The following is a 70,678-nucleotide window of genomic DNA, read 5'->3' as shown; positions in this document are numbered from 1 at the left end:
CCCAGCCTATCACCTGCTCCTGTCAGATCACAGACAAGGCGCGTGGCCCATACCCCTCCCCAGCAACACTCAGGCTCAGGAAAAGAGCCTCAATGTGCCCCAGGGTAAGACACCTCCAGCTGGGGGAATGCAGTCAGGTTGGGCTCCTAAACCTAGTAGGGATGCACAGAAGTAAATGTCTGTATAATTGTTTATTGCAATTTAGTTTCCAGCAATTGATTATCGACTTGAATTAATGTGAAAACATTAACTTAGAGAAGTCTACGGAGCCCCTGAAGGGACATTAGTAGGTAGATTCTTTTTAGGGGTAGGTTTATTTTGAAAAGCCGTTGGTTTGTATTTTGTGGGTTTGAAAATAACAGATTACGTGTTGATTTTTTTTCTTCCCAGGGTTAATTTTTTTAAGGGTGCAGGAAAAAAACTAAGATGATGAATATTTTTTTTATGTGGGTGAAAAATCTTTTTAGGTATCAGATTTATTTTTTAAAGTTGGTGAAAAAAAGAAATTGTGTGTATATTTTATATATTTCTCCTTAATATTATCTTGTGTTCGCACAAGTTCGAATTACGAACTTGTGGGAACGAGATAAACTTAAGAGAAATAAAAATCAACATGACAAATAAAAATTCCCACACTTATTTTTAAATTTCTGCCACCTAAAAAGTTTTTTTTCACCCACATAAAACATTTTCACAAACTTTGTTTTTTTCCTGCACCCTTAAAAAAACAACCCTGGAAAAAACAGCTTTTTAAAATAATCCTACCCCTAAAATAAATCTACCTTCTAATGTCCCATCAGTGGCTCCGTAAGAAGTCCCTACCTATAAAAGCTGCACAATTCATAGTGCGCATTATGATAATGTGGAGATTTGAATTTCCACATTGAATAAATGTAAACTATTGACATATAGTCATAATTACAATATTAAAATAAAATATACTGAAGTCAGAATGTCTGCTTAGTTGGAAATAGTCCAAACTTTGATGAAACATGAAAGAGGCTAGCTTTGTTCCCCAAACATCACAAAATCCAGCAAGATAATTATAGTTTTTCCCATAATCGTGTAGCCCTTCTACTTGCTTATACTTGCTTATTAGCAGCCAAGTGCTTCCAAGACAACAATCATTCCTAGCAGCACTACTGCTTTTGAAGGTCAAGTGTGGAGCAGCAAAGATAGTGTAGTCTTAACAGTTTCATTTTTGCATGCGTATGACTTTCACCACAACCCCTCCTGTCACTCACTGTTACTTAACGAGCTCACTTCACTCACCATCTCCAGGTAACTACTGTTTTGTTTTAAAACACTAAATCTATCGGCAGTAGCGGTTTGTCTGACAGTGGGATGTGATTGTCTCACATTTACAAGACAGCTTTAGAGAAAGACAGATGGCTATTTCAATTTGTTATTTTCCCCCCGTCTGTCAAACTAACCTTTTATCTCGCCCTCTCTCTGTCGGTCTCTCTCTCTCTTTCTCCTCATCAATCTTGCCTCCATCTGTCTCTGTCTCTGTCTCTCTCTCCCCATGTCCTCCTTCACTCTGCGCCTCCCTTCCCTCTGTTCACCCACTCCCACCCTCTTCCTTCACCAATTTTCTCATCTCTTCTTCCGACCCCGCCACCTGTCTCTCCATCTCTTCTTCCTACTCCTCTCTCTCTCTCCTCCCTTCCTCCTGGTGCAGCCTGCGGTGTGGACAGAGACCTGGAGAAGAGCTTCCCCCTCACGCACCAGGAGGAGCCGCCCCCTTACCCCGGTGCACCTCCCTACCCCTCGCTGTCTCCCCCCAGCGTGCCACACTACGCCGAGGCCGACATCGTGAGCCTGCAGGGGGTGAGCGGAAACAACACATATGCCGTGCCTGCTGCCGCCGCCGCTGCCAACTGTTCCTCGAACTCGTCAAGCCCCGTGGCGGACACCTCGGCCGCCTGCCCCCCCCTTCCCGAGCTGCCACGACAGAGACTGGTCTTCAAGGAGAAGCTGGGGGAGGGCCAGTTTGGAGAGGTACGGGTTGGTTTGTTTGTTTGTGTGTGTGTGTGTGCGTGTGTGAGTCTGTGTGTGTGTGTGTGTCCACGTGTTATTGCAGTATAACAGCGTCTATTATCTGCCATGAAAGGTACACCTGTGTGAAATCGAGAATCCTCAGGACCTGCCCAACCTGGAGTTTCCCTTCAATGTCAGGAAAGGTCGCCCCCTGCTGGTGGCTGTGAAAATACTGCGCCCCGACGCTTCAAAGAATGCCAGGTCTGTAGCGCCGACTACTGTGTGTGTTTGTGTGTAGCACAGCCCAATATATACCATTGTTTTTTATCACTGTCTTGGGTCCTGGAAGTATCCCAAGTGCAGCAATAGTGGGATGTGGGTCTGCATGTTCTCACAAGCCTGTAGTCAGCTACTGTACGTCATTTAGGAGTGATAGAACTGCTTATTCATGTTGTTTCCCATCAAACGTGATGTGTTTTGCTCTAGAAAGGGGGTGGCGTTCTCTCTCTTTCACTCATTCACCCTCCCTTACTTTGTTCCCCATTCTCTAAAACCTCACGTCTGTCTCATTTCTCCTTACTTTTAAGCATTAGAGTGGGCAGACCACAAGTGTTTGGGAGAGTATAGGCCAGTTTTCAGGGCAATTAAGAGCCAATTCAGTCATTGATTTGCCTCATGTTTGTCCACCTCAAGAAGTCCTAAAACGATTTTCCATAACCAAGACCGTTTTGGCAAATTAGCATGTGCGTCCAAATAAGTTGCTGACTAATTTTCCATAAGGGAACAAGGTATTGATCAGTGATAGTAGTAAACAAGAGAAGCACCTGAGACATGGAATGTGAGTGAGCCCGGGATGTGAGCATGAGACGACTAGGTGAGGGGAAGCGGGGATCTTTGTTAATCCCCTTTGGTCTGCAGCTTCACCCAGCTGATGGCTGCTCAGATGGTCATGATGAGTGCTGGGGGGGAGCTGTTAGGGGTTAAGAGTCTTGCTCAGGGACACTTCGACCCGTAGACATGGGAGGCGAACCGGTGATCTTCTGATTACCAGACGGTCTCTCTACCCACTCAGTTACAGCTGCCCCAAGCACTCTCTTCTGCCAAGTTACTAAGTTTCTGATATGCATCAAGTTTGAGCGATTTTCTTTGTTGATGGATTCTCTCTCTCTCTCTTTCCCTCTCTCTCTTTCCCTCTCTCTCTCTCTCTCTCTCTCTCTCTCTCTCTCTCTCTCTCTCTCTCTCTCTGTCTCTCTCTCTCTCTCACACACACTCTCTGTCTCAGGAATGACTTCCTGAAGGAGGTGAAGATCCTGTCTCGTCTGAAGGATCCTAACATCATTCCTCTGCTGGGCGTGTGTGTGAGCAGCGATCCTCTCTGCATGGTCACAGAGTACATGGAGTGTGGAGACCTCAACCAGTACCTGTCCCACCGCGTGCTGCTGGACAAGAGCGGTCCATCGCACAACACTCCCACTATCAGGTAACAATGACACACACACAAATGAATGTGCACATGAACACGTGAACATACGTGCACACACATCAGAATGCACTCGTATGAACATAAACACACACACAAACAAACCCGTACCTCACCAAACTGGCCCTCCCCCTGCTTCTCCTTGAAACTCCTTGAAGCTCCTTTTCAATTAATTTTCTATCATTTCCATTTATCTGGCTTTTATAGTAATCCACATTATTGTCCCACTACCCCTTCCTTCCTTCCTTCCTACCTTCCTTCCCTTGCTCCGTCTCTCTCACAGCTACCCAGCTCTTATCGCCATGGCGAGTCAGATCGCGTCGGGGATGAAGTTCCTGTCCTCGCTCAACTTCGTCCATCGGGACCTGGCCACCCGTAACTGCCTGGTGGGGGGCGAGCGGGGGGAGAGTGGCGAGGACAGGGGCGGCGAGCGGCCCATCAAGATCGCAGACTTCGGGATGAGCAGGAACCTTTACGCTGGAGACTACTACAGGATCCAGGGCAGAGCAGTGCTGCCCATACGATGGATGGCCTGGGAGTGTATACTGATGGTGAGACAGGAGTGTGTGTGTGTGTGTGTGTGTGTGTGTGTGTGTGTGTGTGTGAGTGTGAGTGTGAGTGTGTGGTGTGTGTGTGTAAGTGTAAAAAAAGTCATACTATCAGTGATGATGATAATGAATAGTGATGATCATTGTGCGTTTGACAGGGTAAGTTCACCACAGCCAGTGACGTGTGGGCGTTTGGTGTGACTCTGTGGGAGATGCTCAGTGTGTGTCAGGAGCAGCCGTACTCCAACCTGACAGATGAGCAGGTCATAGACAACGCTGGAGAGTTCTTCAGGGACCACGGCAGACAGGTACACCACACCCAGAGGATCTCCTTTTCTCTCTCACTGTCAATTCAAGTCAAAGTTGTCAAGATTATTGTCATTGTGGTTTATAGTACATTACAGTGCTTAACAATCACGTAGAAAACAAAACTTCTAGTTAGCCCTATTTTATACTTAGTTTTTCGCTATCAGACAATGTATGCATATCATGACTAAATAGGGACACCAGGTTGAAAGCTGTTTTAAGTAACGTATCCCCTACTCTGTCTGTCTGTCTGTCTGTCTGTCTGTCTGTCTGTCTGTCTGTCTGTCTGTCTGTCTGTCTGTCTGTCTGTCTGTCTGTCTGTCTGTCTGTCTGTCCTCTAGGTGTATCTGAGTCGTCCAGCTGTGTGTCCTCAGGGTCTCTATGAGCTCATGTTGAGCTGCTGGAACCGAGACTGCAAGCTCCGCCCCTCCTTCGTACACATCCACTCCTTTCTCACCGAGGACGCCATGAACATGGTGTAGCGATAGACTGAGGGAAAGAGAGAGAGAGAGAGGGAATATGATAAAGAAGAGAAGAGGAATGGCTATATAGAGAGTGGAGAGGGGGGCTATAGTGGGGGCTGGTGGCTGAATGTGTGAAACCGGTGGCGGTGATGATGTACAGCAGTACAGGAGGAGAGGGGCTGGGAGCAGGTTTGCTTGCTTGTATATTTTTGTATCTCCCGGGGCGGACGGGGCTAAGACGCCGCTGGTTCGGTTTTCGATAGTCGCCTAACCCCACCCCTCTTCCCAACCCAACTGAAACCAAACGTAAAGCTTCATGTTGTACTACATAGTACAGCATTGTCCCTTGCAAAAGAAAAACAACATGTCACGATTTGACATGTAAATCTGCTCTTATTGACAAGGGACACCTTTGCTTTGTTAAGCTTAAAATAAATTAAGCTTAACCCCACCCCCCCTTCCTTTAACCCTTAATAGTGGCGCTACGTTTGGTAATGAATGAGACACAATGGTAGGTGGTGGGCTGCAGTCTGCGTAGGCATTCTAGTTTCTTATTTTTCACATAAGCTGACTTAACACGTACGACTAACATTAAATGCTGTAAAATGTGTGTTAGAGGGCTTAACAAATGCTGAATGAAAGCAAAAAAGGATGGAAAATGCTTGTACTTTAATAGCAAAATAGCAGATTAAGAGTTTGTAAAACTATGTGAATGACCTACGAAACATTTGAAATACAACAATAAGGGTTTTTATTTTTTACAGGTGATGGTGTAACTTTATATGTATACATTTCTGTTGCCTCGTGCATTTCATGTAACACCTTGTCATCTACAGGGGACAGTGCACATACAGTACAAGGGTTTGTTGTCTTAGTATTTACAGTATGAGTAGGCCTACTGTACACCATTATTATTCCCAGCTCCAGCCCCCTCAGTCTCTGTTCATCAGTGACACATGTTGCTAGTTACCTACAAACAATTCCCCCTCCACTTCCCCTCATGCCCAACTCTACATCTCAGCATGGTTTCCCTGTAGCTACAGAGCATCCAATACCACAGTTATAACTGTAGTTATAGCAGAATAATGTGTAACAATGTGGATAGGGTAACAGGGTGGGCAAGCGGTTCAAGTGAATGTCCTGTAATGGAAAGGTCCAAGGTTTAATCCCTTGCTCCTGTGTTGAAACATCCCTGAGAAAGTCACAGAGCCAAGACAAGTTGCTTTACAAAAGAGCCAAATGGTTAAAATGTAACTGTAATGATGACCAGAATGCATTAGACTCCTCTTTCTGTGATGGGGTTGTGGTGTTTGTTGTCTCTCATTCAAGCTGAAGAGGAATCAACTACACTATATTAACAGCCATTTTAAACCAGACTACTCCCTGCACATGGTCTGGGAGCTGCGGAAAAAAAGTCCCGATCACAGATCACTTTATTGTGAGCCCTAATTCTGAGCCACAGAGAGAACTGTCTTTCTGGTGCCAAAACATCGGGCCCTCGTCCCCACACCTGAAAACTGAACCTGAAACTGAACAGAGATCTGCTACTGCCACTGGCAATATGACCAGCAAACTGGAATGACTCTTTCCCCCGAAACAAGAGACAATACTGCCCCCTAGGGCAGAAGAAAGGAGACATTAGGAGATGCACCTGCTCAGATGTGAGTTTTGGAAATGCATGGATCTGGTCCTGACCCAGACACAGGGATAGATGTTAAAATTCCACTACCAGCTGCACTTTAAAATCCTGTATCCCTGGCCGAGCTGAATAATTCTTCTCTGATGTGTAACATGCCTGTCAATGTGGAATTGAATTTGCTTGTGCTGAACATGTTTCAGAGCTAAACATCTTCTCCAACAAAGCATTTTCAAACAAATGGATGTAAATGTTGTTTTTTTGTTTGTTTTTTTTACTTCCATGACATCTTTTCATCATTTGATTGTACGAAACCATTATGCTCTTAAATCAGCAACAGCATTGAGGTGTTGACTCATAACTATAATAATCTAATTTTGTTCATTCAAATGTATTACTGAATTAAAAACCTTTTTTTTGTTGTTCTTATAAGGTTGTAGCATTGGTTAACTAATACATATTGGTAGTCCTGAGTTTGGTGAAATAGCCAGTGGTGGAAGAAGTGCTACAATGTTTTGACTTGTAAAAGTAGCAATACCACAAAGTAGAAATACTACTTACAAGTAAAAGTCCGGTATTCAAACTATACTTGAGTAAAAGTACTAAACTATTAGCATCAAAATATGCAGAATGTCTCATTTCACAACTTTTCAAAATGTGTAAAAGTACAATAAAAAAAGAGATGTAGTGGAGTAGAAGTAAAAGTATGAACATTGAAAATACTCCAGTGAAGTGAAGAGTACCTCAAACTTTTACTTAAGTACAGTACTTGATTATACTGTATGTACTTTCCACCACTGGAAATAGCAACACAAACCTCTTCATAATCCCATCTAATAAATAAACTGACCACGGTAGAACCTATCTTACCGACTGTACAGAAATGCTAATAAGTCCAGAATGAGTAACAAATCAAGTAATCAATGTTTACTGATTGAATGAGTGTGAATGGCCTGAGCCATTTCAATACAGTATGCTTCTCAATTGATCATTTTTGATACACTGTACTTCAGATAAACCCATATTTTTATGAATATACTGTATGTACTTGGACACTCCTTGATGTCTGTTATTTTGTCCTTTTGTGTCTTTGAAAAGCTGAACCCAATGATGTGTACATATTTTTTTAAATGACAGAATTGTTCATTTCCTTCACTAATATATGGAAAACTCTTCGTTACATTTTGGGGGTCTCTCTTGTTTCTTTGTAGAAAAGCTTGCTACCTTGATGCCATTGTAATTCATTGTGTTGTCTATTTTTGTAGTTGTTTTAATAAAGTTAACCTTTTCAAATACAATTGTAACCTGGGGCCTATTTCACGAAAGCAGAATTAGGGGTTGAGGCTGGATTTAACACCTATCCTGGCTTAATTTAGCCAGGATTAGCGATGAATCGGTTTCATGAAAGCTGAATTGTCTTGCCAGATTAGTTTAGCCAAAGCACCCTGGATAAGTTTATCCATGACTTGATTTCACGAAAGAAAATGTACGCAATCCTACCTTAGTTACCATGGAAATTTAGCTGTGAAGTTAGCCTGGTAGGGACCAGGCTAACAGCCAAATCAATTTAATTATAATACTGAAATAGAGTGTGACCATGAATCATAATTGTTTCACAATGACTCATGTGATATGTCATTGTCACTCTGTTAACACTATAGTTCATATCGTTGTTAGATGTTTGATAATATATCACAGATTTTTTATATATATATATAAATATAGCTTCAACTATATTAGTTGAAATGAGGTGGTCGAATGTAAACCGATCGATAGTGCAGTCTGGATCTGTCATGACCGTCATGGATGAACTTCAACCTGGTGTTTGCACTTTCTCCATTTTTGACCAGTTCATTCATCTACATAAACGTTCAGATTTCACATATAAAGTTTTTGACCCTGGCAAGGGTGGGAGTTGAAAGTGTGACTTCTGCTTATGCTCCGGCTGCTCTATCCATAGCTCAGTCGGAAGAGCTCTTGACCTCAGACCACAAGATCATGGGATCGAATCCCAGCACAGGAACCTTGGCATCTGAGCTATCTGGCTCTCACGGGTCTACTATATTTTTTCGTCTTTATCATAAAGGTTGCTGGACAATATATAGAGGACGAAATGCATACAATTTATTAAATAATATAAAGGTAATATCAAATACATTGTAAAAAATGAGAGACATGACGCTTTATTAGCAAGAAAGTCTTTTATTATATTATTCCTCATTTAGTTAGTTTCCCCTGAAACCCCTTTACTGTTACAGAGTAGAACTGACTTAGAATCTCTGATAATGATGTGGCCATAGCTGAATGGTTAAAGATCCTGACTAGCAAGCCACACATACCAGATTTGATCCCAGGCTTCAGCAATGTGTCAAAGTATCCTTGAACAAGACATTTAAAAGAATAGTTCACCCAAAAAATACTTATATTCTATCAATTACACACTCCATGAAGCCTTGAATTCATGGAGAATTTTTTGTTTTAGACACATTCCTGAGCACAGACTCAGACATATTGGTTGGATGCATGGAGCATATAATTGGCTATCGCATTGTAGATTAGTAGGTGATAATTCCAATATTCACTATACACTCATGTTTAAGCCTAACTGAATTATATATTTATGGACTTGTATATAAATTGTATATATTTTTGGACGACTTGTGCATTTAATTTGTCGGCAATACTTTGCCACGCTTTCTCCCTGGATCCATTAATAAATGGATCCAGGGGCCGTGTTTCCTTTCTTGCTTATTATACATTTTACTTCCTCATGATTCCGGGGAGACATGACTCACAAATGACTCTTTTGGGTCTTGAGTCTTGGGACTCAAGACCCAAAAGAGAAATTTGATGTCTCCCCGGGAGCCGGGACCCAAGCCTCAAGACGCTTGAGCTAAAAAGTTTGTGAACCTGACATTTAGAACAGTGGTTTTCAACCTTTTTCATGCCAAGGACCCCTAAATTGATATACATTTGGCCACGGACCCCCATCTGAAAATGTTTTGTGCCAGGGACCCCCAGAAGCAAAGATTTTTCCATATATTGTATGAAGCAACCCCACACCTCCTGAAACATCTCTTGTTTGTCCTTAAGTATGTATGTGATTTTTTCTAGAGGTAGGCATAAAGACAATTCCCTGAACCACTGTGCAATGCTTGGTCTATCCGGCCTCTTCCAGGTCAATGCAATTACTCTTTTAGCTTGTAAAAGACAAATATCTATGAATATTCTATCACTGCGCCTTATTCTTTGTCCAACTGGATAGAGGCCTAGCAGAAAGAACTTAGATTCTGGTACGATGTTAATTGAAAGTATCCTTTGTATTTCCTGCCCAATCTCCCTCCAAAAGTCCATCAATCTTGGGCATGACCATAAACAGTGGAACAATGTGCCTCTATCTTCACCGCATCTGGTGCATAGGTCCGGAATATTGTTATTAAACTTATTAAGCTTCACAGGTGTGATGTACACGCTCATGAGCCAATTATATTGAAGGAGTTTTAGGCGTGTATTCCCAGTCTGGGATTGAGCCAGTTTACAAGCTGTAGCCTACTCCATTGCTCCACTGTTAGGTCCTCCTGTAAGTCTGCTCTCCAGGCATTAAGCCTATGCTTAGAGGATTCCGGAGAAAATGACATTAGCAGGTCATAAAATTCTGATATTATTCCCCTTCCGAATGGATTTTTAACCAAAACTCTCTCCAACACAGATAAGGGAGGGGCCAGCATGGAGTGATAGAAGCAAAGATTTTAGTTAAAAATGTATATAATATATACATTTTTAACTAAAATGTGAGCATATCTTTGAAATATATATTTCAAAGATATGCACACATTTTCACGATTCTTCAAAAATAGCAGATCTACAAGCTCATAGCTTGTAGATCTGCTATTTTTGAATAGCCAAAGCTAAGTGGTTAAAAATCCTTGAGACGCCATCAGTGGCGTCCCCACCGTAGAGGCAGGAACTAAAATCTCACCTCCCCTAGAAAATGAAGTAAAAGACTGACTGAAAAACAGGCAGTGAAAAAAATCCAAACCGTATCCATTCAGCAGAGCGACCCTCGTCTATATAGTGATGCAAATGTATGCCTTTGTGTTCATGGGGTACCAGGAGTGCCAGGGGTGGGGGTCTGGGCCATCACCTGTACTCACCTGGCATAAAAGGGGCTCTGAGAGCAGCTTGAGCCATTCATTACTAAACTACAACATGAAGAGACCACCGCTGAAGAATTCCCCCTAAATGTAATTCATGGGAACGCCACTGTTCTATGAGCTGCTGCAGTGCTGCTGTTCAGCCAGAGAGAAGAACGCCGCTCTGGTTTTGGGCTCCATGATTGGTCAAGTTCAAGGATTCTCGACTTTCATGGTCTTTTATAGGAATACGTGAAGCCTGGCTTTACCATCCTGGCTCGACACAGCCTGGCTTGACAAGGTCTAGCTCGACAAAGTCGCTCCTTTTCAGCCTGGCTTGGCGTTCATGGAAGGAATAAAGCAGGCTGTACGGACCAGACTTTGTCAAACCTGGATTTGACTTAAATCCAGGCTTATTTAATTCTCCTTTCGTGTAATAGGCCCCTGTGGGTTTTGGGAATGGGACCAATGAAACAACACAGAGAACATCAGATTTTAAAGTTTATGTCTACATAGATTTGCAATAAATTCTTTCATGTTACATAAAATCAGTCAATTAGCCTACAACATTTATACATTTCTATATACTACAGTACTTACAGAACATACTGAACAAATTTTATAAGGGTAGAATAAAGGAAACCATACATTGTTTGCTTATAAAACTGATTAGTAAAGAGAAACATATAAAAGAGGAAGCGGTTAATTTGGATTTGGCTTTTACCCAAAACCCTGGACACTGACGGTCCATGGCTCGCCAAAAAGTTGGAACAAATCACTGGACTCTCACACGCAGACTATACCGTTATCAGATAAACCAGACTTTTAACCAACATTTATGTTGTGAGTTGAGGCTTTGACTTATCCAGGCACTTGGCGGTAGGTAACTAAATGCATAGGCAATGCAGCCTACAAACTTTGGACAGTTGGTCAGAGAGAGACGGACAGTATGACAGAGAGAGACAGTACATGCAAAACGCCAGAGCATAAATGAAGCAGAAAGCGAATCAAAAAACGTTAGTTGAGTCGGCACTAGCAAACTTTCTACTTTCATATAACCTTCAGACTTCAAAGACAGTGCAGTCAATTTCAAACCAACAATTTTCTCGTTGCCCACCACAAACATGTTCTCTGCTCCGTGCAAGAAAACCCTCCGCTTGTTCCCACCGCCCACTTCCTTTCCCCTCCTCACTGTAATGTTCAGAAGAAATCCCTCCGCTCCACAGCCTGCATTTATTGTGGGCTACCCCCCACGATGTTAAATCTGGCCAATCTAGAAAATTTGCAATTAGTAGCATGCTTTAGGGTGCACAAATTTACACCAATAACCTTAAGTTGACCCGTAGCGTTAGTAGTGTTCAAAGCGATTACAGCCATGCAAACTGCTTGTTCAACTGTATATAAACTAGTGACCTAGGCAATGATATGCAAAAAAACTAGAAAGGTACTGATTATACCCACTAGAAAAATATAGGGACAAATATGTTAACACAGAGCTGCGACTGAAAAACACAAGTTCCATATGAACTACAACTGATTTCTTTTTCATAGGAAAACTGGATATAAGCTTCACATGACTTTCTATAACAGTAAAACGATTGAATGTAGTTCACAGACCCAGATCCTCTGTAAGAGGTAAAATGACTGATCAGAAAAAGAAACAAAATAATAAAAGAACATCACTTCATCATCTTAGAAATACGAGTAAAAAAAAAATGGCACGACAACAGCTTTCCACCCCTGCTAGTCAAAGTGATCCTGACTCTCCTATGTTAGGTCTAAGTTGGTTGAAAAAGTGCATAGAGTCTGCCTGCACTGCCCTACTGAGGCAAAATGCACTCACTATTTCAGTGAGGGTATAAATGCCATAGTATAGAACACAGGTACGCAGAATGTATAAATGACTAATTTAATTATAATGACTAATATAATTAAATAATAATTCCACCATTCCATCTCACTATATACAATAATTTTGGCGGAACCCAAATGTACCTACTCTGGCAAGTTACTGCCTTTTGGCTAAGTAGGGCAGAATTATACTCCTTTACTCCTGGACCTATAACACTGAACATAGAAAGAGAGAACACTTACAGACCCATTCCAGACCAGACCACTCAAGCGATATGATTAGGGAAAAACAAGGCCGGAATCAAAAACAACTAGGAAAGCTTGAATATCCCATTGGAAGTGAACCAAGAGTCCAAAAATAAAAATAAACTAAAAGCAAAATGGAACAAATAAAACTATGAACAATAAAATAACATCCCAGGCGGATCGAGGTGAGGGGGAGCAGCAAGGAGCCACGATGGCCCATTGTGTCAACGCTATCAACATGCACGCACACAGACATACACACAGCAGCACTGCAGCACTATGGTCACGGTGAAAAGCATGTAGATATAGTGGTTATAGGCACTGGAGGGGGGGTGGTGCACGTGGTAGATGTCTCTCCTCTCATCACTCTCACCGCCCCGGTTCTCTTAGTGCGCGCGGCCCTTCTGTGGATTCAACAAGGAGAGAATGTGAGTGATTACACTTCGTTAAATCTCTCTGAATCAGAAGTTCAGAACACTAGTCACGGCAACAGGAATCTTACCGCTGTGACCTGTGAGATGCTGACGCCGGTCAGTTGCTCCACAGCGGCGGGCAGCCTGACCATGATGTCCAGGACCTCTCCTGCCAGCTTGGCCGCTCCCACCTCTGATCCGCCACTGGAGATCATAGTAACCTTCTGGGCCTGGCACAGTGGCTTGCTGATCGCCTCTGCCATCTAGTGGAGGTGAAGGGGGGCAAAGACTAATTTAATGTATGTGCAAACATACAGCATGTGGCAATAACAATCATTCTGATTGTGCCATCCATCCATCTAGAAGTAGTTGTACTGACCAGAGGTATTTTCTCTAGCAGCATGTCAACCATGGCTCCTTCCTCGTACTGCTTGAAGGCCTCTGCCTTCTTAACCATCTGCTCTGCCTCAGCGCGACCTTTAGCCTCCACAGCAAACGCCTCAGCCTCACCCATCATCTGTTTTGAGACACACACACAGAGTTTACAGTAAAACACAGGTTGGACTGGAAGAGGAACTGATAAACAGACAAACGGTTATCTCAAACGATCTGCCTTTGTTTGTTTTGAGGACAAGACACATAAACAGTTACAGAGTAGACCTGCAAAGTCACGCTCCATTTGCTGTCATTTCACTTTTATAAATGATAATTCATTTGTTTGAGGTACAGCTATTTTTTTCTTTACTATTTTATAACTAGTTTAAAATAATTTTACCTCTGCTTTCCAGCAGTCTAAAACCAAATTCAACAAACAGCAGCAGAGAAAGAATAACAGAGAATAACCGAGATGCAACAAACTAATGGATGACAGGCAACAAAGTGGGATCAAGGTCAGTCAATGACTAACTATCAGAGGGGTGAAGACAGACATGCTGGGAAATATCATCTACAAGAGGGAGGGGGGAGGGAGAGAGAGAGAGAGAGAGAGCAGGGGAGGAGCTGTGTTGTGTGCATGTGTGTGGGGTATAAGTAGGGAGGTAACAGAAGTGGCTGAGGGATGAGGGAGTGTGTAAACCGAACAGAGAAAGAGGAACAAGACTCACTCTGATGGATTCAGCTTCGGCCTCTGCCTCCATGATGAGCTGCAGACTGAAGATGAGGTTCGGTTAGAAACTGGCACACATACACTTCTTACAGCAAATCACTCAATGCAGCGTTACATTTTTATAGCACTTCTCAAAACAGAGAAATGCATCCCAACTTTATTCTTCTCAATTATGTTCTCTAGCAGATATAACTGATATCTGCTGGAAAGAAAACTACATTTTTGTTTTTAGAAAATGTCCATGATATACTGTACATACATATTTGAAGTGCTTTCCGTGCTGGAAGTGCATTTACTTAAGTAATGCAATGGTAATGAATGGAAACGGCAAACATTCCATTTTAGTTAACGTACCGTATCTATTGTATTCATTTCAGTGCAGCTGCGTAAGATGCAGTTCATTTGCTTTTTGTGACATTTAACCACTTGAACCCCAGCATCCCCATTCTGGGGGGAATGCTTGTCGAAGAATTGTAGATCGGATATTATTGTCAAAGAGATTTGGTGTAGAGTGAAAATAAGAGCATACCGAGTACAGTTGCAACTTATTAAATATAGAGGGGGCTTAAGTGGTTAAAAGGCATTGCCACACAACCCTCCAGGCAGGGACCTACCGCTGAGCCTCAGCCAGTTTCTCCAGCCTGAATCTCTCGGCGTCGGCTGGCTTCTTCACCTTGGCCTCCAGCTCCTTCTCCTTGCGGGTGATCTCCTGCTCCTGCAGCATGATCTGCTGGGTGCGTTCCACCACCTGCACCTGCATCTTCTCCTCCTCTATGCGCTGCTTGGTCTTAGCCACCTGGTGGGAGGAGAGGAGGTTTAACATTACATGGCCTGAAACTGCAATTAAAGATGTGTCACACAGTGAGTTTCAGAGCACACTGGTACTACAGCCCCCGTTACCCATCCTACTGGAGACATGTGCTGCCTGTCCAGACTCCTGTCTCTCTAATGTCCTATGTCTTGAGAAATGAATACATGTGTGACCTGCAAATACATTGACAACGTATAGTACTGCACCTGTAGCTGGTAGGCCATCTCTGACTCAGCCTTCTTGGTGTTCACCTCCATGTCATATACTGCCTTCTTGAGCTCAAAGTCTCTCTGGGCCTTCGCCATCTCAATCTCGTTCTTATACTGTGCAGACACCTTCTCCTGCATGGCGTGTGCCTCCTGCACAGAAGACGAGGCAAGGGGGAGGGGAGAGAAAATTGACAAATTTTAGCTTATACACATTTAGGTGGGGTGGGGGAAAACATCTATTGATATGTGGTTTAGTAATTTATTATGTATGATCAGTATGTTCCATATGGATACACAACAGATGAGGAGTAAGACGGAGAGAGGAAGGTAGATTGAACTTAAAGTAACTGTACCCTGATGACAGCGTCTCGTTTGTACTGTGCCTCTCCGATCCTGGCATCCTTCTGCACCTGAGCCGTCCTGGCCTTACCCAGAGAGTGCAGGTAGTCCTGGGAGATGGACGAGAGAGAGAGAGAGAGAAAGGGCCATATTAGAGAGAGAGAGAGGGGGGTGGAGAGAGAGAGCGAGCGAGAGCGAGTCATTTAGTATGGCACAGAACCTCTTAAGCCAATTAGTCACTACTGGGGATACTGATATCAGCCATCTAATGCACCACACTGGTGAAGGACTCTGTGGGTCATTACAATAAAAGGAGGAAGCAGCCATCTCTGAAAGCTTTTATTTCCAGTAGGTATGTCTGCATGAAGACACTGACTATCTTCTTTCAGCCTACTTTTGTTGTAAGACCTAAACATGACCGTGTCCAAGTGTGGCTTCACTGCAGATTTCTGACATCATGTTTGATACTCATTTTGATACTCAACATACTGATGTTTGAAATATGGCATTGATCGGTTCAGTGGTTTGCAAGATTAGCCACGCACACACGCACACACACACACACTTCTAGATGGCTCGCCCCTTCGAGCCACACCATAAAAATTTATGGAGAGTGCTAGGATAGGAGAAGAGAGGAGACCAGTCCCATTGATGAACCGTAAACGATGGTAATGCCGATTTTGCATGGAGAAAACAATATGGTGGGGCACATGTTGCTCCTCCTCTACACCATTAACAGACATCTCTACAATGTTTTGTTGGAGTTTGTTCATAAATCACCTTGTGTCAATCCCCTCTCGTTATTTTATGTTGAGAACTCTAGGGACTTAAAAGGACGTACCTGGTCATCGTGGACGTCTTTGAGCGTGTAGCTGACCACTCCAATGCCCATGTTCACCAGGTCAGAGGATGCCACCTTGAACACCTGCTCAGAGAACTTCTTACGATCCTGGTAGATCTCCTACACATGCGGACAGACGCAAGTCAATATGACACTCCAGTGCTGGGAAATATGTTGAGTTCTCTAATAGCATAGAGATACTTTAATGACATGTAATGGAAAAAGTATAAACATGTAATTATTTATGTTACTTTAAAATTGAGCCTGCCCACTAGTGGCAATGTGGGTACAATTATGACAGTTCTGACCTCGCATTGTGATTGGTTGAGAGGCATAGAGCCATAGATCAGCATATAGCACTCCGTTTCACTTTTACATTAAATGTTTTAGTCAATCAGTTTATCGTCAAATTGTGTAATGAAGGATGTGTAGAGAAAATGTGATCAAACGGACAAAAATAGGAAATATCAATTTATCAAAAGTTATACTACTTTTCAGTAATATTGCCCAGATTTAGAGCACTCTACTAAATAGACTGGACAGATTCTGTGTGTGTGTCTGTACACCTACCTCCACGGTCAAATGGGCAATGATGGCTCTCTGGTGTCCCTCCAAAGTCTCAAGGGCGATCGTGGCGATCTCAGCCTCTGACTTTCCCATGAACATCTGACAAGCGGTAGCCAACATGTCCTTGTTCTGTCCCTGGATCTTCACCTGGGAGTGGAAAGAGAGCATAGCTGAAAAACCCTCTCAAATACTGTCATGGTAGGGTCCTGCATATTTTGTGTAGAAGGAAAAAAGGAGCAGGCCTAGTATAGAGCCCTGGGGGACTCCGGTCAACTAAGTAAAGGGTTTTAGTTGCACTTTGTCCTCCAACCCTGTTGGAACAACCCTGCTCCTGGGTGCCGATCCACCAGCAGAGAAACACGTACAAAAAAATGTACGTGCAATGTGAAATGTAAGTGATGTTTTAAAATAAAATAGTACTTTTGCTATAGTGTTTGTTCATTAACAGGGGTCTCCCCATCTCTCAAGCTCTTTAGAAAACGAGGTCAGCTTACAATTTTATCCATTCAGTAGAGTGAACCCCAAAAAGATAATTTATCAGCTTCAATTTGATAGTGTTCCAGTTCCACTTTTTTTTTTAAATTAAGAGTTTGTTCTCCTGATTTGATTAAATTGGTATCCTGACCTTAAAAAAAAAAATTCTGGGGAGATCATTGAAAATACATAGGCCTAAAAATGCACTAAGGCCACAGTGCACTAAAACAAACAGTAATCATTAAAGGCTAATAATACAATGAGCTAATTATCTCTGATAATAATCAGGATTATTGTTTAAGTTTGCGGTATGATCCGTTCTCATTCTTGGCGGATTAGTCCAGTACAGTACTTGCTAGTCACATGAGATATTACTGTAAGCATGCGAGACAAGGCATTTGGTGATGAGAATTCAATAGCATCCATCCATCTGCACGCTGGCAGACCTGCTGTAACTTGTAGTCCGTTTACATTTTAAAAAAAAGAGGAGAACGAATGGTTTTCTGCTGAGGAAACAGCTATTAAAGCGACCATTTTACGATAACAGAGGTGACTGCTTCTCCTGCAGCCTAAAATCGCCTCATGTCCACTCCAAACATATCTTGGAATATCAGCTCGGTGCTCGCTAGTTCTTTTTTTTAAAAGGCCACTTAATTAAAGCATTATTAACAGCTGTGCGGTGGTGCACTGCACTCCCTCTCTCACTATTAAAGCATGCTTGCTCTACCCTATCTCCCCCTCCCTCTCTCTCTGCAGCATAGGCTACCTGTAAGTATTTACATGAAAATATATATATATTGAACACGCAAGTTGCACTCACATAATGCAAGCAATGTCATGACACTGCCGGCATAGTGTTCACACTTGCGTTCCGCAAAGATTTTGCCTGGAATGTTGTAGGTCCCAAGCAGGCATAAATGTCAAAACAAGATTGCCGGCCGCCACTCAAAATTCAGCACACGTTCACAGATGACACCAAAATCGAATATGCCGACACATAGCCTGCAAATCTTGTATATCTTAACGGGGCTTTCTTCTTACATCGTCTGTCTCAGAATGCTTGCTCTGCTCCAACTTAAAAGGGATAGTTCACCCCAAAATGACTTTTTTTAGGTCAATAATTTGACCGGCAGTGGTTCCGGTAGACACAATGAGTCTCCTTTGTCTTTCCTACTGGAACCGCTGCCTACCGGTCCGCTGGTCATCACATTATTGGCTTAGGAATTCGACAAAAACAAAAAATATCCATGAATTCAAGTCTCCATGGGGTGACTAATCATAATTTTTTGGGGGGGTTGAACTATCCCTTTAAGGGATTCTCTGAACTATGCTGTAGCATTGTAGAGAGGCACAAACCAGAATGGCTCTGGAGAGAGAAAACGCACACAGCGCTCCACTTCTTCCAGTCAGTTCTCCATTAATGTTGGCTTATTATAATCATCAACATCGCTGTAAATGTGTACAGGAATCTCCCACATTTACAAGTGCTAGATTTGCAGGAATAAATATAAATACATTAAATTATGTACAATCCTTGCAATACCGCACCAAAATTCAGGCCCTGTAAGTTTGCATTTACACAGACAACTTCCATTGGAGTCCATTCTCTCCGACAGCAGCAGGCACTTACTTCAATCCTATTATTGGAGTTGGGCGTTTATATCATAAAGCAGCTTTGTCTGTCCCTGACTACGCATGTCTATGGATTGATATGAAGACAATTATGTCCTGCACTGCTCCTTACATGTGTACTTCAGATTATTTGTTCCTAGAGATGTGCACCTGACATGCATAGTTCAATAAAATAAAATAAAAGTATCCTAAAAATTAATCATAATCCTAAAAATAAATGCATAAACCAAGTCATGAAAGCAGTCTAATCAATGACTTAACCACATGAACCCTAGCCTCTGTATGTTGGGCATGTCATTATAGGCAAATATTTCCAAAATTTTGGAAAATTGCTATAGCAGATCTACAAGCTTACAACTCGTCACATTTCCGATTAGCCGAAGTATAAAGGGCTTAAGTGGTTTTGAATTCAATATCTGTTGGGTTGAAGCTGCTCCTGGTAGTGTCTAGGTGTTCAACTTTGGAGCTGTGTATCACTTGCATGACGGAGACAACAGTTTATGTGTTCTGCTCCAGTGGTTACCACCAGTGGTTAACACACCAGGAACTGCACAGTTCCGGTGCAGTTCCTGTGCAGCTTGTGAATAAAAGGATTCATAATATGATTTGGATGCAATGCAAAGTAAATCAAACGTGACACGAATTAATTTATATCATTCATCTAATTGGGTTCATGTTTTGTAACCCTTATGTTATTTATGCATATTAAGGCCTTACTTTTTATTTAGGGCCTAGAGGAAAGTGTTGCGGGAGGGTTTGTCACATTCTACACACACACACACACACACACACACACACAACTAGAGTGTTGCCTGGCTGGACCCTGGGCCTCTCCACAGGGACATGTGATGCAGGGACATGCCATGGGGGGAGGGGAAGGGGTTGTTGTATATAAAACAGACCCAGATAATTGCTGTTGGATAACGTGTTCAAACCAGTGGACTAACTGCTCACAAGCTTCACTTCTCTTACTGACCCAGCTTCTCAACTGAAGACATTCATTTACAGCAGCAAACGGTGCCGTGTTAATTGTGGAGCAGCAAATGTGCTAACAGGCAGTTAGCTAGATAGTTCAGGTTGTTCATATTTAGGCATTTAGCTGAGCCTCTTATCCACAGCAACTTGCAACAAGTGCAAGTTGAGAAAAAGATGAAATTCCAAGAGCAACATTGTAAACAAGCAGGAGGTTACAGGCGTCAGAGTCCTGGTTTTCAGACGTGTGAAACTAGAACGAGCATGTGTTTGTGAAGATCAAATGTCAATCTGCAACAATGTTTGACCCAGTTTTCAGTGAAGTATCCTCTCTAGTGTTTGTTTTAGAAAGGGTTGTGACAATGTGAGATGGGTGGACATTTGGTGGATGCTTCATGTCATTCCTCAAAGTCGTACCTGTGCGATGCCCGTAACAGAGATGGGCACTCCATGGCGGGTGTACACTTTGTCACTCTTCACGTTCAGAGTCAGGGTGTTCAGAGTGATCCTGGGAAGTATAAAAATCCACAGGAGAAAGTAAAAGAGGAGAAATGGATTCAGAGTTATTCAACAACCATGCTGCCAGCCTAGCTAACCCTCCTACAATTGATCAGTGGGTACAAAAAGTTAAACAGGTATATGGGATGGAACATATGACAGCTCAGTTACAATTAAAACGTCCTATTTTTAAAAACAATTACATCGGTAATTAAATATTTAGCTTTATGTAAATTGCCTGTCACTGTGAACATGAATGGAGAGAAAAAAGACAGGGTCCTATAATCATGTAGTAGTGGTTACCATCCATATCCATATCCAATACCCTTGCTGACGTTGTTTTTTTAACCACATCACTGTCTTCACTTTTGTACATACATTTACGTATATACATTACAGCACACTGTCTTTCTTGCTGTTTTCATAATAACTGTTAGAATAAATTAATTACTTAATTTACTAACTAACTACCGAAACGGAATTCACTGGCTGCTCTCATATTAGAAGAATAAAAATGAATAGTGTGTACGTTGGGGTGGTGGGTTAATGGAAAGAGGTTCAGTACCTCTGGATCTGCTGAATGCATGGAATGACAAACACTCTGCCACCAGCAATCATCAAGGGAGGAGAGCGGCCAAAGCCTGTATTGAGAGAGAGAAAGAAAGTGAAAAGACAAAATATGAACACTACTTTATTCCTTACTACAGTAGTAACAGTACCTTTATACCTTTTTTTGTATTCTTTATCTAGCTGTATCTTTTTTTCTTTATCTGTCCTGTGTTTCATGACTTCAGTACTGCCATGACAACTGAATTTAAATGTCTGTCTGCCTGTCTGTCTGTCTATCTACATTAGGGATGGGCATTTGTAAAAGTGTAACTTTTGGTTAATTAGCATAATGACGAAAAGGGGTAAAGAAAATAAATATATGCAACAAAAAAAAAAACTAACAAAGTTCCGGACTACCTTTTTCTTACCCTTTATATGACATTATTGTATCCTAGGACGAGTTGTACAGTAGAAAAGATTCATAATTCCATCCCGAGTCCACCGCAGCTAAGAACCCCGAGCGTACGGTCCATGCGCTAGATCACGTATTTTAATCGTTTTTTTTTTGGTGTGATCTGACGTTCATATCGACAGAAAACCCTCCACAGTGTTTGTGTTGGATGCTCCCCTCCGGAAGTCTCGCAAGACGAGATTTCACCCGTGACGTCATCCAAGTCAGTTTGTAAACGATATGGCGGCCCATTTGGGACAAAAAAGACTGTAGCAAGGTTTCTGTCGATATGAACGTCAGATCTCACCCCCCCCCCCTCCCCAAAAAAAGCTATTAAAATACGGGATCTAGCGCATGGACCGTACACTCTGGATTTTAGCTGTGGTGGACTCGGGATGGAGTTGGGATTTTTTTCTACTGTACCACTAAGACACAATATTATCATATAAAAAGGTAAGAAAAAGGTAGTCCGGAATTCTCCTTTAATTGTGCTTTAAAGGCCAATCATTCAGCTCACAACATAGTACATCTGATCAATGAAATGCCCTGACCAACCATTATTGCAACACTAATTTCTTAAAACTTCCGTTTAGGTCAGAACTTCCTACAGTACAGAATCGGTCAGACTGGAACATGTCTAGGTTTACGACAGTGCATGACATCACAGGTTGCACAATGCCATTTAATCACATGGCAAGTGATAATTCAATCACTCACATGATACCAATTCACTGCTCCACTGTATACTAAAGTGATCATTATCAAATACAGAGACATTGGCTATTTCTCTGACCCAATAGCTTTTATCAGTTCTATAGATTGATAGTTTAGTAACCCAACTGGGGGATGAGTTTCCAAACATCCTGTACTGCAAAGGGGAAATTCCCATAATACCCTGGTCCCTGGTGAGGCCATCTCTGATTAATGCAAGTGTAGAAAATGTCTTACCAGATACAACCATGGCTTCATTGGGACCACAAGTGTAGAACATCTTGACTTCTGCCTAGGAGGAGCTGAAAGAAGCAAGAGCTTAGTCACCACTCACCATGCATAGAGAAATCAATGTATGCAATGTGGATATATATTTGGAAGAATGTGTGGAATTTTATATGATTTTGGGCAGACGGAATAAGACTACAAGTAGAGTCAAAATATGATAAGTTTCATTATCATAAGCATGCGGTTTGCACTGTCATCCTTTAGTTTGTATTCATTTGACTGATCAACTGCTTGGTGTGCTCTAGATCTCATTACCTTATAAAAAATAACAAATATGAAGGCCGCTATCATTTCAATCCCCAGGGGCTCAGGCTAATTTTTGTTTCCATTTGGCCCCTCCCTCGCCTCCTACTGACATATGTTAATGTCAATCATCCGACCCACAGATGTAATTATCTGACTGTCCAGGCCTACACCAGACTAGCCATGGTTCACATGATGCTTGTATACAAGCTAGTCATGTTTCAGGGCTAACACCAGACCAGACCCCTCCCCACGCCCACGGATCACAGCCTTGTCACGTTACGTTGTCCATGTGTTGTTTTAGTGTTCATTATGTCTTCACTTTAACACAGTGTCTTTAAGCACTTAAACCCCACCATCGGTATTGTGGGGATTGGGGAAAGCTTTCGCTGAAAATAGCCGATCGGCAAGCGTTGCATTGTGAGCTTGTCGATCGGCTATTTTCAGCGAAAGCTTTCCCCACAATAACAGAAAAGACACTAGTATTAAGCCCTGGGCTATTTGGGTAATGAATGACACAGAAACATGTCTACTGTAAAGATCACTTTACCTTCCCAACAACCTTAAGTCAACCTAAACCCGCATCAGGTTTTCAGCCGATAAAAGCCGAGCTACTATCTTGCATTAAAAACACTCGTGGACTTCTTTTGAAAAGGACACGTCAATAAAAGAGAACATAACAGGAAATAGGTATTAATGTATCAACTTGCAACAACACAAATTATAGCGTTAACGTTCGTTCGTTTATCAGTTTAGCGGCTGGTGTGTTAGCATGCTAACTAACAGTTAGCTAAGATGGGAGTGGACACCACGGACCAATTCAATGTTTACGTTTACGGTTACAACTAAGTAGGCAGTACGCTGTTCAAATACATTAAACCGTTTCACTTACCGAGCCCTTCTTCTGGACAAGGAATTGTTTTCGGGTTTGGTTAATTGACGTAAAGCAGGTTGAAATTGTTTAAAGTAGTGTTTTGTGCGTGTGTGAAGCTGGCTTCAGTTCAAGCGGTGCCAGGAAACAAGAAAGAATGAGAGAAATGTCTGTTTAGTATTCGCTGCAGTGTTGCCAGGTTTTGAGAGAGAAACAAGCGAGAAACAAAAGAAGAGGGCCCTTCGCCCTTTTAAACATAATACATTGGCTATTTGAAAATAGCCGATCTACAAGCTCACAACGCGTCACACCATGACGCGTTGTGAGCTTGTAGATCTGCCATTTTCCAAAATCTTGAAAACTGACATTTTAACAACACTAATCTTGCTTGGGGGTCCCTGGCATAAAATGCTTTCAGGTGGTCCACAGACAAATACATATTAATTTGGGGGTTCTTGTTCTTGACATGAATATATTTGAGAAACACTGGTTTAAACAACATTAGGAAGCCCAAATAAGTAACTACACGTTAGAAACAAGCCCAAAAAAACGCGACCCGCAAGCGACTTTACAGAAAAACAAGCCCTAAGTCGCTTTTAATAAGCGGACATGGCAACACTGTTTCGATGGCAGACATACTCTAACCACGCCCACGGCCACGCCCAGTGTTCTGAAACGACCCCCGCTCCGCCCAGGGCAGTCACATGGTCACTGATTGAAACTTTCACATGTCAAGGACCCCCAAATTGATATGTACTTGCAACACAGACCCCCCCCCCCCATCTGAATGCTATAACTAATATGCCTGGGGACCCGCTGGGGCCCCTCAAGGACCCCGGACCCCACTTGAGATCCACCACTGCATGTGAATCATTCAGCCTGCTGCTGTGTGAAGCCAAATGAATGATAATTCATCTACATATAATTTTGGACACAATAGTTTATTGGCTATATGATTAATATTGAAACGTATGATGACGCCAAACTTTTTATTCTTTTAAAAAATATTTAATTAAACCAATTGTTCAATTGTCCAACTGCAACTTTTGCCTTGTGCACTGTCTGGTGTCTACACCGTTTTAACTGTGACTAGCTTAATTTCGCTGCTGCTACCTCAAAATGGTGAACTTATGTTTCCAGAATAAATTCAACCCTGAAACAATCTCACACTATTGCTCCCATCTAGTGGTTGAGAAAGAAAACAGCAAGGGATATAATTGGATTATGTACAGTATTGTGAGTGCAATTTATGAGGTAATGTTTTCGCCCAGCATCTGTCCAAGACATCTTGAGCAGTTAGGAACGGATTTGCACAAAACTAAGTGGAAAGGCTGGTTCTGACTGGGATATGAAATAAATATCTTCATGCCAAAGGAAACGCACATAGCCATACAAGAAAACTAGCTAGCTGACCGAGTCTTTTGCGGCGGCGCAACAATATTATTCATTAATTGATGATAGGAGGGCCTACAACAAATCAGCAGTAATCACTGCAGTAATTTCATTTTCTAATAAATATTCATACATAGGGTCAGCAATGTATGCTTTTATTTGAAATTGCACTATAAATAAAGTGTGGGGTCGCCAAAAAAAATCTCCCATAAAATGGGGTCGTGGTATAAAAAGGTTTGAGAACTCCTATATTAGAAGATGATGTCTGGGAAAATATATATGTTCTAATTCTCACAAGGGAGTGGAGAGACAATTATGGAAAGAATTTGACTGGAAGGTTAAAATTAGGTTCTTCAGGACCCCTCTGCTCTGACAGCTTGCGCTGAAGACAATTCCACTAACAAATGTTGGAGAAATTGTTACATTATAAAGTAAAGCTTTCTGTAAGAAATTGTTACATTATAAAGTAAAGCTTTCTGTAAAGTGGCCAGTAGTCTTCAGTTTTCACTCTATGACCCCTATCTGAATAGACTGAATCTACAGCCATTGTTGGGTACTGCAACAATGCTCACATAAGGTATTAACTGTAGTAACAAAGTTCAATCTTTCTGTTAATCAGAAGCCTGAGGGAAGGTAAAGGCACTTATAACCTCTACACTGTTTTGCAAATGCATTTTGCATAAACATATACATTTGTATACATTTTTACGTAAAACCTGCCTGGTCCAAACTATTCCAGATTAGGGAGGGAAAAACAATGGATTAATGTGTATTCTAAGAGTCAATCTATAAGTCAAAACGATGCAAACATTTTTTCATTTCACCCTGTTTATTTTCAAGAGGATAGGAATGTGCAGAGAAAAGAAAGGGAAAAACACATAAACCTTTCAGATGAAGAACAAACATATATAACAGAACTTCAGAAACAATTTAAGAAAAAGGAACAGAAGAGGATCTCAGCACACAAATAATGGTCTTCTAGTACTCTTCTCCTCCCTCGTCGTCTCCAACACTGTCAGTGCCCACCTCTTCGTAATCCTTCTCCAGGGCAGCCATGTCCTCTCTGGCCTCAGAGAACTCTCCCTCCTCCATGCCCTCACCAACATACCAGTGGACGAAGGCCCTCTTGGCATACATCAGGTCAAACTTGTGGTCGAGACGAGCCCAGGCCTCAGCGATGGCTGTGGTGTTGCTCAGCATGCACACAGCCCTCTGGACCTTGGCCAGGTCTCCACCAGGAACCACTGTGGGAGGCTGGTAGTTGATGCCTACCTTGAAACCAGTGGGGCACCAGTCCACAAACTGGATGCTGCGTTTGGTCTTGATTGTTGCGATGGCAGAGTTGACGTCTTTGGGCACCACATCTCCACGGTACAGCAGACAGCAGGCCATGTATTTACCATGACGAGGATCACACTTCACCAACTGATTGCACGGCTCGAAGCAGGCATTGGTGATGTCTGCAACTGACAGCTGCTCATGATAGGCCTTCTCGGCGGAAATGACTGGGGCGTAGGTGGCCAGGGGGAAGTGGATACGAGGGTACGGCACCAAGTTGGTCTGGAACTCCGTCAGGTCAACATTCAGAGCTCCGTCGAAGCGAAGGGAGGCGGTGATCGAAGACACGATCTGGCCAATGAGCCTGTTGAGGTTGGTGTAACTTGGCCTCTCAATGTCCAGGTTCCTGCGGCAAATGTCATAGATGGCCTCATTGTCCACCATGAAGGCACAGTCGGAGTGCTCCAGGGTGGTATGGGTGGTTAAGATGGAGTTGTAGGGCTCCACTACAGCAGTGGAAATCTGGGGAGCTGGGTAGACAGCAAACTCAAGTTTGGACTTCTTTCCATAATCGACAGAGAGCCTCTCCATCAACAGGGAAGTGAAGCCAGAGCCAGTACCACCACCAAAGCTATGGAAGATGAGAAACCCCTGGAGGCCAGTGCACTGGTCAGCCTGAAAGAAAAAATATAATGGTCTTCAGTCAGTTAAAGCTTAAGTTAGCTACACAAGCTAAGCAGTTCTCTAATAAAAACATTATCAGTGCTCTCACCAGCTTTCGAGTTCTGTCCAGAACCAGGTCAATGACCTCCTTGCCGATGGTGTAGTGCCCACGGGCATAGTTGTTAGCAGCATCCTCCTTTCCTGTGATCATCTGCTCAGGATGGAACAGCTGGCGGTATGTTCCTGTACGCACCTCATCTGTGAATGGAAGATTTTAAGGAAACAGTTTAAGTTGCTTGCTATTCCTTATGTCATTTCGCCCCCAACAATAATAATACAAATAATACACCTTACTAGAAGTATTTATAAATGTTCAAATCTGGGAATTTTATGATCAAGTAGATGCAAGGGATTGATAATATGATGATGGTCCATTTCATTAGGGCTACTGACCAATGACAGTTGGTTCCAGGTCGACAAAGATGGCTCTGGGGACATGCTTTCCTCCTCCAGTCTCGCTGAAAAAAGTGTTGAAGGAGTCGTCTCCACCACCCCGTGTCTTATCACTGGGCATCTGGCCGTCAGGCTGTATGCCATGCTCCAGACAGTACAGCTCCCAGCAGGCATTGCCCATCTGGACTCCGGCTTGGCCCACATGCATAGAAATACACTCACGCTGCATAGGAAGAAATTTCATGAAGCACAAATTAATACTAGAAGGGGGCACTCAGTAGAGCACACATCTCTCACAGGGTTGACATTTGTAGCATATTTGACACATACACACAAACAGGGGCGAAAACATAATCCCGGGCCTGGCGGAGATCTAGCTCTTGATAGCGTAAGAAGGAAAATATTCCACCAGACGGAAAAACACTTTAGTTACTCCACTGCGCCCCCTGGAGATTTGGTCAATTAAAATGTTCTATTAACAAGATCTGTAGGGGGCGCAGTGGAGAATCTATTTTTTTCCTCTCCATCCGATGTAAATTTTTATTTTCTGGCCAAAATGTGTATTTTACAGGGACGGTGGGGGGCTTAGAGTCTTTCCACCAAGGAGAGTAGCCTTTCAACACATTAAAACCGTCTTTGTTTCGGTGAGTAGCAAAAGTGTATTATTTATTTTTTACTAAAGTCGACCGGCGGTATTCGGACACAATCGGGCAAATTGGGGCAATGGCCGAAAGGTCATATAGCGTTAAGGAGAACTCCTTCTAACGTTATGGACCAGAACTAGCGGAGATCATGATAATTCGTTATTGACATAATGTATGGAAATAGCTATAGGAAGTTCAGTACATACGATGCTGTTATATCAGACTAAAGTAAAACGTCGCAAAACTCCTCTTACACAATCTAGGTCAGGGATGCTTCCAGAAGCAGCTTGCTTAGCCGCTAGCCTTAGCCTAGCCCATTTTGTCACGTCATTCCCGACAAAAACTGATCTATAGAGGGTGTCGACGTGAGACGTTATAGCTTGAGTATGATATGCTTATGACAGCTCAAAAGGCGGGAATCATAACTTTGCGTGTGTGTGTGTGTGTGTGTGTGTGTGTGTGTGAGGGGGTAAATTAACTTGAGCAAATACGCATTAAGTTCTTTGTCGATTACCACAATCGGTCCATCTCGAGATACATTTCTCCACAAACAGACAACTAAGCCACTACTAAGGGCGCGCTCCCACCGCACTTTTATTTTACCTCTGGCGCAGAATCTGCCAATGCTTTGTCAATGCAAATGCGTGGATTCTTGGAAAAAATCTGCAAGCGCATGAATCCACGCATTTGCATTGACAAAGCATTGGCCGATTCCGCCCCAGAGGTAAAATAAAAGTGTGGTGGGAGCGCGCCCTAAGACGACTTTTGAGACATATTCGTCTTCTATAACATCGTATCTATCGTATTTAATATAATCAGATATACAGACTTAGTAGGCCTAGCTATAACGTATGTCTTCATAAACTATTCAAACGTAAGGGGGGAAAACTCGTGTCAGTCGCAGTCTGTTTGTGACAAAAAACACAACTAAAGCATTTTGGTTTAGAATAGATCATCCCAACCCAAAACGATACATTTCTTTTAAGAGAGAGAGAAAGAAAGACTGCGGTTTTACTCACCATTTTGTCTGTTCGGTTATTTCACCAATTTGCTGAAAAGCACCCGGTTATGTTGAGTCACTTCAGCGGAATGATTTTCTCCAGAGAGACGTTACAGTTTGATTTCAAAAATCCCTTCACACTGGAACACTGATTGGCTGGGGGGATCACGTGTACTCATCAGCCATTGGTTGATACGGAATTCTAACTGCGTAGTTCCATGATGTCGGTGGTTATTTATTACACATCCACTCCAAAACAAAAGGTGGCAGCAGTAGATAAAGCATAGAGTTATAATATAAATAATAAATAATAATACATTTTATTTGTAATGCACTTTTCATTCACAAGGAATCTCAAAGTGCCACATGGTAAAACATCATCAATCATATTTAAAAGCAAGATTTAAAAACAGATGTGACTAAACAACAATTCAACACGAAAATGCCCTCTGAAACAAAAACGTTTTCAGGCCTATTTTAATATATGGGATAAAGCAGTGGTTTTCAAACTTTTTCATGTCAAGGACCCCCAAATTGACACTTATTAGCCCGCGGACCCCCATTTGAAAAGATACGCCAGGGACCCCCACAAGAGAAGATCCTTACGGGTCTAGCAGTGATTCTCAACCATTTTAACATGCAATAGGCTACGGACCCCCATTGAATGGAATTTTTATCTCTGGGACCCGAATCTGTATTGTAATAACTGTATTCCTATCTAATTTGACAACCGTTCATGGTAGATGGCAAGATATAAACCTTTATTGATGCCTGGGGTGAAATTCATGCGTCATAGCAGCAACAGCAGTTATCTGATGACTCCTCCATTGTCAGCTGCATCGGAGCCTGGTCCCTGGGGGAAAGCTTCATGGGCTGGTGACAACATTCACCACAAACAAGTAGGCTACATTATGGTATATCCAGGACTAAAAGTATCTATTAAATATGGATTAGGAAATCTAAAGTAATATTATCATTTATTATTGGTTAATAACAGTGTGGGAATTTGCAGGTGAGGCTGTGACCTTTTGGAGTCAAGAGGATGAGAGAGCAGATTTGAATACAGAACAGATGCATGTCTCTGCTAGTATTGATGTGTTGATCAGTCAACACTTTATTAGGATCCTGGCCTTTGTCCTGGACCAAAACAAGTCTCTGGGCCAAGTCTTTTGTTACCAAGCGGCTGATTACAATACTATTGTCTTTATGCAAGGTGAAGACTATGGTGAACGCATCTGTTATCTCCCTCTGTCCATAGAAAGTAGGGTAAAGGTAAAGTCATGCAGACTCAAATTGAATTCTTGTAATTATTCTTATTTCACAGTAAAAGCTTATTTTGTAGTAAGTACACAAGTATGAACAAATGTGGTTGGGAGAAACCAGCTAGTTGTATGTCATTTCTCTTCTTGAATCTAAGAATAATTAGGCCTGTGACAAACAGCCAAAAAGGGCTTTAGTTTTCGAGATACCCCTCCCGCCGTTAGGACCAAACACAACATAGTTTTTCCTCATCTCTAAGGCCTCCCATACATGAAATGGATTGTTATACAAATATTTTACTGCAAAAGTGGTGAAATTGATATATAAAGTTATACACCCCAAACTAAAAATAAAGCCTGGCCGTCTGGGGGTTGAGGCATATAAAAGCATTTAGATTCACAATGGAAGCTCTGCTAGGTTTAAAACTTGGAGTACTTGAAGTCAGGACTGAATGTCAATATCTGAATGTAAATAGGAGATACAGTCATTTGAACACATGTCCCAATGTCTGCAATATTTGCAATGTACGCAATACGATGCAGATAGAGCAGATGGACCCAAATACTGTAGTATAACCTGTAACCAAATATGTTAAATGATATAAACTCTACATCATTTAATTACTTTCTGTTATGAGGATAACATCAAATGGGTGGAGCTTAGTTTCCCTCAGCCACATTTGCTAAATAATAGTTGTTAGTTCTACTGTAGGCCTGCATTTTTCTCTGCACTATTGTTGAAGTTGCATACAATTTCTAATTTTCTCAAGTTTGGGACATTTCATACATTTTAGGGACTTCTACTCAAGTGAATTTGTTAATATTTTTCCACCCTTGATAAGTGAATTGAAAATAAAACGAATCTGTGTGATACTGTAGATTTTATTAGGACTGTTTAATGATTTCCCCATTTGGGACACCATATACGTTTAGTGGCATAACTCCATGAGTATTAAAGCTACAATTGGTATTGCTGGATTCAGTAACCTTTTTAGTAACACCTTTCCAACAAGACCTAATATGTCTTGCTATGACAATCCATGTCAGAGTCACTACAAAGTAAAGAGAACATTCTACATGTTTACATTTCAGTCTATTGTAGGTATGTGTTCAAATGACTGTATCTCCTATTTACATTCAGATATTGACAGTCTCTTCTAGAATGTAGAGGGATGTCCTGACTTCAAGTATGCCAAGTTTTAAACCTATCAGAGCTTCCATTGTGAATCTAAATGATTTTATATGCCTCAACCCCCAGACGGCCAGGCTTTATTTTTAGTTTGGGGTGTATAACTTTATATATCAATTTCACCACTTTTGCAGTAAAATATTTGTATACAACAATCCATTTCATGTATGGGAGGCCTTAGAGATGAGGAAAAACTATGTTGTGTTTGGTCCTAACTCCGGGAGGGGTATCAACATTTTTGGGGGCCATTGTCACTAGCCTAAATGTCATGTTCTTTTGAATCATCTCGTTTTGTTTAAATCATTCATACAAGGTTGAAAACGTGTGTGGTCTTATTTTGAAGCTAATAAGATGTTAAACAATGATTTCATAATATGAGCTTGTGTAAAAATACAGTTTGATAGATAAATGTTATGTGTTAAAACCAAGACAGATTGTGTGATCCATTGTGCTGACTGAGAAGGCCCACCCCAAGAAGTCTTTTGTTCCTAAAAAACCTGTTTGAGTGGTCAGAAGGAGGACTGGGAGGAAGGTCCTATGTCAAATGTCTGTCTGTATATATTGTGACGTTGTTGTGATTTAAGTTACACTCTGTGATTGGCAACACGCAGATGTCATGTCTATGGAAATAAAAGCATTTCTATGGACAAACCCACTTTCAAACTGGATTCTTGTTATATTCTTGCACTCAGGGAATAGTTATGTTATAGTTGTTTCCATCTGATCGATGAGACCATATACGACAACATTAATGTACTTGTTTTTACCTTGTATTTTGTCTTACTTTCTGTGGTATCTTGTTTTGTTACATGTCAGGGACTACGGATGAAAATTTGTATTCTGGCTAACTCCTAAATATTTACACTGTATTCCCAACTGTAGACTACTGTATTTGATTGCTTTGTTCATTAATATATATACAGTCCCTCTCAAATAGACAAATCAAGTAGCCTGAAGTTCTTCAAAAAACTCGACTGAAAACACCTCTACTGGAAGGGACAGACCAAGCTGTTCTTCCTGAGGCTCAGGTATTCAACTTGTGGAACAGGCTGCTGCAGATGTTCCACCAGTCTGTTAGTCAAGTGTCCTCTTCTTTGCCATGGTATGTTGGGGGGTAACAATAACATCAAGGTATGCCAACAAACTAAACAGCTGGATGTGAGGAAGGCTAGCTTTGTAGATGGAGTTGAACTGAATAATCTGGAGGTGGTTGCGGATGGGGATGAGAGCGAAGCTGGACACTGTTTTGGAGAACCCCTCCCATTCCCTCTTATGATGAGCTACACAAGATGAGTAGCATGTTAATCCGTCCTCAGCACACCACATAATAACTTGGACAGCTTATGTGACATTAGCCACCAGGCTCCACAAGCAAGTTGGAAACCACTTATGAAAACTTTAAAGCCTACACTGTACCGACTTTTGTTTTGACTACTGACTGACCTGCAGAGGTACATTGCATAACTTTTGAGGCATTTTAAGGATAACTTATGCTTAATAAATTGGACATGTATTCGTCCAGATACTCACTTAAAGATCTGTTGATACAGTATATTAATTATCATATATTCACTAACAATGTACACATCATTTAAGGAGATATACATCATACTATGTGTGTAATGCATTATTTATATACACACATATACACACACACACAGAGTATATGATTTTCATTTTACAGACAATGCATTCAACATGTTTTTGTATTTAACATGCATAGTTGTATTATGTAAGGTTTGATCCTTTGTGGCAAAATAGTGCACAGTACAACACATTGCTTGATATAACTTTAGTTTATTGTTTCCACCTGTTAGTTTAGTACAGTTTTATTTTTCCATTTCAAATAAAGGAAATATTGCTCATCTTTCTAACAAAGAGATTGCATGTATTGGCAAACCTCCCTGGATGAATACAACTTCAAAAAGTAACTAAGGATAAATCAATTGAAAACTCAAACAGACAATATTTTGGAATGTGAACCTTTCAGTCGCTGTGGCGTTTCGCTTTAAGTGTCTGACTAACACAGACATATCTTAACAAACCATCAAAGTAACATTTTGGCCAAAGCCTCTCAGTGCCACTGACTAAACAACCATTTTCCTACTATTCAGAATTATTATACCGAACATGTAAAACATAGCAGAAGTAATTTGATATCATGTTAATGCAAAAGTAGAACAGCAAACTGAAAGTAGTGTATCAAGGGTGGTCTTCTAGTACTCTTCTCCTTCATCCTCCTCTCCAACACTGTCAGTGCCCACCTCTTCGTAATCTTTCTCCAGGGCAGCCATGTCCTCTCTGGCCTCAGAGAACTCTCCCTCCTCCATGCCCTCACCAACATACCAGTGGACGAAGGCCCTCTTGGCATACATCAGGTCAAACTTGTGGTCGAGACGAGCCCAGGCCTCAGCGATGGCTGTGGTGTTGCTCAGCATGCACACAGCCCTCTGGACCTTGGCCAGATCTCCACCAGGAACCACCGTGGGAGGCTGGTAGTTGATGCCTACCTTGAAACCAGTGGGGCACCAGTCCACAAACTGGATGCTGCGTTTGGTCTTGATTGTTGCGATGGCAGAGTTGACGTCTTTGGGCACCACATCTCCACGGTACAGCAGACAGCAGGCCATGTATTTACCATGACGAGGATCACACTTCACCAACTGATTGGCCGGCTCGAAGCAGGCATTGGTGATGTCTGCAACCGATATCTGCTCATGATAGGCCTTCTCGGCGGAAATGACTGGGGCGTAGGTGGCCAGGGGGAAGTGGATACGAGGGTACGGCACCAAGTTGGTCTGGAATTCTGTCAGGTCTACGTTCAGGGCTCCGTCAAAGCGCAGGGAGGCAGTGATCGAAGACACAATCTGGCCAATTAGCCTGTTGAGGTTGGTGTAACTTGGCCTCTCAATGTCCAGATTCCTGCGGCAGATGTCGTAGATGGCCTCATTGTCCACCATGAAGGCACAGTCGGAGTGCTCCAGGGTGGTGTGGGTGGTTAAGATGGAGTTGTAGGGCTCCACTACAGCAGTGGACACCTGGGGAGCTGGGTAGACGGCAAACTCAAGTTTAGACTTCTTTCCATAATCGACAGAGAGCCTCTCCATCAACAGCGAAGTGAAACCAGAGCCGGTACCACCGCCAAAGCTATGGAAGATGAGAAATCCCTGGAGGCCAGTGCACTGATCAGCCTGAAAGAAAGAAACATACAATTGTCTTTAGTCAGTTAAAGCTTATGTTAGCTACACAGCTAAGAACAACCACGTCATCAGGGCGCTTACCAGCTTGCGAGTTCTGTCGAGGACCAGATCAATGATCTCCTTGCCGATGGTGTAGTGTCCGCGGGCATAGTTGTTGGCAGCATCCTCCTTTCCTGTGATCATCTGCTCAGGGTGGAACAGCTGGCGGTATGTCCCTGTACGTACCTCATCTGTGAATGGAAGGTTTCAAGGAAACAGTTGGCAATCATTACTCCTTTGTTTTTCTTCACTGTGTCCAATATGTGTCCCCAACAATAAATAAAAAAACACTGTAGGAACGTTTTAAGGAAACAGTTTGAAAGTATCCCTGGCTAATAAGCCATATATGCCTTAATACATAATAATTGCCCTCTATAAACTAAACTTACAAATTATAAACACCTTTAATATTTCCTTTATTTTAGAAATGGTTCATCTTTGACTCAAGGGGGTCAACGCCCGTCACAAGTTGATGATGTAATTTGACCATGTGTGGTACAGCAATAAACAATATACTTAACCTAAACATAACTAAAACCAACTTAATACTTACTATGGTTAATATGAGCATCAAAACTATATTTTTATTTTTTAAATTAGCACATGCAGTCCATAGGGCTGGACCACACATGAATAAATGACAACTTGCGACAGGCGTTGTCCCCCTCGAGTAAAAGATGAACTATTTCTAAAATAAACAAAATATTTAAGGTGAGGGCATTTACCGTATTTTCCGCACTATAAGGCGCATCTGAGTATAAGGCGCACCTTCAATAAATGTATTATTTTCATATATAGGGCGCACCGCATTATAAGGCGCATCCGCACTATAAGGCGCACTGACGGTGCGGCTTATAGTGCGGAAACCAAGGGAACCAATATTGATACATATATAAGGCGCATCGGATTATAAGGCGCATCCGCACTATTATAGTGCGTAAAATACAGGTACATGTATTAAGGCTTTTTAAAGTTTCTATTCCTTATTTGAATTTTGTACCCAACAATAATAATAATAATATTTAAAATAATACATCTTATTAGAAGTAATTAAAAATTTTCACATCTGGGAATTGTGGGGTCAAGTAGTAGCTGTAAGATATTATTGATCACTTATTAATTTGATCAATGGTTGATTTCCATTAGGGCTACTGACCAATGACAGTGGGTTCCAGGTCGACAAAGATGGCCCTGGGGACGTGCTTTCCTCCTCCAGTCTCGCTGAAGAAGGTGTTGAAGGAGTCGTCTCCTCCACCGACAGTCTTATCACTGGGCATCTGGCCGTCAGGCTGTATGCCATGCTCCAGGCAGTACAGCTCCCAGCAGGCATTGCCCATCTGGACTCCGGCTTGGCCGACATGCATAGAAATACACTCACGCTGCAAAGAAAGAGTTAAATGTTAACAAAAATTAGAATTCTGAATTGAGTGTGACAGAATGTACAAGGAAAATAAGCTATTGGAAAATTTGCAAATACAATGCTGTTATAGAAGAGAAGCGTCCTCAAAAGTATTCTCTTTCTTACACAGTCTAGGTCAGACGACAGACACTTTCAATTCAGAACGAGGCTGCTAGGCCATTTTGTCCCTATTCATTACAGTAGCAGATGAAGAGCACCTTCAGCCACACTCATCGTCCCTTGGCACAAGACTGAGCAACTTGGTCAGTCCTTTGTGGTGGTAGCCATCAAGCTACATAACCACGCCCTCATTATGTTCTGTTCTCTCCTGAATTAATGACTCCTGCTCGACTCTGGCGCATTAGCTCATGTAGTCCAGTGGACCTTTTCAGGCTGCAACCCCCCCCAAAATAATAATATTTGAACTGGGATCCCCACCCTGATTCCACAGACAAATATCGTGAAAATAGACGATCTACAAGCTCACAACAATGTGAGGCGTTGTGAGCTTGTAGATCGGCTATTTTCAAAATGTTTTGCCTCCTTCTCTTCATCTTTATTATTTGACTATTTGGCCAATGTTTGACCAGTTTTTATATAGTACAGTTTGTTCATTTATTTTGATGCCAGTAATGCCATTTTTTAATTGGTATTTAAAAAAGGTCTAATAAGTCCTTAAATTGTCACTCCACTGTCATCTGGAGAACCCCCCCCCCCCCCTCCCAAAAAAAATGTGGGGACCCCCCTGGGGATCCCAACCCACAGGTTGAGAACCACTGATGTAGTACATCCCAGTAGTACAAGGGCAAATGTGCCATGTCATCACATGAACTGTATTGTACAGAATTTTTATTTTGCATACAGACTGGCAATAATGGCTTCCATTTGAGGAGGAAGTCTATTTGACAAAAGAATTACCCAAATCACAATGGTCTGATCGACCCCGAATTTGAATGACATACTGCGGACGTCGCAGAGACAAAAGTGACTTCACTTCTACCCCTAGGCGGCGCCGCAAATGAGATAAATGTCACCCGTCAGTGTTGCCAGGTTTAGCGAGAGAAACAAGTAACACGGTCTGTGAAAACAAGCGCAAAGGAAGCGACTAGGCCACACGAGCACTTTAAACCTTTAAGCATCGGAAATTTGAAAATAGCCGATCCATTGTAGATCAGCTATTTTCAAAAAATCTTTTTTACTTTTTACATTTTATGTAATATTACTATTTTTTTAGATGGAGGGGGGGTCCGTGGATAAATGCATATTAGTACGGGGGTCCTTGATTTGAAAATATTTGAGAACCAGTGGTTTAAGCAACAAATATGCAACTACACTTCAGAAACAAGCCAAAAAAAACGCAGCCACCAATATTTACAAGCGATCTTACAGAAAAAGCCCAACGTAGCTTACAATAAGCGGACTTGGCAACCCTGGTCACCGTTTGGTAAAGTAGGTCGTGAGTCAGCAACACATTCTCGCGAGATCTGGTTACGCCGACCATAAAGCAATCCTGTAAGTATGACGCTCACGTGGGGTGGTGACCGCGCCCAAATCAGACCGGAAGTAGGTACCATTTCGTACTAGGCGGGGAATCATTGTGGAAAGGGTTCTTTTGTCTAAAATAATCAAGGATCTTTTGTAGGGTCTCTACTAGGCCTGTAAAGTTTATACTCATTGTACGACGGCCATTGTAAGACGGTGTCCCGTCGTACAATGGAGTATGATAAATTAAACTGGTGGCACATCATAGCAGATCAGAAGGCGGGAATAAAATGTATAACCATCATTCCATCTTAAGATACATTTTCGTCCAAAAATCCAAAGAAGCCTTTTGATCATCATTTCATCTTCTATGATAGCATTGTATTTAACATACAGACCTAGCTAAACGTAAGAAACGTACGATATTCATATAAACTGTTAAAACGTCACTTGTGTAACGGTTAATAGGGAGGTAAAAAAAAAGAGGAAAAAAAACAATTGGGGGTCTATTTGTGACAACATTAAAGCGTTTTGGTTTATAATAGATCATCCCGAAACGATCCATTTCGATGCAGGCAGAGAAATAAAGATTGTGATTTTACTCACCATTTTGTCTGTTCGGTTATTTTACGATTTACTGAAATGCACCCGATTATGTTGAGTCACTTCAGTGGAATGACTTCCTCCGGTCTGCGTTCGAAAGACTCTCTTCGCACTGGAACGCTGATTGGTCGGGGAGGTCATGTGTGTACTCATCAGCCATTGGCTGATACGTAAATCTAAAGCCCGATGTATGCTTCGTCGCACGGCCGTGTCGCGCACAATCCGCGCATCACAAATAGCAGACCTACAAGCTCACAGGGTGTGGTATCCGCGTTGTGAGCTTGTAGATTTGGGCACGCGACACCGTTGTACGATGCCGTATAAATTCGGCTTAACTTTTATGCACGTCTGCAGGATGACGTGAGGAGTTATTTTTTGACACTGCTAAACAGTAGATGGCAGCAGTGTGCTGTAAGAGTGTGTTAGTAGGACAACCACGGGGACGTCCATGCTTTGCATTAGGATGAGATGTAAAATGTACTTCATTTGATGTATTTTTCTGTTTTTATTTATCCTTATCCATTGGTTGCTGAACCTGTGCCTGTCCTAGGCTCGTAAAGTGCTAATGACTTTATTATTCCTTGATTTTGACAACCTTTTGTAGAGCTTAAGATGAGATAAAGCTTTATTGATTTGATCCCCATATCATCCCCAGGGGAAATTCAGCCTGGTGTCATTGCAGCAACAGCTGCCAGTGAGAATAATTTGAATATGAGAATGAAAGCACAGTCTGTCAACCCTACAGACCAACAACAGTATAGGCTTTTTTGATTGATTGATTGATTGATTGATTGATTGATTGATCGATTGATTGATTGATTGATTGATTGATTTATTGATTGAATACTTTATTAACAGTTTGCAAACAGTACAGTAGTACGATTATGCAATGATGCTAAAAATGATAACACAAAAAGCCCTAAGGGCTTGTTTCCATTGTGGTCCTGTGTATTAAATTCATCAAGACATTTAAAGGAGTAGTTCACCCAAAAAAAAAAACGTATTTTCTATCAATTACACTACACACCCCATGAGGCATTTTGAATTCATCGAGATCTTTTAGTTTTTGTCGCATTCCTAAGCCAATAATTTGATTACCGGCGGAAAGATGCATGTATCTGGTAGGAGACTCAAAGAGACTCCTTTGAGTCTCCTACCAGATACATGAAATACACCCGGTCATCAAATTATTGGCTCAGGAATGCTTCAAAAACTAAAAAATCTCTATGAATTCAAGGCTTCATAGGGTGTGTAATTGATAGAAAATAAGTAATTTTTTGGGTGAACTATTCTTTTAAAGACATATAATGTCATTCAAGAAAACTATTGTTACGAATTGATGACAGCCATTACAGAGCACTGGTCTTTTATGGCGGTTTTGAAGGAAGGTAAGGAATCACACTTTTTTATGGCTGTTGGTAGGGCATTCCACATTTTGGTGCATAGCAGTAGAACAAATTTAACCCCATGTTTGTACCGAATCTGGGTTGAACAAGATCAGTGGAGCTCCCTCTGGTGTTGTGCCTGTGTGTGTTTCTCACGTAATCGAAGTAATGTAACAGGTACATGGGCATCCCTGATCCCTTGAGTATCTTGAAGACCAGGCCCATTGCAAGTTGCTGTACTCTGTCCCCTACCCTGAGCCATCCCACCAGCATAATGAGCAGGGGTTAGGTGAGTCCCAGGTGTGAGGTTAAGTAGTAACCTGATCAGTTGGCTCTGAGAGGTCTGAAGTTTTGTTTGTAATGCCTTTGTGGTGCTAGAGTACCATGAGCTGCATGTAGTCTAATCTCTCAAGAACAGATTCTGCTCTGCGTTGGAATCTGTCGTGAAGGTTCGTCATAACATGTACGCACTGGGCTACAAGTGGGCGTGCCTTCAGATCAGGAAGCAGGCCGCGCTTTACCCAATCAAATGTAGTGGGCGGGATTCACGTGTCCGTCGATCCTTCCCCCTCGAAACAAACCCAAACTAATTTAACAATAGCGTCCGCGGAGCAGACAAAACCACGGAAAGATATTCATATTTTAACTTACTCTTTCATCATAGAAACAAGTGGGCTTATAACCAAAACGATCCATGTTCTCTGGGAGAAGTGGTGTTAGTGTTCCGTGTAGAAATATTAGTGGGAATGAAAACATAGTGGCACCACCGGAAGTGAAAGCTGAAGGCAGACCAAAACCCCGGTTTCCTTGCGCACGGGTGCTACGTTGTCATTGTCCCAGAGCCAAGATGAGATAGTACAAACAGCAGAGGGCGCTGTTTTTCATTCTCATCTTGGCTCTGGGTTCCCAGATTGCATGTAGTCAAAATGACATTGGATGAGTGCTCCACCTAGTGTCCTCACTCTCAGTGTATTCCTACCGTGGTGAAAGATTGTTCTCTAAAATACAACCTAGCCAGGTAGGTAATTTCTTCTTTCCTTGTGATAACATTGTCACCCACTTTGACCGTGAAGTCTTTGGCCTTGCTGAGGTTAATTTTGGACCCAAAAATAATGGATTCCGTTTTGCCCAGGTGTAATGATAGTTTCTTATCAGCGAGCCAGGTGCAGATTTGACAGAGTTTACAGTTAAGGGATTTTTCAACCTGCAATTTGTCCTTGCCCGAGACCAGGAGTGCAGAGTCATCCGCGAACAAGAACAAATTTTAATCACATGCTGATGTCATGTCGTTAACATAATATTAAGAACAGTAAAGGCCCTAGTATGCTTCTTTGAGGAACGCCGCAGCTCACTGGGAGGGGGAGGACAGGGTTCTGTTCACCTCCACCACCTGTTCTCTCCCCTCCAGATAGGATTTCATCCAGTTCACTGATGCACAAAACCGATTGCCTTCAACTTATCAATCAGTAGAGATTTACAATGTCAAATGCCTTTTGGAGGTCCAGCATGACCATGCCGCAGTATTTTCCCCAGAGTCCACCTCACGTTTGATCTAGTTGGTCAAATAGAGTGGGCAGGTGTCAGTGGAATGAGATGTTCTGAAGCCAGATTTGAATTTGTACATTAGTTTGTTTTCAGCAAGATACTTTTCGACCTGTTCATATAATAACCTTTCTATAACGTTCGAGATAGAACATAGAATAGAAACAGGATGATAGTTGCCAGGGTCTAATTTGCTTCCTTTATTATACAGAGGGATTACTCTCGCTAGTTTGAAATCTTGCGGGACGTGCCCCTGGCTGATGGAGAGGTTTGTTATGTGGGCAATGATTGGAGCAATAGAGGCGGCTGCGTCTCTGAGAAATTTGCAGGGGATATTGTCATGGGTTACCCTGGATTAAAAAATAAAATAAAATAAAAAAAGACTAGAGGGTGAACAGAAACGGTAACAGCACAGTTCCTCTGGGAGTACACGAGCACATCCGTCAGGCTGCCCTGCAATCTGACCTACTGGTCAACTGATGAGGTAGTCTGTAATCCAGGCCACCATAGGTGGTGGTCCACCTGCACCACTGAGAGCTGAATAGTCTTGTATTTGACTATTCTACAGATAATAGCTTTTAATGTTGAATTATATATGAATGATATAAAAGGAGTGGCAAAAAAGGCACAGTATTACACAACTTTATTTAATTTATAGATATTCTTGTCACCCTTTCAGACAAAATACATTAGTCCCAATCAGAGCCATAAAGAGAGTTCTGACACTAGCGTCGACTCCCATTGTAATAATGGAATGCGGAAGTGCTCTGTCTATCTCAATGAGATAGTTCCAATGTTTGGAACTATAGCCCATAGGAGCCCGGTTTGCGGCGAGATCAAAGCGTGTCGTTACTCTCTTTTCTACACTCTGGTCCCAATTTAATTTAGTCCCAGTTTGTATACATACACGTTAACATAAATGTATATTCAAATAAGGAGATACAAATCAAAATTTTATTTTGTCAGAATACGTGTTTATAATTCACAGACCATAATCATGACTCAAAGTCATATGAATTCTGAACCTTTTTTTAAGTAGCTGGCATTGATTGGCCTTCAAAGGAAGTTTAAATAATTTAGCTTTTAGGTTAGTGCTAGTAAGTGGCACTAACATTTCAACATCTCACCCCACTGTAGAATGATCTGAGCAACTCTTATGTGTTTAAATACACAAATTAAACAAAGTGCTGTGGTATTTCACTCAGTGCCTGAACACAGGCTCTCATGACTTAACAGACCACCAACATTTTAACAATCCTATAGCCACAAAAGTGGAGGGCATACCAAGCCTTTCAGTGACACTAACTACAGAACCATTTTCCTAATATTCATACTAAACATACACACCATTTGGGTACTGTAAACTAACATTCCTCACATAGGGTAGGAACAAAGCTTGAGCTTTCAGTTATTCAGAAGCCTAAGGCAAGGTAAAGGCACTTCTCTTCTATCATTTCATTAGGCTTAAGGTAAAAACCAGCCTGCTCCAGATTACGTATGGGAAAACAATGGATTCATGGACATATATTGTAAGAGTGAAGCTTTAATACCACTTACATACAGTTACATTACATCTCAACTGCACATATCAGTTACAGCTTGAATGCAAATGTTTATTCATGTCACCATTTCATTCAGGACTGTACAGACAGATTTCAGAATTTAAAAATTCAGAAGCCAAATGGTTTCATTTGAAGTTCAATACAGCTTGGCCTTGACAATACCTTTCTAAACAACTCGACTTAGGTGATAAGCATCATGGTAAAGAAAAATGAACAGGAGGTTATCTCAAAGAGTGACCTTCTAGTACTCTTCTCCTTCATCCTCCTCCTCCCCCTCTCCGACACTGTCAGCGCCCACCTCTTCGTAATCCTTCTCCAGGGCGGCCATGTCCTCTCTGGCCTCAGAGAACTCTCCCTCCTCCATGCCCTCTCCAACATACCAGTGGACGAAGGCCCTCTTGGCATACATCAGGTCAAACTTGTGGTCAAGACGAGCCCAGGCCTCAGCGATGGCTGTGGTGTTGCTCAGCATGCACACAGCCCTCTGGACCTTGGCCAGGTCTCCACCAGGAACCACTGTGGGAGGCTGGTAGTTGATACCTACCTTGAAGCCTGTGGGACACCAGTCCACAAACTGGATGCTGCGTTTGGTCTTGATTGCTGCGATGGCAGAGTTGACGTCTTTGGGCACCACATCTCCACGGTACAGCAGACAGCAGGCCATGTATTTACCATGACGAGGATCACACTTCACCAACTGACTGGCTGGCTCAAAGCAGGCGTTGGTGATGTCTGCAACTGACAGCTGCTCATGATAGGCCTTCTCGGCGGAAATGACTGGTGCGTAGGTAGCCAGGGGGAAGTGGATACGAGGGTATGGCACCAAGTTGGTCTGGAATTCTGTCAGGTCAACATTCAGAGCTCCGTCAAAGCGAAGAGAGGCAGTGATCGAAGACACAATCTGGCCAATTAGCCTGTTGAGGTTGGTGTAACTTGGCCTCTCAATGTCCAGGTTCTTGCGGCAGATGTCGTAGATGGCCTCATTGTCCACCATGAAGGCACAGTCAGAGTGCTCCAGGGTGGTGTGGGTGGTTAAGATGGAGTTGTAGGGCTCCACTACAGCAGTGGAAATCTGGGGAGCTGGGTAGACGGCAAACTCAAGTTTAGACTTCTTTCCATAATCGACAGAGAGCCTCTCCATTAACAGGGAAGTGAAGCCAGAGCCAGTGCCACCACCAAAGCTATGGAATATGAGAAACCCCTGGAGGCCAGTGCACTGATCAGCCTGAAAGGAAAAAAAGACCCAAAAAAACACTCATCTTTAGTCTGTCAAAACTGAAGCTACCTAAACAAGCCAAGCAGTTACCAAGTAACAACCAAGTCAGAGCTCTCACCAACTTGCGAGTTCTGTCCAGGACCAGGTCAATGATCTCCTTGCCAATGGTGTAGTGTCCACGGGCATAGTTATTGGCAGCATCCTCCTTTCCTGTGATCATCTGCTCAGGGTGGAACAGCTGTCGGTACATTCCTGTACGCACCTCATCTGTAAATTGAAGGTTTTAAGGAAACGTAGACATGTTATTGCATTTCTTCAAAGTTCTGAAGAAAACTGTTTTCCTTAGTCATTTTGTGTCCAACAATTAACAATCTTACTAAAATGAATTATACAATTTTACATTTGGTAATTTTGGTGTCAAGTAGCTCCTTTTAAGGGGTAAATTGTTCATTTATAGTGGTGCTGCAATGACATCTCTGAATTTCCCTGATAGAACAATTAAGGTCCACCCATCTTTCATTAGGGCTACTTACCAATGACAGTGGGTTCCAGGTCGACAAAGACGGCCCTGGGGACGTGCTGTCCTCCTCCAGTCTCACTGAAGAAGGTGTTGAAGGCGTCGTCTGCTCCACCAACAGTCTTATCACTGGGCATCCGTCCGTCAGGCTGTATGCCATGCTCCAGACAGTACAGCTCCCAGCAGGCATTGCCCATCTGGACTCCGGCTTGGCCGACATGCATTGAAATACACTCGCGCTGTATAGGAAGATGTGAAAAGAAGTGAAAACTAAGAGATTAGAATTTTGAATTGATTGTGCGACAGAATGTAGCAATATAGCTACTGGAAATGTTGTAATTACAATGCCATTAACGAAGACTAAAATAAAAGAATCAAAAGTCACAAAGTCCTCTGTCAACACTTCCTGAACACAGGCTGCTGTAGCCCATTTTTCAATTTTCATTAGAAAGACAATTTGACATTCAGGCATTGACGATATATGGCAGCCAAATTGACATAGTAGAGTATGTTACATCCCATGCAGTGTTACCAATTACAGTATTAAGGCTCAATATAGTATATCAGACCCGGGCCTGTACACAGAGTACAGTGAGCCTATATAGCCTCGATAATAGCATACTAATTGGTAACACCTGCACAGGATGTAACACCCTACTATTGTATGTCAATATGGCTGCTGTGGAAAAAGTCTACAGTTGACTATAGCTACAATATGCTCACACACTGGCACAGCTAAATCTAACACACCCATTATCAATTGATTAGCTGCTGCTGCTGCAGCAGCAGCAGTGTTGCCTGTCATGTTTTTACCTTCTGTAGTTTAATCTGTATGGGATAACAAGCCTATGCTGTGCCATTCCCCCCCCCAGTTCAGGTTAAACACTACAGAAAGTAAAACATAGCAGGCGACGAGTTGTGAGCTTGTAGATCGTCTATTTTCAAAGGATTTTTAAACATTTTATACATGAAAACTTGTTAAATGGGACCTTCTGCATAATGAGTAGCCTACTTTTATTTTGGTGCTTATACTTTTGTACTTCTACTCAAGTACATTTTTAATTCCGGACTTTTACTTGTAACAGAGTATTTCTGCATTATTGCAGTATTGATACTTTTATCTTTATTTTATTTTTTAAAGTAGGCCTACTTCTTCCATCACTGCTTAAGAGTACACCGTAGCTATATGATGAAATGAATAATAGGGTGCGTTCGGAAATACAGCACTGAGCGCACTGGCCAATACAAACTAATAGGCGAGTGCGCTCCGGTGTGCAATATCCGAACGCACCCTTAGTGTCAGTCAGTGTGCAAGTGCTGACGATGCTTGTCCAGATACACATAGAAAATCTAGCCGCATCTATGACCTCACCCATCGCTCACTCACAATGCATGGGTGGGGTGGGTGACAGTGTTGCCATGTCCGCTTATTATAAGCGACTTGGTGGGCTTGTTTTTCTGTAAAGTTGCTTGAAAATATCGGTAGTTGTGTGTGGGTTGCGGTTTTTAGGGCTTGTTTCTAAAGGGTACTTATTTTGGGCTTGTTTCTAAAGCGTACTTATTTGGGGCTTGTTTCTAAAGTGAACTTATTTTGGGCTTGCTGTGTAATGTTGTTTAAACCAGTCAGTGGTTCTCCAACATTTTCATGCCAATGACCCCCACATTAATATGTATACCGGAATAATTTGTCTGCAGACCCCCATCTGAAAATATCTCTGAGCTGGTAGATCGGCTATTTTCAAATAGGTTTAAAGGGTTCATGCGTAGCATGGTCGCTTCTTTTGGGCTTGTTTTCATAGACCTGGTTGCTTGTTTCTCTCGCAAAACTTGGCAACACTGGTGGGTGAATGGGGTCATAGTGATGGGGCTAACGCCTTAATCTAATGCTACCCATTATTATTTTGTTGGTTCCGGCTACAATGCCCTGACGTATTTTCCCCCTTTCCCCTATAAACCTGATGATGTAGTTCGTTTTCCTAATAGGAAAATGAACTACAAAATAATAGAATGTCCCATCCATCCATAGAAAAAAATAACATCCATCCCATTAACAAAATGCTTTTTATGTCAGTCGCAGTCAATTTGTGATCAAATTAAAGCATTTTGGTTTCAAATAAATGATTAAAATCACCCCAAAACGACATATTTGGAGAATGAAAGAAGGTGATTTACTCACCATTGTGTCTGTTCGATGCTGAGACCCTCCTCGTTCTGTTGAGTCACCAGCTCAGCTGTATGACTTCCAGTGTTGCCTGGTTTTGAGAGAGAAACAAGCACCCGCGTCTAAGAAAACAAGCCCAAAAGAAGTGAGCCCTTCCCCCTTTAAACATTGGCTATTTTCTGGAGAAAAAATCCTGGAAGAAAATTTGAAAAAATGTGGAATAGTTTTGAAACATTTTAACAACACAAATCTTGTATGGGGGTCCCACTCCCTCTCCCTGGCATAAAATATTTTCAGATGGGGGGTCCGCAGACAAATACATATTAACTTGATTTGAAAATATTTGAGAAACACTGGTTTGAAAAAACTTTAGGAAACAAGCCCAAATAAGCAAATTCACTTTAGAAACAAGCTTTAAAAATAAAAAACGCAACCCGCAACTACCAATATTTACAAGCAACTTTACAGAAAAACAAGCCCAAAGTCGCTTATTTGATTGATTGATTGATTGATGTACTTTTATTTAGTAAGACAAAATTCACAATACAAGGTCTACTAAACTGGAAGACTCAGTTAAGCACGCAGCTTGTTTAAGATGAGAACCCCATGCACACAAATCATGATGACATAAGAGACAGACAGATATACACACTACTATACAGAATGTCATACAATCATCTTTCAGGTTATATATATATATATATACAAAAGAGGAAAATGAAAGAGGGGGGGGTAGGTTAAGACTTAGACAGGGGCCATTTTTGAATTGCAGCCTCCTGAAGGTGTATCTTTAGGGCAGTTTTGAAAGTGAGTAGGGTTTTACACTCCTTTACTCCTTTTGGTAGGGCATTCCACATTTTTGATGAATAGCATGAGAACGAGTTCATTCCCTTAGTTGAGCCAAATCTGGGTTGAACATGATTTGTGGAGCTGCCTCTGGTGTTATGATCATGGACTTCATTAACATTTTGGAAGTATTTTGACAAATACCTGGGGATCCCAATGTTGTGGTGTATCTTGAAGACCAGGCCCATAGCAAGTTGCTGTACTCTGTCCTCAACCCTAAGCCATCCAATCCTAGCAAAATGGAGCAGGGGTTAGATGGGTTTTGTGATTGAGGCCAAGAAGTAGTGTCGTGTATTAGAGGCATTAACTGCGTGATATCAGGCCCGTTGGTGGTAATAATGAAGAGGAGAAGAAGCAGAGAGCAGACGTCAAGGTTTCCAAGTTTCCATGGTCATTTATTCATTCAAGTACATAGAATCCAGGGCAGAGAGCCCTCTCCAGCAGCCCCCTCTGGGCACAACCATATATCCCAAACAAACATCTCACACTGTTCTTATAGTAAAGAAGCCATTCTAAATAGCCATTTTAAGGCCTCATGGAGGTGTTGTGATACCATGAAGTGCATGCATAATCATAATGACCTTGAATGAGGGCCCCTGCAAGAATCTTCAGAGTATCCTTACTGACTAGACGATGAATCCTCCACAAATAGCGTGTTGTTTGGTTGACATTTTTGATCACTTTTTCGGCGTTTTTGTTACCAGAGAGGTTTGCCTCCAAGATGAAGCCCAGGTAGGTAATTTCATCCTTTCTTTTGATGACATCATCACCCATTTTGATCGTGAAACTCTCTGCCTTGCTAAGGTTAGGACTGGACCCAAAGAGGATGGATTCAGTTTTACCCAGGGTGTAATGAAAGTTTGTTGTCAGAGTGAGAGCCAGATGCAGATCTTGTTGAGTTCAGAGCTGAGAGTTTTCTCAACCTGCAGCTTATAATAAGTGGACATGGCAACACTGATGACTTCCTCCAGAGTCTAGACGTGATTTATACTGATGTGTCTGCCGTGTCGCGCACCAAAAAATAGCCGATCTACAAGTTGATAAGGCACTGTATCACGAAGCGTAATGTGCTTGCAGATCGGCTATTAATAGCGACACCGGCTTTCACAGTCCGATTCCAAATGTCTGCACTGATTGGTTCTGGTTAGACTGGGATGGGGATGGATGCTGTATCAAATGACGCATCTAGTGTAGCGGATACGGAAAGGGTGTGTGTGTGTGTGTGTGTGTGTGTGTGTGTGTGTGTGTGTGTGTGTGTGTGTGTGTAGTAGACAACTTTACATGATGTAAATTACATTACTAATAATGCAACGTAGGTGTCCTGTTACTGTACTGTCAAATGGTCTGTGAATTATAAAGCTTATTTTTACAAAATAAAGAAGATTCTCTCAAAGTAGTAGGCTAGTAGGTAGGCCGAGTGGTAGTAATAACTACATTATTTTAGATTTATTCACCTTTTTGTGAAAAGCCATCTTCAACATTGATTGGCTCATGGAGCAGGCCTAATTTTTTTTTTACACATCAAAACTTTTCTTGAAGTTCTGTACAGTGATTTTACATTTAGCTATTGGCCTGTGTGTAGAAAGTTATGTGCAGATTGTTCAAAAATAAAGTAAAGTATGTATTTAAAGGACCACTTTACCGATATAACTAGCCCTCAGCTGCTCACTAATAGTCATTATGCTCATTATGGCAGCATTTCTGTCTACTCGCTCTACTCATGTCTCAATGGAGGGCTGTGGACAGTCCTCCAGAGCACCATCAGAAGGGTTCAGAAGGAGTACAGGGTTAAAATGGTGGACCATTTAAACAGTGGTGGCCTGGGCCGTAGCGTGACGGTCCAGGCACCCTAGGCTGCAATGCCTGCCTGACAGTGTGTCGCGGGTTCGACTCCCGTTCCCGACAACCTTTGCTGCGTGTCACCCCCCCATCTCTCTCCCCATTTCCTGTCTGCCTACTCTCCCTATCCCTCTCTAAATAAAGTCATAAAAAGCCCCCCAAAAATATCTTTTAAAAAAAAAGAAAACAGTGGTAACATCAGGAGCACCGTGGCAGGAGCTACAGACTGTAAGGCACAAACCATGCATAGAGAACCCTCCTGCCACCATCCTCAGATTCCCTAACACCGTGAGAATGCCTTGCCTTCTACAAGGTTTGAGACCACCCCCACCAGCTGGAAGCTGGGTTCAGTATCACCTGAGGAGACAAACAGTACCGACACCAACCAGCCATAGGCTGCGCGACACCACCTGGGGAGGCCAGCCCTTTAACCATCTTGGAGGACGATGTACGCAGAGCCTTCAACCTCGTAAAGCTGCGGGCCCTGATGGGATCCCAGGCTGTGTCCTAAAAGCATGTGCAACCCAGCTGGCGGGTATCTTTCAACCTCTCGCTCTCCCTGGCCGTGGGTCCCATGCACAGGCTCCAAAATGTTCACCATTGTGCCCATTCCAAAGCACTTCAATCAAGGTCACATGCCTGAAGGACTGGAGACCTGTTGCCCCAATAGTCAGCAAATGCTTTGAAATAAAAGGTGGTGGTGAGAGATTACATCTGCTCCATGCTACCTGCCTTGGTGGATCCCTTGCAGTTTGCATAACATCAAACATCCACCGACGACACAATCGCCATGGCCCTTCAGACCGCCCTCTCTCACCTGGATGACAGACAGCTGAAGGACAAATACGTCCATATGTTGTTCGTGGACTACAGCTCAGCTTTAATTCAACACTTTGGGCCCAGCCACTTTGGGCCCAGCTCAGATACTTCCAGCTATACACCCATCTGTGCATGGGTCTACTAGCTCCTCCTGACCTTTCCTGACATAACATAATTGTTCACCTGACTGGCCATTCGATTTGGGCACCTAAAAAGAAGCATTTAATATATTCCTATTTTATGCTATTAAATAAAGTTAAAAAAATGTATTGGAAACTATTAATACTTATTATTATTTCATTAAAACACACAATAACACCTGCATTTAAATAGGTAATAAACAATACCCTTATAATAACCAAATTAATAACTAAAAAAGTACCAAAAGTAGAAGGTGCTCATTATGCAGAAGTCTTCAAATAACTGTAGTGGAGTAAAAGTACAATATTTGCCCCTCTGAGATGGAGTAGAAAGTAAAAAGTAGAAGTAAAAGTACTGAAAACTGGAAATACTCTAGTAAAGTAAAAGTAACTCAAAATTGTACTTAAGTACAGTACTTGAGTACATGTACTTAGTTACTTTACACCACTGTAGTAATATGTACCACCTGCATGTAGGCAGACCATACTGTTTCTTAGTAGATAAACAAAAGTTTCAAAAAATCTACAGTCAGACCACACCCCCTGCACGATCGCGCGAAAATGGCAACAATCCAGTGTTACTTCTTAGTCCAATCACAAACCTTTACATTTGGAGTGGCGTTATTATTATCCAATGACTACGTGCCTGAAGTTGACTGACGTTCATATTGACCAATCGTATGTGAAATCGTCCAGTGAGTGTAGGCGGGGTGACTTTTAACAGGAAGTGTATCTCCTCTTATCAATCGATTCTCTCTCTGGTGCAAGGTAAGCTCCTGCAAATAATGTCAACACTCCATATTATAACAGTTTGCTTTGTAGAGGAAAGGTACAAAATCAAGCATGTTACATTTTCTTTGTCATGACAGAATCGCTTCCCCTTCCAAATAGAGCCACAGCAGTCTATTTGTTAGTCGTTCAGGCAAACGTTATTATAGCTAGAAATCTAGTGTGTTGTGTACCTAGAAAACGTATTAATTTTTTAAAAATAAATACATTAAATAAATAAAGTCCCGCGGTCTGCTCCAGAAGGCAAGCTAGTAACCACCTTACGACAACTGCTCTGATCTAATCCAACATTGTGATTCATGCCCTCCTAGACTAACCTGCATTATAATTCGCACGTGAACATATCCACCTCACAATGATGTTAGTTTAGTAGCTACACCCAGGCCACTTTGGTTCGTTTGTGAATGATGATCAGACCAAATCGTGACACACACACACACACACACACACACACACACACACCATGTTGACTAACATCCCTACAATTCTGACTTAAATACATAATTATGTCCACTGATCTATATAAATTATATCCATGGCCACCAGTTTGTAAAACGCAAAGAAAACAATTGTTAGTTAGGCTAGCCATATGAAATTAATTACTACTATAGCTGTTTGCCCAGTGGCCAATTATCTACATTTTCAAAGACAACAATCACGTCATGGTTCATTTTTATTTATCACAACCTTTCTGTCTTGTGACTCTTGTCCTGTGTGAAGAATGGATGCCACTCAGATGATTGATGACTATGTATTGGAGTCAGATGAAGAAGAAGATGAAGAAGAGGAAAGAGAAAACAAGAGGGGAGAACCCTTGGCCAAACTGCAAGTGTTAAAGAATGAACATATTCTTGAGACTGGTGAGTGAAAAGTAATCTGATGTTTTACTGTTGATGTTCACCTACAGTCTGTTTTATCTGTTTAAGAAAGTAGGTAGCTGATATATTGCACTTTTACCTTAGCGCTAGGTATACTCTAGGTTGCTTGTTTATGCAGGAAATGCACTTAAGACTTCTGGTGATTAGTAGTTTCGTTCCCTACCTATGTTGAATGCACTTATTGTAAGTCGCTTTGGATAAAAGCTAAATGACTGTAATGTAATGTAATGTAATGTCTGCTAATCTCTTGGCTAATTGCCTGATAAACTGTCATGTGCATTTTTTCTTCTCTCACTTAGAGTTACCCCTCTACTTGGGAGAAAATGTGCTGGGCCGTGACCCCGACACCTGCAACGTGCCCCTCGTCGCCCGCTCAGTATCCAAACAACACACAACCATCTGTCTCACTGTCTACCGTGGCACCAGGGAGGCATTGGTGTGGGACCTGGGAAGCATGAACGGGACCCGTAAAGGCCGTCGCAAACTTACCCCTCATGTTCGCTATGCCCTAAGTGAGGGGGACAGTTTAGTGGTGGCAGACATCCCATGCCAGTATGTCAGCTGCCCCGTGGACAAAATCCATAGTCAGGAAGAGAGAAATCCAGTGGACAGTGGAGACTCGGGTAGGGCTCATAGTTCTGCTGACACAGAAAAAGAGGCTCAACCCTTTGGCACCAACAGGGACCAAGACTCCGGGACTGGCACAAGCAAAGACGATGAGAACTCTGTCAATAGAAACAAAAAGGCGTTAGTTAGGTTGTTGATGACAGATGAAGAAGAGTCATGGAAGACTCCTGCCAGCACCAAGGCCTTGTGCTCTGACAAAAGTCGAACACAGCTACAAGAAACCCTAGTCCCAGAATCTGATTCGGATGAAGACCGAGTGGGGAGACCAGGCTGGCGGGGAAAGACTGTTGGTAGGTAAACTGTGTAATATACAGTTTATGTGCCGTAAGGCGTTCAGAATGTCTGTTTTGTGTTCGTATTTCATATAGCTTGGTCTTTATCTAGTTCATAGTTTCTTTCTTTCCCTTCTATTATCATGCAGAGATGGCACATAGTTGTATAATAGGCTGCTCCTATTATGCTATTGCTACATAATGGGTAAGCTGGGGGACCTGCGGGTATACTTACTTTATTTTGTGAACCTAATGTCCTCTACTGTGTGTGTGTGTGTGTGTGTGTGTGTGTGTGTGTGTGTGTGTGTGTGTGTGTGTGTGTGTGTGTGTGTGTGTGTGTGTGTGTGTGTGTGTGTGTGTGTGTGTGTGTGTGTGTGTGTGTGTGTGTCTTGGATATCGTTTAGTGGACAACATGTTGTCATACGTTTCTCTCTTTTCTCAGTGTCTGAATCTGACTCCATGATGTCCAGTCCTAGAAGCACCCTCATCCCAGAGAGGTAAATGACTAAATCTGTTTCATAGAACTACTGTATAAGGGCAGAAAGAGAGAGTGTTGTTGAAGGGTAAGAAAAAAAGTAGTGAGTGTGTGACTTGTCCTAATCCTTGATAGGAGTCACTGTCTAGTTAATGTTCATCACATTGAACTTCAGCTGAAAGTCAGACTAGAAATGTAATTACAGACTAGAACTAGAATTTCTAGCTGGCACTCTCAAGTATTTCATTAATCTGGCTTAGTGATTGCTTTGTTGTGATAATTAAAAGATCAAACTTACTGTACTATGTATTGTATTTCACAATACTGAAAAAAGGAAATCTCACTATTCAATTAGCGGACTCAGGTCCATAGAAATGCACACAAAAAAGTACAAGACAGGAAATAAAATCATTAAAAAGGTAAATACATAAGACTTATATTAATCCACAGGTAGAACACACAGGCACTTCAGCCAGTCTTAGTCTGGATGTAGCATGAACAGCCCATTGATGCTGTTTGCAGATACAGCCAGTCTTTGCATGAACTATATAACTATAACTATATAATTACAACAATAGATGATACATGAGCCCAGCTCTCATTAAGCTAAGATAATAAGATGAACCTTGATTGATCCCCAGAGGGAAATTCAGGTGTCATTACAAGTAGTTGTTTCATTCGGTACTCGGTAAGTACTTGTAATTACAAGTGCTTCGTTCTACCTGTACATAGATCATGTGCATATAGACTATGACAGGGGTCTTCAACATTTTCAGGCCAAGGACCCCCTAGCTGAGAGAGAGAGATGAAGCAGGGACCCCCTCTATATTGTATAAAATTGTGTTTCAGATTAAAACTTTTTTTACTTGGTCTGCTCTTTTTTCCCTCTACACTTATATCTCTTTGCCAAAAATAGCAGATCTACAAGCTCACAACGGCGTTATGAGCTTGTAGATCGGCTATTTTTGGCTAAAGTTCTCCTCAGAAAAGGGAAGCTAGGGTTCAAGAAAAATCCTATCACACAAAGATTTGTTGGCCCCCCTGTAGTATCTCTGAGGACCCCCTAGGGGTCCCGGACCCCCTGTTGAAGACCCCTGGACTATGACACAAGCCTACAGTACCTAATCAACACTCTTATTTACTTATTACTTGACAACTTGTTTCTCCACTGTGCAGTCCCATCACACCGTCCTCCATTACAAATAAACCGAAGAAGCGTGTCAGCTTCAGCGAGGACAGTGATGCAGGGCGACAGCAGCTGCGGAAAAAAAGGTCACAGGTGATCGCGGATGACAGTGAAGAGGAGGAGGAACCAAGGAAAGTATCATTCGGCCTGCCCAAGGAAGATGGATCACCTGTGCTGTCTACACTGGCATCCCATGCAGTTGCCAAACCTGCTTTTAACATGGATAGTGATACAGAGGAGGAGGAGGAGGAGGAGGGGGACATGAAGATGTCAGAGTGCGGGGCGGGTCAACTGTCCTCCCACTCGCCAGCAGCCGACCCCCCAGCGGAGCTTTCCCAGTTTCACGTGGACAGCGACACGGATGTCGACGAGGAAAACGAGAGTCATGTGGTTGTGGACGCAGGCGCTGTATCAGTCCCCGCTTCCGATGACGTCGCCAAACCCACCAGACGTATTCCGGTCGTTCAGCCCACAGGCCTCACTGCAGAGGGCAGTGACACCGATGATGACATTGTGTCGGAGACGGCCACCAAAACTTCAGCGCAGCCCGTGGATTTCCATCTAGACAGTGACACAGATGTCGAGGAGGAGGTGCAAGGTGTTGACAGCGGGCCAAAGAACGCTAGCTCTAAACTAGAGGCGACCCCTACAGTCCTTTCTAACTCTGGCGGGATCGAATCCATGTCTGCCGCTCCGTCTAGCAACCTGTGTTTAGACAGCGACACGGATGATGAAAGTGTCGTCCCTGTCGTTACCGGCCAACTCACAGGGGCTGGTGTTGACACAGGTGCTGATCTGGAGATCTTATCTGATAGCGATACAGATCTTGAGGAAGACGCACCTCTGCTCCCACCAGTTGTCGCCAAGGAAGCAAGCGCCATGCCATCATCATTGACCAAAGTTATGACGGACTCCTCATCAACTGCCGGTGTAGCAGCCGACGTAGCTGACCTGTCTCGGTTCAGTGATACTGACATTGAGGAGAATGGGGAGGAAGGCGGTGCACTGGCAAGTGAAGAAGGCCAGTTCTCAGGTGTTAGAATACCTCCACTGCAGAGGTTCTCTACACCAAAGGGTAATTCACTCATATTGTGTTTTGAAGGGCTGTTCAATTAATTTGGTTTAATTATATTCCTATTGTTAGGATGTGAAAATCTGCCATTTCAATTCCCAATCTCTTCTGTGTGTCCATAGCTCACTTTCAAAGGCTATGTAAAATGGCGCCTTTCAACAAAGGCTCTGGACAATCTTTTTCCTACATGAACTTAAATGTGATGTGAGTGGGTGTGATCTCTGGACACACTGAATGCCTTGGGAATTGTTATGTTACGTTTAACATTGCTCTCACAATAGTAAAAAATCGGGGAAATAACCTTTTTTATAGCAGTCTGTCATTTTAACTACTATGTTTAACACAAGAATGTTAAAAGTTACGAGCCATAATCTTGCACCCCTTACAATGCATCACAATATATCGAAAAATATTATAAATATTTTCTTTTGTTATGATGGCAGAGGGAGCAATAGAGGAAATGGCGACTCAGGCATTCTTCAATTCTTCTCCAGATCCATTGAAACGTGAGTAATGATATGATAAATCACTCAACTAACTTGTACATTGTACCTACCAGACAGTGGAAATGTCTCTGGTTCAAGAGATATTTATATGAAAATAATACACAGAAATGTACAAGACAAGTGTACAGCAAATGTCAAGGAAATTATGGTTTCATGTGGAGAGCAAGGCAACTCTCCTACCGGATCAAGTCCGTCAGGAGAAGGCGCGCTCAACTTGGGGTGTAGGTTCTTATAATTTTACTGTGTGCAGATTCTTGAAGATATATAATGAAAGGATTATCCACACTCTCTTGAGTAGTTTCTTTTGTTCTTTTTAATAGGTTTGCACAGCAACAGCAGTCTACCTAGAGAAACGGACGCATTTCGGCTCGTCTGCCTTCCTCAGGGTTTCAAACACAAGGGAGCAGTAGAGGAAATGGAGACTCAGGCATTCTTCAGTTCTTCTCCAGATTCATTCAAACGTGAGTAATGATACGATAAATGATCACTCGACTAACTTTTACCATTGTACCAGGCAGTGGAAATGTCTCTGGTTCAAGAGACATTTATATGAAAGCAATACACAGAAATGTACAAGACAAGTGTACAGCAAATGACAAGGAAATTATGGTTTCATGTGGAGATCCTCAATAGCCCTATTCACACTGGACTAGTATTACCTGAGAAGTGGGCACCTTTGATTATTTGTAGTAATTGTGGGGTCCGTCTGTGATGTTAATCCCGTGCCAATTGGCACGGGATTAACATCTCTAACATTGTCTGTGCCTTATTTCTGCCTTTTTCCCAGTCGAAAATTATGGTGGCTGCGTTGGAAATTATAAATGAAATTTCTGACAGTAGTTTTGGTGCAAATTCATCTAATCTCACGAAACGGCATGCACAGTAAATTCCTTAATGTTAATTTAACTTGTAAACACTCAGAGTAAAACTTCTAGATTGGGAATCAACGGCATTGGGTCAGCGTCACGTGGTAATGGTCACCGTGTTTCCAGTAGAGGGGTTAGTGTAACATTAATGTTGCCGTTACAACACAGAGCGACAGGAAATACGGAAAGAATGGATAGAACAAACACACAAGAAGATTACACAATTGAACGGGATGAAGATAAAGTGAAAGATTTCATACAGAGAGAAGCTGATCATGAAGTAAAGGAGAGCTATTTTAGTGAATAAAGGACATTAACGGACTCGAGCCCGTTGGTGTTTCAACTAGCTGCCATCGTTCACATGTCCAGACACGTTTTCCTACCTCGTTTGAGCGCTTCATTTTAATTGAACTTTATTCATATAGGAATATCTCTTTTTCTGTCTAAATTACACATTGGAGCAGTTAGCTAGGCAAGTTTAATTGTATCGCACAATTCAAGAAGGCATGAAATGAACCATTTAGCATTGAGACGGTAAGACACAGAGTAGTGAGACGGTGCAAAGGAAACACATTAAATGTGTGGTCATGTTAATGAGCCTCTACAATGTGTACTGTAATAATGTGTAATTTATTTTGTCTTTTCTATCTTTCCAAGGCCCTTTTTCATCTAGCACAAGACCTATATCATCATCCTGTTCCGACAGCCAGGAGGACGATGACCCTGTTGTGGCTGAGACCCAGTCCTTCATACTGGAGTCCCGGGACCGCCAGGCCAATCTTCCAGGAGACCCCACCCTAGACGACACCCAATCTTTTGCCCTGGAACTTTTATCTGAGGACCAGGAACAGGCCACCACCGCAGGAGACTCTTTTCAGCGTGGGCTGTCTGACAGGAGCCAGCTGCCTCCCCAAGCCCAATGTCTAGCCATGGAGAGCACCCAAAACTTTGTCTCCATGGTCGGGGATGTGTATCTGGAAGCTACCCAAGCCTACTTACCTGTCGATTTGGCCATGGAGGCTACACAGGTCTATGGAGGTGAAGAGAAGAAACCCACCCAGCATATAAATGTTGCAACGGAGGCAACACAGGCATACATCCCAGAGTCCGACAGTGATACGGAGGATGATGAAGGAGACGGTGGCGTGAGGACAGATCTCGCCACGGCTGAAACTCAGCCATTGGTTGTCGCTTCCACATCTGCTATCGCCACGGCTGAAACCCAATTGATGTGCGCCTATGAGGAGGAGGAGGATGTGGCAGAAGTCAAACCTTCTCCTCAAGAGGTGTCGACCTGCGAGAACCTCTCCTCTGCCGAAACTCAGCCTATGATGGCTGCATATGAATCACTTCCAGATTCAGCCAAGTCTCAGAGACTCGTTGAATCGCAGGAGTCACCGCTGGCGACTGTTTCCCTGCTCTCCACTGCTGAAATTCAGCCCTTAGTGCCTGCAAGTGAAACTGAGGAAAGCGACGAAGATGAGCCGCTTCCAGTCACGCGCAAGAGAACTGGCAAGGCTAAGAGGCTTGTTGAATCTCAGGAGTCACAGCTCACAACTGGAATGGCTGCAAGTGAAACTGAGGAAAGCGAGGAAGAGGAGCCGCTTCCAGTCACACGCAAGAGAAGAACCAAGGCTCAGAGACTCATTGAATCACAGGAGTCTGAAGTCCAAGAGCATGAACAGGTAACCAAACCTCTGTCTCCTAAAAGGAGGGGCAAGTCGCGGAAAAATAACCTACAAGAGGAGGCAATGTGCTCTGGTGCTCAGGTGCCCACCACTGAAACTCAGCCTATAGCCACGTGTGAAATAGAAGAGGGTGGAAAGGAAGACGAACCCAAAGTCGAGGCACAAACGCCAAGGTGGCCTCGGGGTCGAGGGAAAGGGAGAGAGTCTGAAGCCGGGCCCAGCAGCACAGGTAGACGAGGGAGATCGGCCAGAGGAATGGCCGCAGAGGACCAGGAAGAGCCCTCAGGGCCTCCAAGGAGACAGACGAGAGGGAGGGGCCAGACCACCAGTAGAGGACGGAGAGGGAAGGTAGCAGTCCCCGAAGAGGAGGCGGAGGGAGGGGACGGGGAGAGTGAGGAAGAGGAGAAGGTTGAGCCAGTGACACGCGGTAGAGGCAGGAAGTCCTCCAAGCAACAGAGAGATAAGAGGGCAGAGGAAGAGAAACTTGAACAGGAACACAAAGAGATGCAAGGCAAACTGCAAAGGGAACGTGATGAGAGGGAGAGGATGAAGGGGGAAAAGAGGCAAAGAGAAGAAGAAAGAACAAGACAGGAGACAGAAAATAGGGAACAGGAAGAGAGAGAGCGACTTGAGAGGGAAAGGAGAGAGGAGGAAGAGAGACAGATGGCAGAAAGAGAGGAGAGGGAGAAACAGGAGCGAGTGGAAAGAGAAGAGAAGGAGAGACTGGAAATAGAGGAGAAAGAGAGAATAGAAAGGGAAAGAAAGGGGATGGAGGAAAAAGAAAGATCAGAAAAGATACGAAAGGAAAGAGAGGAGCAAGAACGAGAGTTGAGGGAAAGAAAAGAGAGGGAAGAACGAGAGAAGCTGGAGCGGGAGAATTCAGAAAGAGAGGAAAGAGAAAGAAAGAAACAAGAAGAAAAAGAACGGATACAGCAAGAGAAAGAGCAACTTGAGAGGGAAAGGAGAGAGGAGGAAGAGAGACAGATGGCAGAAAGAGAGGAGAGGGAGAAACAGGAGCGAGTGGAAAGAGAAGAGAAGGAGAGACTGGAAAGAGAGGAGAAAGAGAGAATAGAAAGGGAAAGAAAGGGGATGGAGGAAAAAGAAAGATCAGAAAAGATACGAAAGGAAAGAGAGGAGCAAGAACGAGAGTTGAGGGAAAGAAAAGAGAGGGAAGAACGAGAGAAGCTGGAGCGGGAGAATTCAGAAAGAGAGGAAAGAGAAAGAACAGAAAGGGAAAGAAAGAAACAAGAAGAAAAAGAACGGATACAGCAAGAGAAAGAGCGACTTGAGAGGGAAAGGAGAGAGGATGAAGAGAGACTAGTGAGAGAAATGGCAGAAAGAGAGGAGAGGGAGAAACGGGAGCGAGTGGAAAGAGAAGAGAAGGAGAGACTGGAAAGAGAGGAGAAAAAGAGAATAGAAAGGGAAAGAAAAGAGAGGGAGAGAATAGAAAAGGAAAGAAAACAGAGGGAGAAGAAAGAAAAATCTGAAAAATTACGAAAGGAAAGAGAGGAGCAACAAAAAGAGTTGAGGGAAAGAAAAGAGAGGGAAGAAAAAGAACGGACACAACAGGAAAATGAGGAGCGAGAAAGACTTGAGAGGGAAAGGGAAGAGAAGGAGGATGAAGAGAGGAAGAAAGAAGAAAAAGAACGCTTACAAAAAGAGGCTGTGGAGCAACAAGCCAGAGTGCTCCATGCGAAGCAGGAAGTCGATCCCAAAACTCCTGCAAGGGGTCGAAGGGCAACCAGAACAACCACCATGTCTGCAGAGGTACTGGAACCCGAGCCGAATGACTCAACCAGCATAGGTGGCCCGTCCCAGAGAACCAGGTCTCGCTCCAACTCGTCCAACTCTGTCAGCTCTGAAACATCATTTTCCAGCATCAACAGCCAGATGAGAGGAAGGGGCCGAGGGACCATGAAGACCAGTCGGCCGACCGCTGGGAACAGATCCAGCGGCAGGCGAGCGACGGTGACCGGAGAGTCCTTTGCCGAGAGAGACAGGACAGACGAGAGCAGGAGCAACGATGCTCCCACGCCAGGTGTCCTTTCTACTTCTAAGTCCAATATGTCTGACTCCCTCAACTCAGAAGTCTCCAGCTGCGGTGCAAGTTCGCTGGGCAGAGGCCGAGGTCGAGGAAGAGGCAGGAGGTCAGCTCCAAAGCCTGAGGCGTGTGTGGTCGGAGGTAGTCAGAATGACCAGGCCTCGGCTCCTAAAACCCCAGCCAGGGGCAGGAAGATTCAGAAAGTTGAGGCTGCATCTAACGATGCTTCCCAAGCAGCCATTGAGGAGAAGGCAGATTCCCAGCAGCCTGGTACCACAAGAGGGCGAAGGCGAGCTGAAGCCAGTGACACGGAGCTCACAGCTGCAGCTGCGGAGAACCGAACAACTCAGGTGGAAGAAAGTGCCACAGAAGATTTGCTTGAACCTAATGGCAACGTTAAGGGCACGGGTCAAGGACGAAAGTCAAAGCCTGTCGAGGCCGCAGTTGACGTCAATAAAGAAGTTGAGGCTAAAAAGACCGGCAGAGGAAAAGGAAGAAAGAGGGAGCTAGAGGAAGAGGAAGGAGAAAGTTCCAAAATGTCCCAAGGGAAGGGGAAAGTCCAGAGGGGGAGAAAAGCAGAGGCGGCAGTTGCAGATGAGGAGGAGGGCATGGTGGAAGCAAAGGAAGCCGAACCTGCTCCTGCCCCGGCCAACAGGGGGGGTAGAGCTCAGGGTAGGCAGAGCGCAAAAGTGCCATGCGCCGATGGGGAGTCCAAAGTAAAGAGTGAGAAAATGGAAGAGGAGACTCCTAGGAAGAAAGGCAGAGGCAGGCAGTCAACAGCCCAGAAGAAGAAGGAAGAGAGGCAGGAGGATGGTGAAACCTCGGCTCACGGTTCCACAGACCAGGATGCCAGTGCGTCATCATCACAGGTAATAATGAGTGACTCCATAAATCGGTGGATTGCGTGCTGTTCCGACAACGCTGAGGAAAAAAAACACCTCACTTGAGGAATATTGTGTTATATAATTTATTCGAACCTGAGTTCGTGATCTACACAAACTTTGGGGTCTTAAGGCAAAGCCAGTTGAATGACTACCTGAAAAAGTCAGTTTTTAAACATATTTGTTTGTAAAATGCTTCAAAATCAAAATCAGGCCTGAAGAAAGAAGCCTGGTAAATGATTTGTGTCAACTAAGCATGCAGGATGTAATATGTAGGCTTTTACCTTAACGGAAGGACTTAATGTTCTTCTCTCTTGAGTCACTGTTTTCCCCCAGTGTTATAATGCTGTTCAATTAACGCTAGTCACTCGCTGGGTCTCTCCCTGTCTTTGGGTAACCTGAGTACCCTGACCATTCTGCCTCACCATTACTGAGAGTATTTTACTGAGTAGTTTCTACTACTCAGTCGTACCCTTGCCTTTGGTCACCACTCATCTTTGTAATTTCATATTTATCAAATGTATGTGCAGTATAAAAACATCTCAAAATAAAAGAGTAAAAAAACAAACTTTGATTTACCCCCCAAAACACTTAACCTCAAAAACAAACAAAAGGAATAAAGTAAGAAGCAAAAAGACAAGCCACAAGACAAGAGAGAACACATCATGACTGAAAATGTTATGATGAGGTACATACAGTAAAGCAGGTGAATACACAGGCAATGATTAAGAGACAGGAAGTAGGCTAAACAAGGAAGTGAAATGAAAACAAAAACGTCCATCTCTTAATGTTTTCATTATTTCTTTAATACAATGTTTATGCTACAATTTCTATCATTATTTGTTTAACTTTTTGTTTCTCCTTTTTTTCTTTTTTTTACTTGCCTTTCCATGTTAGGTGCCAGAGACCCCTAATGTCTCCAGGAAGAGAGGGTCTCCAATGGAATCCTCTACCAAGATTAAGAGTCCTCGCATATCTGGGAAAGCTGCTAACCAGGCCTGCAAGGTAAAAAATTGTGATGATAATATATATTAGTTGTAATTACACAGTCCCTATGCGTCTGTAGATAATGAATCTGTAAACATGTACAGTATAAAGTAATTGCATAATGTTTTGATGCATATATGTATAATGGCACCAAAAACTCCTTATTTCACCCTCTGTCTTTCTAAATATCGCTCTCAATTTTCAGTTCAGGAAGAACTAACCCTTTCATTGCATGACAAAATAAAGAGTAGATTATATGTACAGACGTACTATAGCCTACTAAATAAATAACAGTGAAGTGTTGTGTTGTGAAGAGATGCAAACACAGGAGTCAATATTAAGATTTGTAGCTTTTACTTAGTGTCAGTGAGGATAAAAGAAGAATTTTAGGTGGGAAAAGTACATTTTTCTTTTCAGAGTTTGCATCTCTCTTTCCGTCTCTCCTTCTCTCTCAGGTGTTGTTCACAGGGGTGGCGGATGAGACAGGGGAGAAGGTGTTGTCTCGCCTGGGAGGTAGCTTGGCCCGGGATGTGTCGGACATGACCTACCTGGTGACAGACAAGGTGCGCCGGACAGTCAAGTTCCTGTGTGCCGTCGCCAGGGGAATCCCCATTGTGAACACCCAATGGCTACAGAAGGTTAGTTGAAGAAAAAAAATCACACCCTGGGCGGTGTCTTGCTAGCTAATCACAATACTGAATGGAGTCAACCAATCATGTACAAAAAATAAATACATTTATTGAAACACTCTTTATGATGGAAGAAACCATAACTTAAAAAAAACAAATTTATGTTTTTTTTAAAGTTATGGTTTCTTATATAGGGCTATGCACATGTGACACTGGCCAATCACAGTCCTGAATAGACTGTGATTGGCCAATCACGGTGCAGGGTTAGGCGGGGTATATTTTTGGCCAATCACAGCGCAGGATTTGTTGTACAAATATCCAAACCTCACTTATAGGGGCGGTTTCACCGCCCAAAAACATATACATTGTATACTTTTTGAAATATTTAACTTAAACCTTAATCATGAAAGTCAATGGTTCTAGAATCGGGCTGAAACCTTGCCTAAGTTTGGAGTCATACGTCATGGAAATGTCATAGATGACTGATGTCATAGACATCTGAGGTCACAGGCTGGCCACATGAAATCCAAGATTCACATAGGAGCCACGCCGTTCCCATGTGGATCCTGAGATCCACATGGGATTTGATTGTTTGTCATAGATTGCCTGCTGTAATGGAAGGCAATCAACATGTTCATAAAATATGCAAAAAGTGCAATAAACGTGTGTTTTGTTTCCCAAGACACTGACGACAGCAATCATGGCTAATAATCGTGATCACAACATTTTTGGAAAATGTGTTATTTATGCTTTTTAACCATGGTCAATGCAGACACTAGGCAAGTAATGTGTCTTTCTTTCCCTCTAATAATTTCATAATCATCTCTCTCTCTCTCTCTCTCTGTCAGTGTGGTAAAGCTGGAAGCTTCCTTCCTCCTAATGGATTCATAGTGAAGGACTCAGAACAAGAGCAGAAGTTTAATTTCTGTCTCCAGGAATCCCTAAGGACGGCCAGTAATCAGCCTCTCCTACAGGTATCCACCAATAACTCACTCTGTCATGTGTGAGACCCATTCATGTGTGTGTGTGTGTGTGTGTGTGTGTGTGTGTGTGTGTGTGTGTGTGTGTGTGTGTGTGTGTGTGTGTGTGTGTGTGTGTGTGTGTGTGTGTGTGTGTGTGTGTGTGTGTGTGTGTGTGTGTGTGTGTGTGTGTGTGTGATATCTGGGCTTCGATGATGATCCTTTTTTTTGTGGTAATTTTACAAACTGGCCCAAATATAGTACAACTCACATGGTGCATGGTTTAGTTGACGGGTTCTCAATGTAGGGTCCTTGATGGGGTTCTAGGGGTTCCCCAGCTAAATGATTGATAGTTAGGAAGCAGGTAGAAACCTTATGAGGCTGTAACTCTTGAGTGTGTACAAATGGAATCAAATATTACTGTTCCATTTGTACCCTCTTAGAGGATTTTACATTGCAGATTGGGGTCCCAGAGATTAAAAAAACTGCAAATGTAAAAGGTGGACAATCGCTGGGTTAGTTAGTCGAGAGGCACAGTGCCTGTTGTTTCCCATCTTCCTGAGGCTTGTTGTGGGGAAGCCACTGGACCTCAGCTATAATGTAGCGGTTGTCTTTTACGGGCATTTCTCTTCAACGGAAGTGGACAGTTATGTTGAGTCTTCATTACGGACTCTCATTACGGAGCCTCCTCTGTGTCATAATGGTGGTTAAAAGGAGAGTTTTGGGGATGCGCCAACACGGATACAGATTCTGGTTCAGGCGATGCTCATCTAGACTGTAAAACCCTCAGTTAGTTTAACTCTTTGAATGTAAAAAGTGACCCGTTTCAATCATTATCAGAGAGACGCATGTTGGCATGTCAGAACTCAAAGCAGAGCTTATTTGAGTCATTTCTGTCTCTTTTACCTCATAGAATGAATGTTGGGTATATGGGAGATAATTGGATTACAAGTTATTTACTAAAACAGTGCTTTATAGCCTTATGCCAGTGTATCAACCTGTTTACTGACACATGGACGTGTATTACAATACAACTATTAAGTCTACGTTATAGACCGCCGAAGTCTGACGTCATTTACACATCCTTTGTTTGTCTACCTGGTTTGCAGTTTTCCACCCCCGTTCTGAATCCCATAGACGTATTTAATATCGCGTCAAATAAGAACTGTGTTCCAAAAATAAACACATGACCCCGGCGGGTTGACTCTTATGGATATGAAGCATCAACTGACGGTGAGAAAACGCTAATGTTACTTCCGCCGAATTAGTTACATTTTCGCCAGAAACAGACTGTATCAAATATAAGTGACTGACTATCATAAACGATACAGAACCTCCTCCCTGACAATAACGCCGACACGCGGTGTTTATTTTTGGACCACAATTCTTATATGAGACGATTCTAAGATGACCCAATGTTATTCTCCATAGAGAAATTACTTCCGCAAACCTGGGGATGAACGAGTGACGTCAGGACTTCGGTGCTCTATATAATATAACTATAACTCTCTTTCTTCTCTCTCGCTCAGGGTTATGAAATCCATGTCACAAAGTCAGTGCTGCCAGAGCCAGTTCATATGAAAGACATCATTTCGTGCAGTGGAGCTACATATCTACCTAAGATGCCCTCTAAACACAAGGTACCATTTGACCTGAGAGCGTTTACTCTACTGACCTCTCACATAGCTTATGTAACATTAGTTTCAACTAACAGGAGTGGAACAATTAGTTTCAAAATAGGAGTTTTGGAGTTGAGATACGTTTATAAGCACCTTGTTTTTCTTTGCTGTTTTCATCTCATTTGCAACATGTATTTCCTAAATTTCTATATTTTATTAATCTTGTTTCATTCGTGTTTATAACATTTCTTCTTTAATCAGTGCCTCTGTAAACTTGACTAAAAATGACCAACCTTTTGGGCATGTTATTATAGGTGTACATTTTCAAACAAAAAAAGATATAGCAGATCTACAAGCTTAACTTAAACCCTGTATAGCCTACTTTGTTGGCCAGGGTCCCCCAGGGCTCCACTCTTTTTTTTTGTCCCTCTACAGGTTCATAGACCTGGTTGCTTATTTCTCTCACAAAATAAATCTGGCAACACTGGTCTTGACACAGCTGTCTTGTATGATGAATTAATGTGGCGGTTTAAAAAAAAACGCCACATTAAAAAAAACTTCTAGGCTAGAAACATAACTAACTTTCAACTCCACCTGTTAACCCTGTGATAATGATTGAGAGAGAGAAAAAAAAGAATGAGAATACCGCTTGCTTATCCTCTGTTCTTTAATTATTGTTTTTTAAATCTAATTATTTTGCTGGTAAAATTCTGGCACTGTATTGAGAACCTGGCTTAAGACATGGTAATCATTACCATAACCACACACTTTACCACACACATTACATTGTTTAAAGGATCTACACCGTGATTTATTTTTTATTTTTTATATATTTAATATCATATTGTTTATGTCCCTCAAACGTTTTTCAAAAGGTTTGAGCCTAAATCAAGCCTCAGATATACTCATTCCAACTAACTTCTCTCTGGCTTATAAAGCACTTTCACCTGCAATACCACATTGTCCTGATTTGCTCGTGGCACTATTGAGCCAGTTTGTATGCATGTTATCTCCTTGTTCTGAGTGGAAAAAGAAAAAAAAAATCTTTTTTTTTTGGAAGTTGGAACTGAAAAACGGGAGGGATTGTAGGGATTTCATAGTGACGTCACTTTCGAGGCCAAATCAGTTTGGCCTGTTTAGAGACCAATTTACATAAAACCCCAGATATGCTGTGAAAGCCTGAGTGCTCAAACTGGGGTATTTTTTGGGATAGAAGAGAGGTAGGGGAGACCAAAAACACACAAAAAATAAGAAAAAGTTAAAATTCATGGTGTAGTTCCTTTAACTTCAAATTGAATTATTCTACTTTAAATGGTTTATTGGGGCTCCTTACAAATTGCATTGTTTGTTTTTAATGTCAATAATTAAAGTAGCTATTCGTCTTCATAATAACAATTTTTAAAGTGATATACTGTAGTTATAGCAGTGACTGAGACAACAGACTGAAAAACAATGCAGTATAACTGAATGCGCATGAGCGTGCATGTGTGTTGCGTGCCCACATCAAGTCTTTTTGACCAATGTGGCCCCCACCCCAAAATGAGTTTGACATCCCTGCTCTACACCAAATGTCTTCGCTGAAAATAGCTGACCTAAAAGATCACAGCGCGTCACAACGCATTGCACTGTGTGCGTTGTGAGCTTGTAGATCTGCTATTTTTGCCAGATGTTCACCGCAGAACAGGGACGCTAGCCTTCATATGGTTAAACTGGCTTCTGACGTTTCTTTCTCTCCATCTATCTCAGACCCGCACAGTGGTGGTCTCATGCGAGAAGGACTGGGCACTCTGCAGCCCGGCCGTCTCTGCGTCTCTCCCCATCGTCACCGCTGAGTTCATCCTGACAGGGATCCTTCAGCAGAAGGTGGACTTGGACACCCACATCCTGTCGGTCTCCGCTGCCAACACCTGCCCCCAGGCTGCAGCAGGCAGAGGGAGGGGCAGGAAGAAGTCATAGGGTCAGCAATGTAAACTAGAAACACAGAGAGAACAAATAAATCACTTTTTCTAGTCCCCATCCTGGTGCTGATACTTCACCCTTTACCCCCTGAACTACATGTACCCTTCACTGTCAGGGACTTCTACAGCATCCTAAAGATATAGTTGGATCTTGGATGCTTATGAATTCCCATCAAAGCAGACTAATTAGCTCTAACCTGTGAGTGCCTACATTTGACTTGAATGCTGTTTTGTTGTTGTTGTTGTTGTTTTTCATCTTAAGAACATAGAATGTGTCTTTAAACCAATGTTCTAGGTAATGATGAATGAAGTGACGAATGTTCTGTTTTAAACATAACAGATGACCCTTCTTCAAGTGGTAGATGTCTGATATTAGAACTGATTGATGAACAGATGATTGTACCAATGCTGCTTCATGTTTTTGTGTATCCGTATATTGTACTATTATCTCCGCTGACTTTAATAAAATAAACATTTTGTACAAAGCTTCAGGTTTGTAGGCTATGATTATTATTATTACTACTATACAGGCCTACTGTAAAGCATTCTCAAAATATTTGCTGATATAGCTATAAAACAGGATAAAAAAGGTTGCAGGAGGGGAGGGGGGTAAACCAGCTATAGCTTTTACAAGTTAAATGCTCATTATGCAATGTGCATTGAAGACATGTAAGTGCCATTGAGCAAGGCACTGAACCACCTGCTCAGTTGTGTAGCATTTCTTCCACCATGTTAATAAGTGGTCTCTGTTGATATCTTTTGAATCATATTAAGATTTTGTTCCCAACCATACTGTAGGCTATACCCTGTCCTGTAGGCTACTATTAATTTTTTGATAGAATGATATAAAGGGGAATTATGCTGGATGCTTGTGTAGCATTTCTTCCACCATGTTAATAAGTGGTCTCTGTTGATATCTTTTGAATCATATTAAGATTTTGTTCCCAACCATACTGTAGGCTATACCCTGTCCTGTAGGCTACTATAAATTTTTTGATAGAATGATATAAAGGGGAATTATGCTGGATGCTTGAATGGGAAGTTCAAGCATAATTTCCCCCCAACAGTAGAATAGGCTATGCTGGATTAAAACCACTATCCATAATGCAATTGCAAAGGATATCTGTTATGTGGGGAATAGCTTTTTTCCATGGCTTCTGTTCTGCCAACACGTTTGAATTGCCTTTAACGGGGCCACGTCACGTCACCCATGGGCTCTTTATAATTAAATAAATTCACACTGAGGAAAAGGAACCTCGGGGTGTGAGTGAGGCCGATCTTTACCGACATCACTCGAGTGACGCCGATAGTGAGCACAGCAGCAGCAGAGTCCGACATATTCTCAGCATCTTCCAAATGTTCAGCCTTTAGCAGCCTACAGTTCTTAGGGGGCGAGGTTGAGAGAGGGAGAGAGACACTCGGAGACAGACAGAGACAGAGAGAGAGAGAGATAGAGTAGGCGACGATTTATTTTTGACTTATGATCAGAAGTCAAATCATGCCATTGAAGGTAAGTGAACTGGAGATCTGCGTTATTTCTCACACGCATGTTGAACGGGTGCGCGTCTTTCCATGTGCATGTGTGTGGTGTGTGACGGGTTAAATTCTGCAGTTTTTGGGTAGACATGCTGATCAGCTATGATCCCAAGCAGCCGCTGCTTTATTTGTACTTCAGGTTTATTATATCTGTGTGTTTTATTTTCATTTAGAGGGGTGGTTTTCAACCCTTTTCATATCAAGGTCCATTGTATATATATATAATTCGGCATTTGAGCCACGGAACCACCATTTGATGAGATTTATTTAGACTCTCAGACCCAAGACTTAGAATATTTTGTTGGATAAGATTTAGTCCACAATTCCATGCTGTATTGATGTTGGTACCATATAGGAGAGATAACAGGCAAACGTTGATCAAAAAGAACAATTATTTAATTAAGTATAGGCCTAATTCAGATATTTGACAATCATTTAACTATGGAGAGCGTAAAATGAAACCAATCGGACTCGTAATTACGGGTCCATTTGGTTTCATTTTACGCTCTCAAGAGTTAAAGATCTATAATAAGGGTCCATTTGGTTACAAACTCTCCATCATTTAGCTGGGGACCACCTGGACCACCCCCTCAAGGACCACTCGTGGTGCCCGGACCACTGGTTGAGAACCACTGCTCTATATGGAGGAGAAGTGTGAGAATCTGCCCATCCCGTTTGCTGGAATGAATGAGTGGTCCCAGACTGGACCAGGCTTGATCTGGATTTAGAAGAGATTAGATGGTTATACGTTTAATTAATGCCCCATAGTCTCTTGTGCAGATTGGTTTAAAAGTGTCTAGATACAGATTTATGCAAAGGCCTATAATCCAGATTCCTACGATTTTAACGAAGGCAAAGATTATTCAAAATATGAATGCGCATTGCTAGGCCTTACTGGATAGTAGCCTACTGTTGTAGAGTAGACTACAAAAAAAAAACTTGCTTGGGCTGTCGTTTTTTGAGAAATGTTAAGGTCTGCAGGGTCTGAGTGGAGTCTGCATGAGGTCTGCATGAGGTCTATTAAAGAAGTGTTCACTGGGATGATGGAATGAATCCAATGTATCATTTAGGATTAGGAGCTTAAAAATTACAATGTGTCTAGGCTGTTAAAGGGGTATTTCACTTTCAAATAAAATAAACATTAAAAATAAATGAAAAAAGCAATGGAAAAATCACGACGCCTCTACTTTTTTCATAATTTTTTAAAATATATTTTCTATTTCATTTGAAAGTGAAATATCCCTTTAAGCTTAATTAGAGTGCTATCCATCACGCCAGGGTGTGCGACACCGTTGTACTACGTAGTAGTAGGCTTTATGCGGGTGCAAGCTCTTAACTGCTAGTGGTGGGGTGGCCCTGTCGTGTCCCCGCCTGCAGTATTGATGCCACACTGGTGCATACACACCTCAAGACACCATGCTCCGACCCTCAGCTGTTCTCTGTCCAGAGATCACAGTTTAAGC

General features: G+C 42.4%; 7 protein-coding genes across 10 annotated transcripts in view; 3 read left to right on the top strand and 4 right to left on the bottom strand.

Moving 5' to 3' along the window:
- Positions 1-7,719, top strand: part of ddr1 (discoidin domain receptor tyrosine kinase 1) — a 68,204-nt gene extending 60,485 nt beyond the window's left edge. For 2 of the 4 annotated variants that reach the window (XM_080427648.1, XM_080427646.1), the window contains 7 exons: positions 1-104; positions 1,682-2,001; positions 2,114-2,241; positions 3,263-3,460; positions 3,744-4,011; positions 4,167-4,316; positions 4,656-7,719. The exon at positions 1-104 is cut by the window's left edge and continues 16 nt beyond it. In XM_080427648.1, the coding sequence (XP_080283774.1) occupies positions 1-104; positions 1,682-2,001; positions 2,114-2,241; positions 3,263-3,460; positions 3,744-4,011; positions 4,167-4,316; positions 4,656-4,796 (1,309 nt within the window). In that variant the 3' untranslated portion in view covers positions 4,797-7,719. The remainder of the gene's footprint in view (positions 105-1,681; positions 2,002-2,113; positions 2,242-3,262; positions 3,461-3,743; positions 4,012-4,166; positions 4,317-4,655) is intronic. The other 2 variants (XM_080427647.1, XM_080427649.1) reach the window with 2 other exon arrangements.
- Positions 7,720-11,037: 3,318 nt separating this feature from the next.
- flot1b (flotillin 1b) lies at positions 11,038-23,782 on the bottom strand. Its single transcript, XM_080426941.1, has 13 exons — positions 23,640-23,782; positions 22,454-22,518; positions 21,071-21,146; positions 20,425-20,515; positions 16,933-17,076; positions 16,363-16,482; positions 15,536-15,631; positions 15,180-15,332; positions 14,777-14,958; positions 14,161-14,206; positions 13,437-13,574; positions 13,147-13,320; positions 11,038-13,048 (listed from the first exon to the last, which is right to left on the bottom strand). The coding sequence occupies exons 2-13, from the start codon at positions 22,494-22,496 to the stop codon at positions 13,031-13,033; spliced, it is 1,281 nt and encodes a 426-aa protein (XP_080283067.1). The 5' UTR covers positions 22,497-22,518; positions 23,640-23,782; the 3' UTR covers positions 11,038-13,030.
- A 2,038-nt stretch (positions 23,783-25,820) lies between these two features.
- Positions 25,821-27,633, bottom strand: LOC308083239 (tubulin alpha chain-like; the record flags this gene model as incomplete). The annotated part of the gene is made up of 3 exons (XM_080425486.1): positions 25,821-26,963; positions 27,061-27,209; positions 27,405-27,633. The coding sequence occupies 3 exons, from the start codon at positions 27,631-27,633 to the stop codon at positions 25,989-25,991; spliced, it is 1,353 nt and encodes a 450-aa protein (XP_080281612.1). The 3' UTR covers positions 25,821-25,988.
- A 5,640-nt stretch (positions 27,634-33,273) lies between these two features.
- LOC308083240 (tubulin alpha chain-like) lies at positions 33,274-38,341 on the bottom strand. Its single transcript, XM_080425487.1, has 4 exons — positions 38,223-38,341; positions 35,892-36,114; positions 34,778-34,926; positions 33,274-34,687 (listed from the first exon to the last, which is right to left on the bottom strand). The coding sequence occupies exons 1-4, from the start codon at positions 38,223-38,225 to the stop codon at positions 33,713-33,715; spliced, it is 1,350 nt and encodes a 449-aa protein (XP_080281613.1). The 5' UTR covers positions 38,226-38,341; the 3' UTR covers positions 33,274-33,712.
- A 4,332-nt stretch (positions 38,342-42,673) lies between these two features.
- On the bottom strand, positions 42,674-46,692 carry LOC308084571 (tubulin alpha chain-like). Its single transcript, XM_080427266.1, has 4 exons — positions 46,618-46,692; positions 44,458-44,680; positions 44,043-44,191; positions 42,674-43,933 (listed from the first exon to the last, which is right to left on the bottom strand). The coding sequence occupies exons 1-4, from the start codon at positions 46,618-46,620 to the stop codon at positions 42,950-42,952; spliced, it is 1,359 nt and encodes a 452-aa protein (XP_080283392.1). The 5' UTR covers positions 46,621-46,692; the 3' UTR covers positions 42,674-42,949.
- A 4,296-nt stretch (positions 46,693-50,988) lies between these two features.
- On the top strand, positions 50,989-68,129 carry mdc1 (mediator of DNA damage checkpoint 1). The gene is made up of 13 exons (XM_080426947.1): positions 50,989-51,014; positions 51,756-51,895; positions 52,213-52,830; positions 53,255-53,309; positions 54,464-55,548; positions 55,989-56,051; positions 56,372-56,512; positions 57,575-61,515; positions 62,425-62,532; positions 62,970-63,152; positions 63,992-64,117; positions 65,632-65,742; positions 67,468-68,129. The coding sequence occupies exons 2-13, from the start codon at positions 51,757-51,759 to the stop codon at positions 67,675-67,677; spliced, it is 6,780 nt and encodes a 2,259-aa protein (XP_080283073.1). The 5' UTR covers positions 50,989-51,014; position 51,756; the 3' UTR covers positions 67,678-68,129.
- An 880-nt stretch (positions 68,130-69,009) lies between these two features.
- Positions 69,010-70,678, top strand: part of LOC308083492 (uncharacterized protein) — a gene marked incomplete at its 3' end in the record, with an annotated part of 25,898 nt that continues 24,229 nt past the window's right edge. The window contains exon 1 of the mRNA XM_080425804.1: positions 69,010-69,189. Coding sequence (XP_080281930.1) covers positions 69,160-69,189 — 30 coding nt within the window. The 5' untranslated portion in view covers positions 69,010-69,159. The remainder of the gene's footprint in view (positions 69,190-70,678) is intronic.

This window comes from Gymnoscopelus braueri (assembly GCF_963280865.1).
Source record: "Gymnoscopelus braueri genome assembly, chromosome: 4".
Taxonomy (NCBI): domain Eukaryota; kingdom Metazoa; phylum Chordata; class Actinopteri; order Myctophiformes; family Myctophidae; genus Gymnoscopelus; species Gymnoscopelus braueri.
The sequence above is the reverse complement of the archived record's forward strand: the minus strand, read 5'-3'. Positions and strand labels throughout refer to the sequence as shown.

Coding starts and splice junctions, on each gene's coding strand:
- flot1b (XM_080426941.1), bottom strand. CDS start 22,496: ATGTTCTACACTTGTGGTCCCAATGAAGCCATGGTTGTATCTG. Junction 20,516..21,070: donor TGCATTCAGCAGATCCAGAG/GTACTGAACCTC, acceptor TATACTTCCCAG/GATCACTCTGAACACCCTGA. Junction 14,959..15,179: donor AGATGGCCTACCAGCTACAG/GTGCAGTACTAT, acceptor TCCTCCCACCAG/GTGGCTAAGACCAAGCAGCG.
- LOC308084571 (XM_080427266.1), bottom strand. Junction 44,192..44,457: donor CCTGGAACCCACTGTCATTG/GTAAGTAGCCCT, acceptor TTCAATTTACAG/ATGAGGTGCGTACAGGAATG. Junction 43,934..44,042: donor TGGACAGAACTCGCAAGTTG/GTGAGAGCTCTG, acceptor TTTTCCTTTCAG/GCTGATCAGTGCACTGGCCT.
- LOC308083240 (XM_080425487.1), bottom strand. Junction 34,927..35,891: donor CCTGGAACCCACTGTCATTG/GTCAGTAGCCCT, acceptor TTCCATTCACAG/ATGAGGTACGTACAGGGACA. Junction 34,688..34,777: donor TCGACAGAACTCGCAAGCTG/GTAAGCGCCCTG, acceptor TCTTTCTTTCAG/GCTGATCAGTGCACTGGCCT.
- mdc1 (XM_080426947.1), top strand. CDS start 51,757: ATGGATGCCACTCAGATGATTGATGACTATGTATTGGAGTCAGATGAA. Junction 52,831..53,254: donor CTGGCGGGGAAAGACTGTTG/GTAGGTAAACTG, acceptor CTCTTTTCTCAG/TGTCTGAATCTGACTCCATG. Junction 63,153..63,991: donor ACACCCAATGGCTACAGAAG/GTTAGTTGAAGA, acceptor TCTCTCTGTCAG/TGTGGTAAAGCTGGAAGCTT.